Genomic DNA, 72089 nt, shown 5'->3' with positions numbered 1-72089 from the left:
CCACCTTCCCCTGATGACACATAGGGTGACAGAAAAATGGCTTGCTTTGGTCCACCTCTTCCTGGTACTTCACCTATTTCGCCTTTTGCATCAGTTGAATGTCCAACATCAACATATGCCACTTTCTAAAACTCCCTAACTGTGCTGCCTCCCCCCCCATGGCCGGGGTCACCACCTAGCGCATGACACCGTGCGAGTGCCGTTGCCCTGGACAGGTGGGTAGGCCGACTCTTGGGCGCGGGCACTGGCACAGGGTCCCTCATAGTGCAATCAAGTGTCTCTGACGGTGGTGGTGCACACCCGCCGTCAGACACACCGCTCTACTATGAGGGGCCCAGTGCCAGTACCGATGCCCACGAGTGGGCCCCCCTTGCTTGGCCAGGGCCCCAGCATTTGCAATCTTTACCTCTCCCTGCTCCTCCGCTGTGTAATCTGGGCCGTCAAATCCATACTGTGCCTGACACCGTCTGAGCCTGCCTCCTGATGTATAGACATATATTTTGAATGTGTACGCTATCCATATATGTTATCCGGGGATACGTTACCCCTTCTAAACTTTGTGCAATGACGTGCAATCCATACTGGGCCTAACACCGTCTGAGCCTGCCTCATGCTGTATAGACATATATTTTGAATGTGTACGCTATCCATACATGTTATCCGGGGATACGGTACCCCTTCTAACCTTTGTGCAATGACGTGCAATCCATACTGGGCTTAACACCGTCTGAGCCTGCCTCATGCTGTATAGACATATATTTTGAATGTGTACGCTATCCATACATGTTATCCAGGGATACGGTACCCTTTCTAACCTTTGTGCAATGACGTGCAATCCATACTGGGCCTAACACCGTCTGAGCCTGCCTCATGCTGTATAGACATATATTTTGAATGTGTACGCTATCCATACATGTTATCCAGGGATACGGTACCCTTTCTAACCTTTGTGCAATGACGTGCAATCCATACTGGGCCTAACACCGTCTGAGCCTGCCTCATGCTGTATAGACATATATTTTGAATGTGTACGCTATCCATACATGTTATCCGGGGATACGGTACCCCTTCTAACCTTTGTGCAATGACGTGCAATCCATACTGGGCCTAACACCGTCTGAGCCTGCCTCATGCTGTATAGACATATATTTTGAATGTGTACGCTATCCATACATGTTATCCGGGGATACGGTACCCCTTCTAACCTTTGTGCAATGACGTGCAATCCATACTGGGCCTAACACCGTCTGAGCCTGCCTCATGCTGTATAGACATATATTTTGAATGTGTACGCTATCCATACATGTTATCCGGGGATACGGTACCCCTTCTAACCTTTGTGCAATGACGTGCAATCCATACTGGGCCTAACACCGTCTGAGCCTGCCTCATGCTGTATAGACATATATTTTGAATGTGTACGCTATCCATACATGTTATCCGGGGATACGGTACCCCTTCTAACCTTTGTGCAATGACGTGCAATCCATACTGGGCCTAACACCGTCTGAGCCTGCCTCATGCTGTATAGACATATATTTTGAATGTGTACTCTATCCATACATGTTATCCGGGGATACGGTACCCCTTCTAACCTTTGTGCAATGACGTGCAATCCATACTGGGCCTAACACCGTCTAAGCCTGCCTCATGCTGTATAGACATATATTTTGAATGTGTACGCTATCCATACATGTTATCCGGGGATACGGTACCCCTTCTAACCTTTGTGCAATGACGTGCAATCCATACTGGGCCTAACACCGTCTGAGCCTGCCTCATGCTGTATAGACATATATTTTGAATGTGTACGCTATCCATACATGTTATCCGGGGATACGGTACCCCTTCTAACCTTTGTGCAATGACGTGCAATCCATACTGGGCCTAACACCATCTGAGCCTGCCTCATGCTGTATAGACATATATTTTGAATGTGTACACTATCCATACATGTTATCCGGGGATACGGTACCCCTTCTAACCTTTGTGCAATGACGTGCAATCCATACTGGGCCTAACACCGTCTGAGCCTGCCTCATGCTGTATAGACATATATTTTGAATGTGTACGCTATCCATACATGTTATCCGGGGATACGGTACCCCTTCTAACCTTTGTGCAATGACGTGCAATCCATACTGGGCCTAACACCGTCTGAGCCTGCCTCATGCTGTATAGACATATATTTTGAATGTGTACGCTATCCATACATGTTATCCAGGGATACGGTACCCTTTCTAACCTTTGTGCAATCACGTGCAATCCATACTGGGCCTAACACCGTCTGAGCCTGCCTCATGCTGTATAGACATATATTTTGAATGTGTACGCTATCCATACATGTTATCCGGGGATACGGTACCCCTTCTAACCTTTGTGCATTGACGTGCAATCCATACTGGGCCTAACACCGTCTGAGCCTGCCTCATGCTGTATAGACATATATTTTGAATGTGTACGCTATCCATACATGTTATCCGGGGATACTGTACCCCTTCTAACCTTTGTGCAATGACGTGCAATCCATACTGGGCCTAACACCGTCTGAGCCTGCCTCATGCTGTATAGACATATATTTTGAATGTGTACGCTATCCATACATGTTATCCGGGGATACGGTACCCCTTCTAACCTTTGTGCAATGACATGCAATCCATACTGGGCCTAACACCGTCTGAGCCTGCCTCATGCTGTATAGACATATATTTTGAATGTGTACGCTATCCATACATGTTATCCGGGGATACGGTACCCCTTCTAACCTTTGTGCAATGACGTGCAATCCATACTGGGCCTAACACCGTCTGAGCCTGCCTCATGCTGTATAGACATATATTTTGAATGTGTACGCTATCCTTACATGTTATCCGGGGATACGGTACCCCTTCTAACCTTTGTGCAATGACGTGCAATCCATACTGGGCCTAACACCGTCTGAGCCTGCCTCATGCTGTATAGACATATATTTTGAATGTGTACGCTATCCATACATGTTATCCGGGGATACGGTACCCCTTCTAACCTTTGTGCAATGACGTGCAATCCATACTGGGCCTAACACCGTCTGAGCCTGCCTCATGCTGTATAGACATATATTTTGAATGTGTACGCTATCCATACATGTTATCCGGGGATACTGTACCCCTTCTAACCTTTGTGCAATGACGTGCAATCCATACTGGGCCTAACACCGTCTGAGCCTGCCTCATGCTGTATAGACATATATTTTGAATGTGTACGCTATCCATACATGTTATACAGGGATACGGTACCCTTTCTAACCTTTGTGCAATGACGTGCAATCCATACTGGGCCTAACACCGTCTGAGACTGCCTCATGCTGTATAGACATATATTTTGAATGTGTACGCTATCCATACATGTTATCCAGGGATACGGTACCCTTTCTAACCTTTGTGCAATGACGTGCAATCCATACTGGGCCTAACACCGTCTGAGCCTGCCTCATGCTGTATAGACATATATTTTGAATGTGTACGCTATCCATACATGTTATCCGGGGATACGGTACCCCTTCTAACCTTTGTGCAATGACGTGCAATCCATACTGGGCCTAACACCGTCTGAGCCTGCCTCATGCTGTATAGACATATATTTTGAATGTGTACGCTATCCATACATGTTATCCGGGGATACGGTACCCCTTCTAACCTTTGTGCAATGACGTGCAATCCATACTGGGCCTAACACCGTCTGAGCCTGCCTCATGCTGTATAGACATATATTTTGAATGTGTACGCTATCCATACATGTTATCCAGGGATACGGTACCCTTTCTAACCTTTGTGCAATCACGTGCAATCCATACTGGGCGTGAGAACGGCTGGCGAGCTGTTAAGCAAGCTACAGCACCTGTCCAGACAGGTACAGGGATTCCCTAGCGAGGAGACTTATTTGATTGTTTTCTATGTTGGGACAGCAATTTTTGGGGAGCACTATACTCTGGAGAATGATAGATGGGGCCCACCATACACTGGAACATTCCAAAGGTGGACATCAGACACTGGAGCAGCATTTACTAGAGCATTAGAAATGGGGCCCATTATGTTTGGAGCATTATTTGGGCCCATAAGACAGTGGAGCTTCATCCATGGGGACCAACATATACTGTAGCATTATGTGGAGCTCATCATATACTGTTTCAAACATTATATGGGACCAATGATTTTGTATGGAGAAATAGATGGGCCTCGTCATGAGATGTAAAAAGTGAGGTATTTTTCATTGTACTATACCGCTATTTCTCTGCCATATCGGAGCATGATGAGTTGTGGTATGTGTTAAAGGGGCGCTCTTTCGCCCAGGGCACATGAAAACCTGCAGCCAGCCCTCCCCCCCCACAAATTTAGCCAAATAACCCCCATTTTTCAGTGCGTAACTTGTATTATGAAGTTAATTAAGGTTGACAAGCTTAAGTAAGAAGAATTGATGCTTTTGGCATTCAAATGGGCACTGTAGGTGTGTTTCCTGTCCTCCTCTCACTGCCGACTTTTATTCCCCATTGACTTACATTGGGTTTCGTGTTTCGGGACGACCCCGACTTTTCCCTATAATCGGACGATCTTGCTCGACCCGACTTTTGGAAAAGTCGGGTTTCACGAAACGAAACGCGACCCTAAAAAAGCAAAAGTCGCTCAACTCTAATGGTGACACATCTGTGCTTTCACACTATGGTTCCCATTAGGAATCTTTTCAGCACTCTAGTACATAACTGACGAAGGTCATGATTGACCGAAATGTTTTGCTGTACTGCTTATTGTGGACTGAATAAAAGTTCTTCTTGTGCATTTGAGTTGAGTGCCAGGTCTTTACATTTATCACTGTATGGCTTGGGATCTGCCTTGGCACCTATCACAGTAGTGTTCACATTTTTCTCTTTCTCACTGCTGACACAGACATAAAATAGCTAGCCTTCAATTTGCCAATATGTTTGTAAGTAAGCCAAAATCCTTCTGCGAAAACATTTTGTGTGCAAATGAGGCCAAGTTAGAGCATTTTCATAAAGCATATTATCCTACTGTTTACCAAAAATGGAATGAGGCCTACAAAGAAAAGAACACATTACCTAAAGTAAAATATGGTGAAGGTTAATGTAAAGGACACCACACTGCCCTTGCTTACCGAGTCAGTGCACGTGTCCTGAGTTGAGCGGATGGTGCCCAGAGATTCCAAAGCAATGGGATGGCCGTGGTGGAGAAGTGTGCTTCAGGTAAAGAGGGCCTGAAGCATGTGACCGCAAGGGGAGTGTCAGAGGGCAGAGACAAGCGCCGGACTCCGGGGACTGGAGCACTGGCTAGAGAAGCCCATAGGGAATGCCAGACAGACACGGGTCAACCAGAAGACGACACAGTACAGACAGAAACAGACAGAGATGTGGTCAATAACAATCCAGGGTCAGAAAGCCGGAGATAGCAGTGTGGTATCAGACGGGAAGCACAAAGCGGAAGGTTAGGGACAAGCAGAGATCAAAACCGAGAGACTAAGAAAGTACAGAATCAGGTAGCAAACTCAGAAACAGGAACGGACCAGGTCAAACACAAGCAATCACACACAGGTGTCACGATCCAGGTTGGATCTGACAGAGTAAATGGACAAAATAACCTTTTTTTCCTTTGGCTGTGTGCCAAAGGTAGTTTTCCCCCCGGTGGCCATTAGGGTCATTGCACTTTGGTTACCTTAGTTTGTGCACGTAAATATGTAACAGGTGTGATAGCTCTATAAGAGAGTATCAGGTGTGTTAATCACTGTTGGTGATAAGTTTCTCATTTGCAAGCAAGCCTGGGTAAAGTATGGAGCTGAAGGAGAGTCACTGGCAGCCCAGTAAGAGTGCCGGAGTAGCAGCTATGGTGTCTGCAAGGAGGGAAGCTGGACTCATTTGCTGGATTCTGTTCCTGGAAAGCTGCATGCAGGTGTGGACTCTGTTTGCTCCAAGGCTGCACTATGGTGCTGAGAAGAGTCCAGGACAACAGTCAGAGTCCTGGAGTGGCAGCTACGGTGTCAGCAAGGAGTTTGTGGAAAGCTTGGTGGAGTGGCAGCTATGGTGTGCTGCATTCAGTTTCTGGACTCTTTGGCTGAAGCTGCACTCAGGTGCTGAACCCCGTTGCTGGACAGTGCACCCAGATGTTGGACTCGGTGGAGGAAAAGATGCACGCAGGTGGTGGGCTCCGTTGCTGGGAGCATAAGCAACAGAGCAAAGCTAAGTGGTGTTCCCCTGTTTTGTCATTTTTCCTTATATGTGTTTAGTGAAGTGGTTGCATTAGTTTCCGCACCAACCATTTCCCTAGTGAGGGTTTAGGTGCAGGGCAAGCTAGGGATATCAGGTATCCAGATTGGCGCCCGGTGCGGAACCGGCCTAGGGAATGTTAGGAGTGTAGAGATACTGACTCAGGGGAGTGCAGGAGGTCTCCACTTCCCCGTTTCCCTATCGCAGGGCAACCATTGTTATTGTTGCCCAGGTTTTCCCTATCCCCTTTGTTTTATTGTATTAAGTTACCGGCCTGCGGGCCGCATCACATAGGACACTTACACGTGCCGCGTCCTGTGGTATCAGTTACCGGCCTGCTGGCCGTGTCACTCAGGACGGGGCACGTGACATTTGGCAGACAGTATCCTCAGATACACGGGGATCAGGAACTCAGCAGAGGTCAAAAGTATCACTGACAAAGGACAGAGCCCAAAATAGGCTATTTAAAGCCCTCCCATAGCTAGAGAGAGGCCAACAGCATTAACCCCTGAAGTACTAGACAAGACTTCCATACAGACCATGACAGCTCAAAGATATTTTGAGGTTGTTTTGCTTCCTCTATCACTGGGTTCCTTGACTGTGTGCAAGGCATCATGAAATCTGAAGATTACCAAAAGATTTTTGGTCGCAATGTAGTACCCAGTGTCAGAAAGCTGGATTTTGGTATTCCAGTAGGACAGTGACCCCAAAGATACTTCAAGAAACACCCAGAAATGGATGGAAACAAAGAACTGGAGACTTCTGATGTGGCCAGTAAAGAGTCAGGATTTAAGTCTCATTGAACCCCTGTGGATAAATATTAAAATTGTTGTTGGGGAAAGGCACCCTTCAAATACGAGAGACCTGGAGCAGTTTGCAAATGCAAAGTGGTCCAAAATTCCAGTTGAGAGGTGTTAGAAGTTTGCTGATGGCTATAGGAAGCCATTGATTGCACTTTATTTCAAATGGTGTGCAGTCAAATATTAAGTTGAGGATGCAAACAATTTTGTCTGACAATTTTGGGGTTTTTGTATGAAATTATGTCTAATTTGCCTTTTTTATATTTTTTTGTGTTGTTCCAACACACACAAATGAAACAAACATATGTAAAACAAAACATGTGAAATTGCAATAATTTTCTGTGAGAAATACTTCACTTTCTGGAACAATTTCAAGGGTGAAAACACTTTTGGCCATGACTGTATCTGTTGAAGATCTGCTGCATCTTATCCCAATGCATTTCACAATCTACTGTACAGATTCATTACATGATTATCTTGAAGTGTTCTGGCAAAGACGAAGCTAACAATAAGCATGATTCTTGTCCTGCAGCTGTAAAGCTAGTGTGTGAGCTTTGCATGCAACATCTGTCTTCACCAGGTCATGATTAACATTTGACATGTTGCATGACTTTAATTACGTGTATATGAGCTGTTTATATAAGTAATAAGAGGTTGTCCAGGATAGAAAAAGAATTACATCACATGTATCTACTACAGAAGAACGTACTGAAAAATTAGAAAAAATGATACAATGAAATTGATTATACTTTTACAGATGCAAAGATACCATATTTGCCTATTTTATTTTTTTTAATGAAGAGACGATTTCTGGAAAGGATAAAAAAAAGTACAATAGGGCTTTATTTGAGATAAATAATAATAAAAGAACATGCACAGTGGTGCTCACCTGGTGCGGTTGTGTGCACACAATGACTGAGAAAGTTAAAGGCTGCTGCAGACCCACGATAAAAAATTGGAAGAAATAGAACTGGAAGTAATCGGTTAATCTGCACTGCCATGGATAAAGAATAAGGCATGCAGATCCAATTTTAGGCGGTTTAATGTCAACGAGTTTCAAAGTTTTAGGGTGTGTGTACACGCTGCAGATTCTGCTGCGGTTCCGCAGTGGATTTGGCAGCTGCAGATCCAGATTCATTCCACAGAGTGTGCACGTAGCCTTACAATTTCTTCATCGGGACAAACTACAATGTAGTCACAATTAGCAAGAGCAGAAATAAATAGATAAGGCGTTCAAATAAAGGCACATAAAATGGTGTAAAAAGGATCATACGACCATGCCTTCATATTTAACCTGCAGGTAATACCGTTATCAGTTCTGAGAAGAATAAAATTGTGAGCATACAAGCAGTAAGGAAATCAAGAAAAGACATGCCACTACATTTGGTTGAAATTTAAATAAAGATGATGAAAAATGATATTCAAAAAAATAAAAATAATATAAATGTAATCAAACTTGTCATGGAACATTCTTTAAAAATAAGAGGAGGTATGTGGATATTGGTTTGAGCCATGTGAGAGTTTGGAACTTTCTTTTGCTCGTATAATCATATAGGGATGTACATAAATGACAAGTATGATCAAGTCTAACTTGTCACAGAATGTTCTTTAACAGTGAGGAAGCATATAAATGTTTACCTTTTATCTAATTTATTTTTCTATTTTTAATTTATTTATATTTGGATTGTGAAAATCAGGGCAACTTACACATTTATGTTTTTCTTATTTTTTAATATTTTTTTAAAACTATTTGTTTATTACTTTTCATTTATTTTTTTTTTCCAGGTGGCATAACCTGCAATTGTTTCATCACTCATACGTCATACTCCTGTGAATCATTGAATTGCATATTGTAATACAGCATAGATCTTAATTTTTACTCTATGCTGCAATACTGGAAATCTAAGATCATAGGATATCTTTGAGATCACTGGAAATCTAAGATGAAAGGAAATCACGATTTTAATACACACTGCAATTTGGCGGTATATAGTAAAAATCAATATCTCTTATTATGCCAAGCCACAGGGGCTGATGAGAGCCAAAGAGAATGACCCATTGTCGATTTTTCACCTAAAGGGGTTATACTAAAGTTATTAAATAGCTTAAATTAGTCAGCATGAAAATTAGAGTGTTTGCTATTGACATGTTTTTTCTATCTGCTACATTATCCTGCTGTGATAGCTTTTATCTTACATAGAGTACAGCTGGTTTCCACAGAGGTTGACCACTAGTGCCTGCCCAGATCCTGGTTGAGTGTTGTGACTTCATTTTCTGGTCCACCAGTTGTGAGTTCTCCTGCCAGGCTCCCTCTGGTGGTAACAGGAGGTAGTGAGGCTGATTTAATCAGTAGAGATCTGCCACCTGATAATGAGGATGACGATTGGACCTCAGGAATCTCAGACTGGATTTAAGACAGCCGACTCCCTATTCTGGTGCTGGTGATTCCTTCTGGCTTGTCAGGTCTTGGTTTTCAGCTCTGTTCCTGTCATCTAAAGCTAAGTTTTTCTGCTAATGTTCACACTTGATTTTGTTGGTCTATTCAGTTTTTTGTGTGGTCAGCCAGCCCCGGCTGGGACTGTGCTGAATTTCCACTCTTATTTACCTGTATTTGCCAATTTGCTTTTTGTCCTTTATTAGATTGGCCTCTTTTTGCTCTGTCTCAGAATATTTCAGAGTGCTGATATAGTGGGAGAAGTCTAGTGACTTCAGGGTTAATTTTGCTATCAGAAGTGTTGGACATTATTTTTGTAGGGTTTTTTGCAGATTGCAGGCAGTGTCTTCCTTTCCTATCCTTTCTAGCTAGTTTGGGCCCCATCGTTTGCTCAGCCTATTTTCCTGCCTGTGTTTGCGCTTTCATCTTGTTTCACCGTAAATACATGTGTGGGGGCTGTCTTTCCTTTGGGGTCTGCTCTGGGGCGGTTAGTTTTCCCCCTTTCTTGCTTCAGGCTTATGTAGTTCTCCAGCTGTGACGAAGCATCTAGGATCATCGTAGGTACGCTCCACGGCTGCTGCTAGTTGTGTGGTTAGGATCAGGGACCTGCAATCTGCATAGTTACCAACCTCTCTGGCTTTCTGTGACTTAGCTTGTTTTGTTTTTTTCTCCTCGGTGACCCATTCATTACAGTTGAGTGTGTGCAGTAGTTATGTTTAGATTTCAGGAGAATATCCTAGCCATGTTTCCCCAGCACATTAATGTATATCCATCCAGTTTTTAGCTGCTCACCAGCCTACCCCTCCTTCTCAGTGCCTGATTGGCTGCTCTTTTCAATCCTGCTGAATAATTACAATTTACCAGCATCTAGCATCATTACTGTCACTGCCCTCAACACTGTGCTTGTTAGAATGCCCTAATATATTTAAGTGTAAATATAGTGGTACAAATATACATTTCAGAACAAACCACCACATCTGAATGTGTTACAGCAGAGCTTGTAATGAGCTGTACAGCTCTATTAATATTACAGCTTTGTTGTTCATCAGAAATGCCTCTCAAAGAGGAGTGCCCACTTCACAAGGAAATAGGAAGTAAGGAGACTGAAAAGTTGTAACTTTCTCAACAGACAACTTGAGTATAAATTTTGAAATACTAGTATTAAGTGGCATTTAAGTAGTTAAACATCAGCAATTGGTGCTAGCTCTTATTGATGTTGGTGTTATAACACTATCAACACCTGCCCTGTTAGAGTGGGCTCAACTCCAGTGTCTGCTTCATTTACTCACACCTGACATATAACATTCCTGTACATTACATGTGGAAAGAGTTTAAAGGGACCTTGTCAGTGAGTCTACCTGAACTACAGACAGGATGAATCGGGGACAGTCGTTCATTTTAAATATCTATCTTTTACTCTAAAATGATGCAGAATTTTAGAAATAAAATTAGTAAAGAACAAGAGCTGGGGATTACATGACAGAGAAAATTAGTCACAACGGTGAGTCCCTATCCATCAAAGTTATATTGACAAGTCTCACTCTAGCTATATAGTCTTGGTCTCTCACTGTTGCCAAGACATTAAATCCCCAATTGCACATTTACAGTTTATTGTGGGCAGTAATTTTACAACTCTGTAATTTGAATTCTAGTCTCTGAAAATAAGAATATAATTCATTATACAGTCATGGCCAAAAGTATTGACACCCCTGCAATTCTGTCAGATAATATTCAGTTTCTTCCTGAAAATGATTACAAACACAAATTCTTTGGTATTATTATCTTCATTTAATTTTTCTTAAATGAAAAAACACAAAAGAGAATGAAGCAAAAAGCAAAACATTGATCATTTCACACAAAACTTCAAAAATGGGCCGGACAAAAGTATTGGCACCCTCAGCCTAATACTTGGTTGCACAACCTTTAGCCAAAATAACTGCGACCAACTGCTTCCGGTAACCATCAATGAGTTTCTTACAATGCTCTGCTGGAATTTTAGACCATTCTTCTTTGGCAAACTACTCCAGGTCCCTGATATTTGAAGGGTGCCTTCTCCAAACTGCCATTTTTAGATCTCTCCACAGGTGTTCTATGGGATTCAGGTCTGGACTCATTGCTGGCCACCTTAGAAGTCTCCAGTGCTTTCTCTCAAACCATTTTCTAGTGCTTTTTGAAGTGTGTTTTGGGTTATTGTCCTGCTGGAAGACCCATGACCTCTGAGGTAGACCCAGCTTTCTCACACTGGGCCCTATATTATGCTGCAAAATTTGTTGGTAGTCTTCTGACTTCATAATGCTAAGCACACGGTCAAGCAGTCCAGTGCCAGAGGCAGCAAAGCAACCCCAAAACATCAGGGAACCTCAGCCATGTTTGACTGTAGGGACCTTGTACTTTTCTTTGAATGCCTCTTTTTTCTCCTGTAAACTCTATGTTGATGCTTTTGCCCTAAAAGCTCTACTTTTGTCTCATCTGACCAGAGAACATTCTTCCAAAATGTTTTAGGCTTTTTCAGGTAAGTTTTGGCAAACTCCAGCCTGGCTTTTTTATGTCTCGGGGTAAGAAGTGGAGTCTTCCTGGGTCTCCTACCATACAGTCCCTTTTCATTCAGATGCCGACAGATAGTACGGGTTGACACCGTTGTACCCTTGGACTGCAGGGCAGCTTGAACTTGTTTGGATGTTAGTGGAGGTTCTTTATCCAACATCCGTGCAATCTTGCATTGAAATCTCTTGTCAATTTTTCTTTTCCGGCCACATCTAGAGAGGTTAGCCACAGTGCCATGGGCTTTAAACTTCTTGATGACACTGCGCACGGTAGACACAGGAACATTCAGGTCTTTGGAGATGGACTTGTAGCCTTGATATTGCTCATGCTTCCTCACAATTTGGTTTCTCAAGTCCTCAGACAGTTCTTTGGTCTTCTTTCTTTTCTCCATGCTCAATGTGGTACACACAAGGACACAGGACAGAGGTTGAGTCAACTTTAATCCATGTCAACTGGCTGCAAGTGTGATTTAGTTATTGCCAACACCTGTTAAGTGCCACAGGTAAGTTACAGGTGCTGTTAATTACACAAATTAGAGAAGCATCACATGATTTTTCGAACAGTGCCAATACTTTTGTCCACCCTCTTTGTTATGTTTGGTGTGGAATTATATCCAATTTGGCTTTAGGACAATTATTTTTGTGTTTTTTCATTTAAGACAAATTAAATGAAGATAATAATACCAAAGAATTTGTGTTTGCAATCATTTTCAGGAAGAAACTGAGTATTATCTGACAGAATTGCAGGGGTGTCAATACTTTTGGCCATGACTGTATAATTATAATTCAGCACATATAACTGAGATCTATATCTATTATATAAAAATACTTTAAAAAAAAACACTACCTTCAAAGTCTTCTTAAAATATTGCAGTCATCATATCATATAGCACTGTGTACTTACAATTGCTCATTTTTCCCTTCTACCTGGTTAATACTTTTGCTTTCTCTGCTCTGTGTAGAAACAGGAAGTCTCTTGTCCCTGCATTTATCATTTCCCTCTTCAACTTGTGACCCAGCTGCTCTGCTCCTCCCCCTGCCAGGGACTTTTGCAGTAACTTACCATATCAGTCATACAGGGAAATTGAACTATTTTTACATAGAGCTTAGAAGAATAACGGCAGTCAGTTTTCAATCACTTGATGTCATAGACCTAAGGGATAAAAAGAAGAATTAGCTGGGTAGAATGGCAAAATGAGCAATTGTAAGTACATAATGCTATATAATATGATGACTGCAATATATTGAGAGGACAAAACATTTTGATAGGAGTGCTTCTTTGTTTCCGGCTGCCAGACACTTTAAATGCCCCTTTAAAATGATTAAAAAAGGCAAAGCATTTGTCTTTAGGATATGATTTCCTATCTGATGTTAAACTGTTGAAATGTGCCAATTTTTTTCTCTATCATTTTGATTTAACTATTGTTTTTAATGCAATGTCTTATTGTATGTCATTTTTAGAGGTGCAAAGCTGAAATAATTTATGGTTAACTGGGACAAGTGTATTGAAAAATGACAATTGGAAAGTACTTCTGACTTTTTTTGCGCGAATTTCCATAAAATGTTTCAATTTAATATGTCCCATTTAGTTGCTGGGCTTGCAAGAACAAACCATAAATTAAGTGCTAAGTGCAAAATAAAAGAAATTATTCCATGTTCAAGACAAAAATACTTCATGAATAAATAGTTATGTCTGAGAGCACTTTCACATTAATTGTGGTTTAGATTATTGAAGAATTTCTAAAATCAGCTAAAGGACAAGGAATATTTACTGTTAATTCCCATAATGCATTTTTTAAGTTCTAAGTTTGAAAATGTGCCTTTTTTTATCAAAATTAGCATAATTTGAACTATCTGTATTAAATATTGTGTATACTGCAGAAGAAACTCAAATAATAGTTTCACAGTTTTATGGTTGAAAAAAGACACAATTCCATCAAGTTCAAAATATAATTCTAACATTTTTAATCAGAGGAAGTCAAAAACCCCATGAGGCAGATGTTATTTGCCCCCTATTATGGGCAATATTTCTTCCTGACTCTATATTTGGCAAGCAGACTAGTTTTCTGGATCAAGGTCCCATCACAAAATTTAGTGCTCATAACCTGTAATATTATATTTTTGAAGAAAATTATCTAGGCCCTCATTTCACTACTTTAGTTATTCAACCATTCTATTATGGTGTAGTAGAGAGTTTCATAATCTCAACCATTTTACTGTAAAGAATCACCATCTGTGATGATTAATCCTACTTTCCTCTAGATGTAAAGGATGCCCCCTTGTCATCGGTGCAGGTCTATGTGGTAAAAAAAACATTGAAAAAATCTCTATACTGTCCCATCATATATTTGTACATTGTGATAAGTGTTGGCATATGTAACAGAAATGGACTTATCTAATATATAGAGCTCAAGTGTGTGTATGTATGTGTGTATGTCCGGGATTGGCATCCGCACCGTCGCAGCTACAGCCACAAAATTTGGCATAGTCACACGTCTGGACCCCGAGAGCGTCCTAGGCTATGTTGTGAGGCGAAATTTTAGCCCCGCGCGTTCAAATTCACCAAACAATTTTGCCCCTATCTACATAATGGGGAAAAAGTGTGTGTGTATCAAGCCCCACCCCTCATTATGATGTCATAATGGTTGCCATGGCGACGCTGATGTCATCATAGGTTGCAAGCCCCGCCGCTCATTATGATGTCATAATGGTTGACTATGGGATGGAGGATGTGTGATGGGTATATGGGCACTGGACTATGGGATGGAGGATATGTATGATGGGTATATGGGCACGGGACTATGGGATGGAGGATATGTGTGATGGGTATATGGGCACTAGAATATGAGATGGAGGATATGTATGACAGGTATATGGGCATGGGACCATGGGATGGAGGATATGTATGATGGGTATATGGGCATGGGACTATGAGATGAAGGATGTGTGATGGGTATATGGGCATTCGACTATTGGATGGCGAATATGTATGATGGGTATATGGGCATGGGACTATGGGATGGAGGATCTGTGATGGGTATATGGGCATGGGACTATTGGACAGAGGATGTGTGATGGGTATATGGGCACTCGACTATGGGATAGAGGATATGTATGATGGGTATATGGGCACAGGCCTATGGTATCGTGGATATGTATGATGGGTATATGGGCACAGGACTATGGGATGGAGGATAATTATAATTTGCTACAACTAACCACAGTTAGTTACTATGCCCGGGCAGCACCGGCTCTTCAGTTAGTTGTTTATATAAAGGAGGACTTTACACTAGCCTGACAGCAGATGGCGATAGTGTGAAGTTATATGTTTGCTGTATTGTGGGGAGGGAAGCTCTCTTGTTGATGTTACTTTTACTTTCGCTTTTGACTGTATTATGCCAGCAGCATGGCTGTGTGCTTCTGAATTCTTATCTCATGTTTACCCATAAGAAGTAAATACTGTTTACTCAAGATAAGTTGCTCAGTTAAGTTCTCCTGTGTATCGGTGAATTCTCAAAAGATACACTCTGCTACAATAAGATCACTTATTAGCAATAGTTTTTCAAAATTGAATAATCCCAAGTTTGCTAACCTTGGTATTGCAGTGCAGCCATTCCCTTAATAACCTTGGTCATTCTTCTCTGCAACCGGTATAGAACATCTACGTTCTTATTATATACTGAAGATCACAATTGTACACAATGGGACATATTCATGAAAAGTGTATAGCTTCGCACTGCATAAAACTTAGACTCTAAAATTGATTAGGACATATATGTAATTTTGGTGAAAGCACATTCATAAATTTATTCCAAGAGTATATATTGGTGAACCTTGTCCCCAAAAAGTATTATGATTTGTGCAAAAATTTGTATTGCGCATCAGACTTAATAATTGAAATATGCCAAAAATTGTGGACTAAAAAGTGAACAAGGCTCATAAAATTGACTTAAAGAAGACCTTCTATAAAAGTTTTTATCGCTTTAATATATTGCAATTGTCATATTATATGGCACTGTGCGCTTACAATTGCTCATTTTGCCTTTCTATCCACTAAATTCTTCTAATTTGTTTGCTCTATGAAGAAAGATTCTTTTCCCTGCATAAATCATTTCCCTCTTAAACTACTCACCCAAAAGCTCCCTTCTACCCCTGCCAGGGACTTTTGCAGTGACTCATGAGTCATGCATGTTCTAATCAATGCACATACTTGACACCAAAACACTTTCACCCTGTTCTTCTTCAGAAATGTAACAGTGGTCATAGAGATGTGTTTTGGATCATTGTCATGTTGGAAAAAAGCATGTATTCCAAGGGCATGGAGGGATGGAAGCATTTCCTCTTTTAATATAGAGCAGTACATCTTTGAATTCATGATATCAAGAACAAAATGTAGCTTCCTGACACTGGCACCACTCATGCAGCCCAACATAAGAGAGGTTGTCCACTACTTTGTAATTGATGACCTATACTTATCATCAATGTCTGATTGGTCGCTCTCCAATCAGCTATTATCGGTGTTGGCGGTGTTGAGCAGAAATTCTCAACAGAGAGGCTGCTCCATCTTCTAATAGTGGCAGAGATAGTGTACTGCATCTCCACCTCCTATTGATTTGAAAAGGAGGCAGATGTGCTGTGCCCAGCCATGGCCACTATCAGAAGACAAAGCAGCTCCGTTACTTCTGGCCGGAGGCCGCCAACACCGAGAACAGCTGATCAGCAGGAGTGCCGAGCATCTTACTCTGACCGATCAGACATTTATGACCTATTCTAAGCATAGATCATCAATGATAAAGTAGTGGAAAACCTCTTTAACTCTAAGCACCATGCATATGAGCAAGTGAAAGATGCTATGAATGCATAACATTCAATCAAAAGAATGCAGGAGCACTCTATATGTGCTAATATTTATGCAAACATTGGACTTCTGACATTTGGACTACGTATAATATGCTTATAAAATGGAGGTATATAGTGCATAAGCTTCAGTAAAGCATTTTTTACATCCCTGGTTTTTATACATATTAATCCAGTAGATGGTTCTTTTCAATAACTGACAGTTTTACCTGTATGACTATGCATGCAGAAATAGCTGTAAATCACTGAGTAGCACCACACATTAGACTCGTGTGTACAAACACTAAAGATTTCAATTAATAAAATAAAAACTTCAATAAATCTTTTCCAACAAATCTATATACTGTATAGTTTGTGTTAGGCATCGGATTCGTGCAGTTGCACAGCAGGAATCCAGAGCCATACATCCAGCGGCCTCCCATTCCTTTCCGACCACTCAGGGACCTGCACAGCAATCTCAGCGATCCAGGCACCCTGCTCAGACCAGCTCTCTGGTTCTGGATGTTGCTGTCTCCTCTGGACCAGCAATGGTAGCGCAACCTGCTTTGCAGGAAACCACTCCAGAGGCTAAGTCCTCTCGCGCCCTGCTGGGCATGCCCACGAGACGATCTCCCAGTGGAGATCGGGGGTCACATGATCAGGTCCTTGTCCTGATCTGATTGGCCCATCTCAGAGGTCTGGAAGGTCCTGGAAGCGCATGGCTATAAAAGGCCCAAGGCAATGAGAAAAGAAGTGTCCAGCTCCTCGATGTAGTGAAAAATATTCTTTATTCACTCAATAGAAATGAGGTTTAAAAGCCAGCATAAGTTACAAGGCATGCGATCGATCTACGCGTTTCGAGTGGCTAAGCACTCTTAACCCCTTCACTACCAAGGGTGGTTTGCACGTTAACTCCCGGGCCAATTTTTACAATTCTGACCACTGTACCTTTATGAGTTCATAACTCTGGAACGCTTCCATGGATCCCGGTGATTCTGACATTGTTTTCTCGTGACATATTGTTCTTCATGTTAGTGGTAAAATTTCATTCAAATAACTTGCGTTTATTTGTGAAAAAAACGGAAATTTGGCGAAAATTTTGAAAATTTTGCAATTTTCCAACTTTGAATTTTTATGCCCTTAAATCACAGCGATACGGCACAAAAAAACTTAATACATAACATTTCCCACATGTTTACTTTACATCAGCACAATTTTGGAACCAAAATTTTTTTTTGTTAGGAAGTTATAAGGGTTAAAAATTGACCAGCGATTTCTCATTTTTGCAACACCATTTTATTTTTAGGGACCACTTCACATTTGAAGCCACTTTGAGGGGTCTATATGATAGAAAATACCCAAAAGTGACACCATTCTAAAAAATGCACCCCTTAAGGTGCTTAAAACCACATTCAAGAAGTTTATTAACCCTTTAGGTGCGTCACAAGAATTTTTTGAATATTAAAAAAAAAATGAACATTTAACTTTTTTTCACAAAAAAAATACTTCAGGTTCAATTTTCTTTATTTTACCAAGGGTAACAGGAGAAATTGGACTGCAAAAGTTATTGTGCAATTTGTCCTGAGTACGCTGATACCTGATATGTGGGGGGAACCACTGTTTCGGCGCATGGCAGACCTCAGTAGGGAAGGAGCGCCGTTTGACTTTTTCAATGCAAAATTGGCTGGAATTCAGATCGGACGCCATGTCGCGTTTGGAGAGCCCCTGATGTACCTAAACAGTGGAAACCCCCCAAGTGACCCCATTTTGGAAACTAGACCCCCCCAAGGAACTTATCTAGATATGTGGTGAGAACTTTGAACCCACAAGGGCTTCACAGAAGTTTATAACGTACAGCGGTACAATTAAAAAATCATATTTTTTCCACAAAAATGATCTTTTCACCCCCAATTTTTATTTTTCCAAGGGTAACAGGACCCTAAAAGTTATTGTGCAATTTGTCCTGAGTACGCTGATACCCCATATGTGGGTGTAAATGACTATTTGGGCGCATAGCAGAGCTTGGAAGGGAAGCAGCGCCATTTGACGTTTTTGGCTAGAATTGAGACGGACACCATGTCGCGATTGGAAAACCCCTGATGTACCAAAACAGTGGAAATCCCCCACAAATGACACCATTTTGGAATCTAGACCCCCCAGGGAACTTATCTAGATGTGTGGTGAGAACTTTGAACCCCCAAGGGCTTCACAGAAGTTTATAACGTACAGCAGTACAATTAAAAAATCATATTTTTTCCACAAAAATGATCTTTTCACCCTCAATTCTTATTTTGCCAAAAGTAACAGGACCCTAAAAGATATTGTGCAATTTATCCTGAGTACGCTGATACCCCACATGTGGGTGTAAACCACTATTTGGGCGCATGGCAGAGCTCGGAAGGGAAGCAGCGCCATTTGACGTTTTTGGCTGGAATTGAGATCGGACACCATGTCGCGTTAGGAAAGCCCCCGATGTACCAAAACAGTAGAAACCCCCCACAAATGACACCATTTTGGAAACTAGACCCCCCAAGGAACTTATCTAGATGTGTGGTGAGCACTTTGAACCCCCCAGTGCTTCACTGAAGATTATAACGTACAGCAGTACAATTAAAAAATCATATTTTTTCCACAAAAATGATCTTTTCACCCTCAATTCTTATTTTTCCAAAAGTAACAGGACCTTAAAAGATATTGTGCAATTTATCCTGAGTACGCTGATACCCCACATGTGGGTGTAAACCACTATTTGGGCGCATGGCAGAGCTCGGAAGGGAAGCAGCGCCATTTGACGTTTTTGGCTGGAATTGAGATCGGACACCATGTCGCGTTAGGAAAGCCCCTGATGTACCAAAACAGTGGAAACCCCCCACAAATGACACCATTTTGGAAACTAGACCCCCCAAGGAACTTATCTAGATGTGTGGTGAGCACTTTGAACCCCCCAGTGCTTCACTGAAGTTTATAACGTCCGGGCGTGAAAATAAAAAATCGTATTTTTTCCACAAACATCATCTTTTAGTCCCCATTTTTTTATTTTCCCAAGGGTAACAGGAGAAATTGGACCCCAAAAGTTGTTGTCCAATTTGTCCTGAGTACGCTGACACCCCATATGTGGGAGAAAACTACTGTATGGGGACACGTCGGGGCTCGGAAGGGAAGTAGTGACGTTTTGGAATGCAGACTTTGATGGAATGGTCTGTGGGTGTCATGTTGCCTTTGGAGAGCCCCTAATGTACCTAAACAGTGGAAACCCCCCACAAATGATCCCATTTTGGAAACTAGACCCCCTGAGGAACTTATCTAGATGTGTGGTGAGCACTTTGAACCCCCAAGGGCTTCACAGAAGTTTATAATGCCCAGGCATGAAAATAAAAAAATCGTATTTTTTTCACAAACATGATCAATTAGTCCCCAATTTTTTTATTTTCCCAAGGGTAACAGGAGAAATTGGACACCAAAAGTTGTTGTCCAATTAGTCCTGAGTACGCTGATACCTCATATGTGGGAGAAAACTACTGTATGGGCACACATCAGGGCTCGGAAGGGAAGTAGTGACGTTTTGGAATGCAGACTTTGATGGCATGGTCTGCGGGTGTCATGTTGCTTTTGGAGAGCCCCTGATGTACCTAAACAGTGGAAACTCCCCACAAGTGACCCCATTTTGGAAACTAGACCCCCTAGTGAACTTATCTAGATGTGTGGTGAGCACTTTGAACCCCCCAGTGCTTCACAGAAGTTTATAACGACCGGGCGTGAAAATAAAAATATCGGATTTTTTCAACAAACATCATCTTTTAGTCCCCATTTTTTTTATTTTCCCAAGGGTAACAGGAGAAATTGGACCCCAAAAGTTGTTGTCCAATTTGTCCTGAGTACGCTGATACCTCATATGTGGGAGAAAACTACTGTATGGGCACACGTCGGGGCTCGGAAGGGAAGTAGTGACGTTTTGGAATGCAGACTTTGATGGATTGGTCTGCGGGTGTCATGTGCGTTTGGAGAGCCCCTGATGTACCTAAACTATTGAAACTCCCCACAAGTGACCCCATTTTGGAAACTAGACCCCCCACGGAGCTTATCTAGATGTGTGGAGAGCACTTTGAACCCCCAAGTGCTTCACAGAAGTTTATAACGCCTGGGCGTGAAAATAAAAAAAAATAAAAATTTTTCCGCAAAATTATATTTTTGCCCCCAATTTTTTATTTTCCTAAGGGTAACAGGAGAAATTGGACCCCAAAAGTTGTTTTGTAATTTGTCCTGAGTAGGCTGATACCCTACATGTGGGATTAAAACACTGTTTGGGCGCATGGCAGAGCTTGGAAGGGAATGAGCACCATTTGACTTTTTCAACGCAGAATTGGCTGGAATTGAGATCAGATGCCATGTTGCCTTTGGAGAGCACCTGATGTGCCCAAACAGTGGAAACCCCCCAATTATAACTCCAACCCTAACCTCAACACACCCCTAACCCTAATCTGAGCCCTAGCCCTAATCCTAGCCCTAACCCTAACTATAGCCCTAACCCTAACCCTAGCCCTAACCCTAGCCCTAACCCTAACCCTAGCCCTAACCCTAGCCCTAACCCTACCCTAACCCTAACCCTAGCGGGAAAATGGAAATAAATACATTTTCTTTTAGTTTTATTATTTTTCCCTAACTAAGGGGGTGATAACGGGGGGTTTGATTTACTATTTATGGCGGTTTTTATGTTTGGCAGTTGTCGCACGCTAAAAGACGCTTTTTATTGTAAAAATAGTTTTTGCATCACCACATATTGTGAGCTATCATTTTTCCGTATTTTGACCCACCGAGTCATGTAAGGTCTTATTTTTTGCGGGACGAGTTGACGTTTTTATTGGTACCATTTTCGGGCACGTGACATTTTTTGATCGCTTTTTATTCTGATTTTTGGGACGCAGAATGAACAAAAACCAGCGTTTCATGAATTTCTTTTGGGGGGTGCGTTTACACCGTTCCGCGTGCAGTAAAATTGATAAAGCGTTTTTATTCTTCGGGTCAGTACGGTTACAGCGATACCTCATTTAGGTCGTTTTTTTATGTTTTCTCGGTTTTTTGCAATGAAAACAATTTTATATAAAAAATAATTATTTTTGTATCGCTTTATTCTGAGAGCTATAACTTTTTTATTTTTTTGCGGATGATGGTGTATCATGGCTCGTTTTTTGCGGGACAAGATGATGTTTTCAGCGGTACCATGGATATTTATATGCGTCTTTTTGATCGCGCGTTATTGCACTTTTTGTTCAGTGGTATGATAATAAATCATTATTTTTTGCTTCGTTTTTTATTTTTATTTTTTAAGGGGTTCGCTAAAGGGGTTAACTAATGGGACAGTTTTATAGGGCAGGTCATTACGGACGCGGCGATACCAAATATGTGTACTTTTATTGCTTTTGGGTTTTTTTATTTTGAAAAAATGGATTTATTGGGGAATATTTTTTTTTTTTTTTACTAATTTATTCAGCGATTTTTTTTAATTATTTTTAACACTTTTTTTTTTTTTTTTACTTTATTACCTTGTCCCAGGTGGGACATCACTGTCCTGTGACAGATCGCTGATCTATCACATCACAGATCACTGTGACAGATCAGCGATCTGTCACAGGCACTGCTGCAGACTTCCTCATGCCTGCGCTTTGCAGGCAGTGAGGAAGTCAGCTCCCTGCAGGCCCCCGTCGCCATCTTGGATCCGGGGGCCTGTAGGGAAAGAGCCCCCCGCAGCAGCGCTGCACATTGCGCTGCCGTGGGGGGCTCAGGGAAGCACGGAGGGAGCCCCCTCCCTGCCGATGCTTCCCTTTAACCCCCGGTACACCGCGATCGCGTTTGATCGCGGTGTGCAAGGGGTTAACGTGTCGGGGGCGGTCCGTGACCGCCCCTGACACATTGTGCCGGGTGTCAGCTATGATAATTAGCTGACACCCGGCCGCGATCAGCGGCGCTCACCACGTGGGCGCCGCTGATCGCTGGGACGTAATATTCCATCCATGGTAGTTAGGTCCAGGGTCACATGGACGGAATATTACGTCCTTTGTAGGTAAGGGGTTAATCATGCTTAGCCACTCGAAACGCATAGATCGATCGCATGCCTTGTAACTCATGCTGGCTTTTAAACCTCATTTCTATTGAGTGAATAAAGAATATTTTTCACTACATCGTGGAGCTGGACACTTCTTTTCTCATTGCCTTGGATTGTGCGCCTTGACACAGCAGTCTCATGCTCCGATGTTGGAATGCTGTGTCTGGTGAGCTGGATTTGTACCCTATAAAAGGCCCGCATGGCCGCTCGCCAATGAGCTAGTATAGGCTATACTTGCTATGTGTGAATGGTGATGGATGTATGATTCTGGTGACTGACTTATTTGAAACCCCATCCCTCTGATATTACGCATGTGGATAGGGAACTAGAGAGATAGTCAGCGCCAGTCAGTGGCTAGCTATAGGCCACAATGCATACCGCACCTCTGCACTAGCGTCCGATGGTGTCATGCCTCACGGCACTATCGTATAGCGGCAGTAGTTACCGTCGCGCTGCAGTTAGCAGCACTTACCAGCGTCCGATGCCACAAGCATGGTAGGTCAAGACGGCCACCGACCTCTGTCTTGGGCTGTGTCCTGTGACCATATACCGTGTGTGCACGCCAGCTGAGACCTGTGAAGCTAACAGGCTCGGTGTTTATGCTTTAGGGCCTCTGTGAGTTTAACAGAGTCCGCTCTGTGCACCCCGGGTAACGTTTAACCCGAGCGCAGTATACCGCCATATAAGCGAGGCCGCCATTACTCAGCAGCGGTTGTTACACCTACTGCACGGTGGACCCCGGGCGGCGAATGCACTTCCTATTATTTATATTTAGTGCGTTCCGCCATCCCTAACAGTTTGTCTCAGCTTCTCCTCTATAGCATGCTCTCTACAGATTGGGCTGCATGTGCAGAATGTAACAAGTTCAATGTAAGGCTGTGTGCCCACGTTGCATTTTTTTAAGCATTTTTGATGCGCTTTTCGGGGTCAAACCACATAAAAAACGCTTAAAAGAAGCATCCCATTCATTTTAATGCATTTTGGCCTTTTTGTACTAATGAATGCGGTTTTTACCGCTAAGGAAACACTTAGCGGTAAAAAACGCAGGATGTTCATTAATTTCCACTTAGGTCCGCGTTTTTGGCTATTTCCTATAGTCCAAAAGACTCGTGGAAAAAAACGCATCAAAAACGCGTGTTTTTTGCGCAAAAAATGCGCAAAGAACGAGCGGAAGAAAACGCTCGTTTTCTGGGAAGGAAACTCGTTTCCTGAGCGTTTAAAAACGCTAATGTGGGCACATAGCCTAAAGTCAATGCCAGCATTCAAACCAACAACTTGTGGCGTAAAAGGCAAAAACTTTACCACTAAGCTACAATCAGCATTGATTGCATGATAATGTTATGTTAAAGCCTTTAACCCCTTAAGAATAGGGCAATTTTTCATTTTGTACTTTCAAATTTTCCTCACAATCTTCCAAGGGCCATCCATATGAAGTCTTCTTTTTTGTGGGATAATTTTTACATTTCAATGACAACATCTATTTTACAATGTGATGTACCGTATATACTCGAGTATAAGTCGATCCGAGTATAAGTCGACCCCCCTAATTTTGCTACAAAAAACTGGGAGAACTTATTGACTCGAGTATAAGTCTAGGGTGGGAAATGCTCCATAGATTATTCCCCCATATGGTGTCCCCAGAAGAAGCTCCATAGATTATTCCCCCATATGCTGCCCCCATAAGAAGCTCCTTAGATTATGCCCCCCATATGCTGCCCCCATAAGAAGCTCCTTAGATCATGCCCCCCATATGCTGCCCCCATAAGAAGCTCCTTAGATTATGCCCCCCATATGCTGCCCCCATAAGAAGCTCCATAGATGATTCCCCCATGTGCTGCTGCTGCTGCAGGTAAAAATAAAAAAATGACATTCTCACCTCTCCGTCGCTGGGTGTCAGATTCTCACCTGTCCTGCGTCCATGGCTGCTCCCCGCTATCTGCCACGTCATCAGTCAGTGACGTTCATACTGCAGGGGGGGGGCGCGCTCTAACCACGTCACCGCGCCCTCTGCTGTCTGAAGTCACTGACCAATGACAGACACAGACAGCAGCAAGCAGCCATGGAAGCAGGACAGGTGAGTATCGCTATACTTACCCGTCCTGACGCTGTGTCTTGAGCCCCCTGCTTCTCCGCGCTCTCTCTTCAGCGGTCATGTGGTACCGCTCATTAAAACTCATGAATATGCGCATATTCATGAGTTTTAATGAGCGGCACCACGTGACCGCTGAAGGCAGGAAGAGAGAGCACGGGGAGAAGCTGGGGGCTCAAGACACAGCGTCAGGACGGGTAAGTATGACCTGACACCCCCGCTCCCCCTCCCCCTCTGACCCCCCGGTGTATATGACTCGAATATAAGACGAGAGGGGGACTTTCAGCCCAATTTTTTGAGCTGAAAATCTCGACTTATATTCGAGTATATACGGTACTTGAAAATTGTAAAAATACCCAAGTGCATTAGAATTACGATAAAAATGCAATTCTCCAATTTTTTTTTGGTTTTGATTTTATGACATTCATTGTGCAGTAAAAAAACCTAAAGATATGATTATTCAAGCCAGTATAATTATGATGATACCAAACATGCATATATTTTTTATTTAAGCAATGAAAAAATTGTAAATTAATAAAACAAAATTTGCTTGTGTCGCCATTTTCCAAAAATTTTTTTTGCTCAATGGAACTTTATAAAATCTTGTTTTTAACATGGTAAGCTAATATTTTATTGATACCATTTTTGGGTAGATAAGATGTTTTAATTGCTTGTTATTAACTTTTTCCAGTATTGTGGTGAAAAACCACAATCCTGGCATTTCAATGCTTTTCACTTAGCAATTTTTACTGAGTGGTTAATTAATTTTATATTTTGATAGATCAGAATTTTACTGACTCCTGATATCAAATATATTTTTGTTATTACTTTTTCAATTTCTTTATTTTTAAGGGAAAAAAAACAATGACTAACAGTTTTATATTTTTAAAAAAAAATCTTTTCAGTGTTTTTTGAATTTGACAGGAGGAATAGGCATGCCCTTTCCCCAGCTCCACACATTTTGACAGAGCTGATCCAAAGTGGCATGAAGACACAATTTTTTTCCATGTTGTGGAAACATTATGTAACTTTTCAAAGTTTTTGTGGTGGAAAAGCTTTGGCCAATTGGCCTCAATGTTTGGTTTGATTTCTATACAGTATGAGATTTGTTAATATTAAATTGCAGTATATAACAGATGGTGAAAGTATGGAGACACATAAATAACCTAAAGAGAAATAGTTGCGAATATATAAAGAAAGGCTGTATTAAAGAGATGACATGAAGATAGTTGAGTATCTGTACAGTTTTGCACTGGTACCAGGGGCCCCGGACTGAATGGAAAGAGTGGGCTCCTCCAACTTTTGGAATTTTGAATTAGTTTACATTTGCATGTAAAATTACATTCATGTACTATACACACTCACTATATTACTACATATAATATGTACAGGTGCATCTCTCAAAATTAGATCATGATTGTCACGGTCACGTGTGTCTGGACGCAGCGAGTAACGCAAGGAGAACCCATGTGACACACATGACCCTGGATACACCACCTCCAGTGGGGCAAATTTAAATAATAAACACGTGCAGCTGGATACACCGCCTCCAACTGACGAAATTAGACATTGCACGCATATACAAGTCTGGAAACCCCGCCTCCAGTAAGGCGAATTTAAACAATAAGGGAAACCTGGGAAACATTAACAATGGTGGGCCCTGCGATAGAGAATAGGGAAGTGGAGACCTCCTGAGCTCCCCTGAGCCAGTGTCCCTGCACTCCTAACGTTCCCTATGCCGGTTCCACACCGGGCGCACAACAGGAACCTAAAAACCCTAGCTCGCCCTGACCTAAACCCTCACTAGGGAATTGGTCGGTGTGGAAACTAATCCCACCACTGCACTAAAACACACATGAGGAAAGATGACAAAACAGGGGAAACACCACTTAGCTTTGCTCTGTTGCGTATGCTCCTAGCTACAGAGCCCACCACCTGCGTGCATCTTCTCCTCCACCCGGATCCATCACCATACCTGGATCCTTCACCATAGTGCAGCCTTGGAACAGAGTCCACCACCAATCGCAGAAGTCCAGTAACAGAGTCCAAAAGATGAGTTCAGCTCCTGCCCAAAAAGTCAAGCATGCTTGAGTCCAGCTCTCAGCAACCAAGTCCCGCATGCTGAGTGCAACTCTCTCCATAGTCGCCACTCCACCAAGCCATGCAAGCACTTCCTGCTGACACCATAAACTGTGACTCCACCACGCCATGCCAGCCCTTCTTGCAGACCACATAGCTGCCACTCGTCCCCTCTGGCTGGGCTGCGCAGGACTCATGTTCAGCTCCTTCCTCACCCCAGGCTTACTTGCCAAATGAACACACAATATCACCAACAGTGATCAAACACACCTGGCACTCTTTTATAGAGCCTAACACCTGTTTTATAATTACGTGCACATTAAACCAAAGAAACTAAAGTGCACTACCGCTCACCACCACCGGGGCAACTCAGAATGAACGACACCATGTGTGATAATTCTAATGGCCACCGGGGGCAATCACATCACTTTGGCACCTAGCCAAAGGAAAAAAAAGTTCACTTATCCATTTAACTTGTCTGATCCAGCCTGGATCATGACAATGATCAAAAACAACCTGGGCTTCTATAACACCTCAGCAGTGCCACATGCTGATCGCCTCCATGCCACGCCGCATTGATGAAGTACTTGATGCAAAAGGAGCCCCGACAAAGTATTGAGTGCATTTACTGAACATATATTTCAGTAGGCCAACATTTTGGATTTAAAAATCATTTTTTCCAGCTGGTGTTATAAAGTATTCTTATTTACTGAGATAATGACGTTTGAGTTTTCATTGGCTGTAAGCCATAATCATCAACATTAACAGAAATAAACCCTTGAAATAGATCAGTTTCTTTGTAATGACTCTAATATATCAGTTTCACTTTTTGTATTGGAGAACTGAAATAAATTAACTTTTTGATGATTTTCTAATTTTGTGAGATTCACCTGTATATAGGGTGAGCTGCATCTAGAAAATTCACTTGGTGAAATGGTTTATTTCAATTAACTGCAAAAAAGCAAATAGTGAATAATAAGCTTGATAAAGCTATGATAATTCAATATAAAATTGCAGTTTTGTCTATAAGGGTTATTACCCTAATAATAAATGACAATTTTATTCTTAAAAAAGGATGATTTGCTCATATACCAACCAAAACTGCAATGACAGCAGATAGTTAAGTTGATAACAGTTCTCTTTATGTCCAGGCAAACAACATTATCATTTAACTCTGTGGCTATACAACTGATTTGATTTGAAGCTTTGTGTCAAAAAATGTCACTAAGACCTCTACATATTTATTAAAGGGAATCTGTCACCCATTTTTTGTAATATGATGTAAAGATATCATTCAATTTAGTGTTACATAAGGATTATAGCAGTACTTTTAATATCCCATGAATCCCATCATTGATGCATAAATATCGTTTTTAGCTCTCTTGTGGTCTATGTAAATCTCTGAGGTCTGGTCCCATGGGTGGGGCTTATTCTCCTTGTCTCACCTCCTCCTCGACTTGCTGTGTGTATTGTGATCTGTGAGTATCACAGATCCCGTAGAGTTGCTCCGCGTGCGCATTGAAATGGCCTCTCGTGCGTGCGTAGTATGCTTTGCCCAACTGTGGGTAAAGCATAAAATCAGTATTGCGTATGCGCCAGCATACGCAATTACGTTCTATAGCCCAGAAGTATTGCGTTTTGCAATAATGATTTTATTCTTTGCCCACAGTTGGGCAAAGCATACTGCGCATGCGCAGGAGGACATTTGAATGCGCATGCACAGCAACTCTACGCGAACACGGGAATCACCAGAAAGAAATGTGTAGAGCAAGACAGGAGGGGGAAGAGAAGTAAAATAAGCCCCACCCATTGGACTGTACTGCACAGATTTACATACACCGCCAGAGAGCTAAAAACGGTATTTATGCATCAAAAGTGGGGAGTCAGGGGATATCAAAAGTACTGCTATAATGCTTATGTGACACTAAATTGAATGATATCTTTACATCATATCACAAAAAATGGGTGACAGATTCCCTTTAAGAAATGTGGGCACTAGAATGCTACAGTGGGTATATTGAATGCATTTATTATGTAAAGGCTAGCCAGCTACAAATAAAAATCCTGGGTACTTTTCCAGAACCTCAGCAACAATGATATTTGTAATGTATAGTCACACACAACTAAATAAAGACAATGAGACCCAGTAAGAATTGCACATTGTTTTGGATGAAAATATTTGTGCATATAACTGTATGATCATGCTTCATGTTTCAAGTAACCTCAAATACCTTTAACACAAAGATGGAAATTGTCGTCAAGGAATTGCCCTGCAATTTTAGCTTGTGAAGTTCCTTATTGCCAAAGTCATCTCTTGCTATCAGATCAAAACATTACAATAAATGTTCCTTACAGAACCTACAAGATAGGCATGTCCGATGAAGTTTATTAAAAAGATTTTTATACACATGGTAAGTTTTACTGCTGATAACATGGTTCTATATGGCCTAGTAACTAGAACAGTTTATATATTTTGGGGCTTCAACAGCTCTTTGGTCTTCACCATAGTGGAGTTTGCAGTGTGATTGTTTGAGGTTGTGGACAGGTGTCTTTAATCCTGATAACAAGTTCAAACAGGTGCCATTACTACAGGTAATAAGTGGAGGACAGAGGAGCCTCTTAAAGAAGAAGTTACAGGTCTGTGAGAGCCAGAAATCTTGCATATTTTTAGGTGACCAAATACTTATTTTCCACCATAATTTGCAAAATAAATCTCACCAAATCATACAAGGTCATATTTTCTGTATTTGTTTTCTCATTTTGACTCTCATTGTTGTGGTCTACCTATGATGTCAATTACAGGCCTCTCTCTTTTTTTAAGTGGGAGAACATGCACAATTGGTGGCTGACTAAATACTTTTTTCCCCACTGTACCAGGATGGCAGGACATATATACCAAGAAGAAGGGGAGCACTAGGATATGAGACGTCTTTACCAGGATGGGGGTTATAAAAACTAGAATGGGCCAAGGAATGGGGACATACAGTTAGGTCCATATATATTTGGGCAGAGACAACATTTTTCTAATTTTGGTTCTAGACATTCCCACAATGAATTTTAAACAAAATAATTCAGATGCAGTTGAAGTTCAGACTTTCAGCTTTCATTCGAGGGTATCCACATTAAAATTGGATGAAGGGTTTAGGAGTTTCAGCTCCTTAACATGTGCCACCCTGTTTTTAAAGGGACCAAAAGTAATTGGACAATTGACTCCAAGGCTATTTCATGGACAGGTGTGGGCAATCCCTTCATTATGTCATTCTCAATTAAGCAGATAAAAGGCCTGGAGTTGATTTGAGGTGTGGTGCTTGCATTTGGAAGGTTTTGCTGTGAAGGAAACCAGCGGTCAAAGGAGCTCTCCATGCAGGTGAAACAAGCCATCCTTAAGCTGCAAAAACAGAAAAATCCCATCTGAGAAATTGCTACAACATTAGGAGTGCCAAAATCTAGTTTGGTACATCCTGAGAAAGAGAGAAAGCACTGGTGAATTCATCAATGCAAAAAGACCTGGGCGCCCATGGAAGACAACAGTGGTGGATGATCGCAGAATAGTCTCCATGGTGAAGAGAAACCCCTTCACAACAGCCAACCAAGTGAACAACACTCTCCAGGAGGTAGGCGTATCAATATCCAAATCTACCATAAAGAGAAGACTGCATGAAAGTAAATACAGAGGGTTCACGGCACGGTGCAAGCCACTCATAAGCATCAAGAATAAAAAGGCTAGACTGGACTTTGCTAAAAAAATCTAAAGAAACCAGCACAGTTCTGGAAGAACATTCTTTGGACAGATGAAACCAAGCTCAACCTCTACCAGAATGATGAAAAGACAAAAGTATGGCGAAGGCGTGGTACAGCTCATGATCCAAAGCATACCACATCATCTGTAAAACACGGCAGAGGCAGTGTGATGGCTTGGGCATGCATGGCTGCCAGTGGCACTGGGTCACTGGTGTTTATTGATGATGTGACACAGGACAGAAGCAGCCAAATGAATTCTGAGGTATTCAGAGCCATACTGTGTGCTCAGATCCAGCCAAATGCAGCCAAACTGATTGGTCGTCGTTTCATACTACAGATGGACAATGACCCAAAACATAAAGCTGCAGCAACCCAGGAGTTTATTAAAGCAAAGAAGTGGAATATTCTTGAATGGCCAAGTCAGTCACCTGATCTCAACCCAATTGAGCATGCATTTCACTTTTTAAAGACTAAACTTCAGACAGAAAGGCCCACAAACATCCAGCAACTGAAAACCACCGCAGTGAAGGCCTGGCAGCGCATCAAAAATGAGGAAACACAGTGTCTGGTGAAGTCCATGAGTTCAAGACTTCAGGCAGTCATTGCCAACAAAGGGTTTTCATCCAAGTACTAGAAATGAACATTTTATTTACAATTATTTAATCTGTCCAATTACTTTTGGTCCCTTTTAAAACAGGGTGGCACATGTTAAGGAGCTGAAACTCCTAAACCCTTCATCCAATTTTAATGTGGATACCCTCAAATGAAAGCTGAAAGTCTGAACTTCAACTGCATCTGAATTGTTTTGTTTAAAATTCATTGTGGTAATGTCTAGAAGCAAAATTAGAAAAATGTTGTCTTTGTCCAAATATATATATGTATGTAGTAGGAAGGGGTCCGGGATGGGAGACATATATACCAGGATGAGGGTCACATATAACATGGAAGGTGTCATATTTACCAGGATGGGAGATATATAAATAGATGGAGGACACAAACAGAATACCAAGAAGAGACACATATATATCAGGATTGGAGACATATATACCACGATGGGATACATATATACCAGGATGAGAAACATATATACCAGGGTGAGGGACATACAGGTGCATGTCTTAAAATTAGAATATCATCAAAATCTTAATTTATTTCAGTTCTTCAATACAAAAAGTGAAACTCATATATTAGAGAGTCAATACAAACAGAGTGATGTATTTCAAGTGTTTATTTCTGTTACTGTTGATGATTATGGCTTACAGCCAATGAAAACCCAAAAGTCATTATCTCAGCAAATTAGAATACTTTATAACACCAGCTTGAAAAAATGATTTAAACATCCAAAATGTTGGCCTACTGAAATGTATGTTCAGTAAATGCACTCAATACTTGGTCGGGGCTCCTTTTGCATCAAAAACTTCTTCAATGCAGTGTGGCATGGAGGCGATCAGAATGTGGCACTGCTGAGGTGTTATGGAAGCCCAGGTTGCTTTTATAACTCATTTGAATTATTGGGTGTGGTGTCTCTCATCTTCCTCTTGCCAATTCCCCATAGATACTCTATGGGGTTAAGGTCAGATGAGTTTGCTGGCCAATCAAGCACAGTGATACTGTTGCTTTTAAACCAGGTATTGGTACTTTTGCCAGTGTGGACAAGAGCCGATTCCTGCTGGAGAATTAAATTTCCACCTCCAATAAGCTTGTCGGCAGAGGGAAGCATGAAGTGCTCTAAAATTTACTGGTATACAACTGCACTGACTTTGGTCTTTATAAAACACAGTGGACCTACACCAGCAGATGACATGGCTCCGCAAACCATCATTGTTTGTTGATATTTCATACTAGAGCTTGTAAATCAAGGTCTCAGAGTCTGGAGGAAGAGTGGAGAGGCACACAATCCAAACTGCTTGACATCTAGTGTGAAGTATCCACAATCAGTGGAATGCTGTTCTACACTTCAGTACACAGAATAACTCAGTTTTATTTTTATATTTTTTACAAGTTAGTAATAATGAATAAGCAATAAGAATTTTTTTTTCATGCAAATCAAAACTGCAATTTTCTCTTAACCCCTTTCTGACATCAGACGTACTATCCCGTCCATGGGTCCCCAGCCCCAATGCCCATGGACGGGATAGTATGTCAAGCGCGATCAGCGGCACCCACGTGGTGAGCGCCGCTGATCGCTGCTGGGTGTCAGCTGATTATCACAGCTGACATCCAGCACAATGTGTCAGGGGTGGTCACGGACTGCCCCCGACACGTTAACCCCTTGCACACTGCGATCAAACAAGATCGCGGTGTACCAGGGGTTAAAGGGAAGCATCGGCAGAGACGGGGCTCCCTCCGTGCTTCCCTGAGACCCCCACGGCAGCGCCTTGTGCAGCGCAGCTGCGGGGGGCTCCTTCTCTGCAGGCCCCCGAATCCAAGATGGCGACAGGAGCCTTCGGGGGCCTGCAGGGAGCTGACTTCCTCAGTGCCTGCAAAGCGCAGGCATGAGGAAGTCTGCAGCAGTGCCTGTGACAGATCGCTGATCTGTCACAGTGATCTGTGATGTGACAGATGAGCGATCTGTCACAGGACAGTGATGTCCTACCTTGGACTATGTAATAAAGTTAAAAAAAAGTGTTAAAATAATTTTTAAAAAATCGTCAAATAAATTAGAAAAAAAAAAAATATTCCCCCATTAAATCCATTTTTTGGAAATAAAATAAAAAAAAACAATAAAAGTACACATATTAGGTATCGCCGCGTCCGTAACGACCTGCCCTATAAAACTGCCCCATTAGTTAACCCCTTTAGCGAACCCCTTAAAAAATAAAAATAAAAAACGAAGCAAAAAATAATGATTTATTATCATACCGCCAAACAAAAAGTGCAATAACGCGCGATCAAAAAGGCGCATATAAATATCCATGGTACCGCTGAAAACGTCATCTTGTCCCTCAAAAAATGAGCTGCCATTCAGCATCATCAGCAAAAAAATAAAAAAGTTATAGCTCGCAGAATAAAGTGATGCAAAAATAATTATTTTTTATATAAAATAGTTTTCATTGCATAAAACTGACAAAACATAAAAAATGACCTAAATGAGGTATCGCTGTAACTGTACTGACCCGAAGAATAAAACCACTTTATCAATTTTACCGCATGCGGAACGGTGTAAGCGCACCCCCCCAAAAGAAATTCATGAAACGCTGGTTTTTGTTCATTCTGCGTCCCAAAAATCGGAATATAAAAGCGATCAAAAAATGTCACGTGCCCTAAAATGGTACCAATAAAAACATCAACTCATCCCGCAAAAAATAAGACCTCACATGACTCGGTGGGTCAAAATGCGGAAAAATTGTAGCTCTCAATATGTGGTGATGCAAAAACTATTTTTACAATAAAAAGCGTCTTTTAGTGTATGACAGCTGCCAAACATAAAAACCGCCATAAATAGTAAATCAAACCCCCCCGTTATCACCCCCTTAGTTAGGGAAAAATAATAAAATTAAGAGAAAATGCATTTATTTCCATTTTCCCATTAGGGTTAGAGTTAGGGCTAGGGTTAGGGCTAGTGTGTGGGCTAGGGTTAGGGCTAGGGTTAGGGCTGAGATAAGGGTTAGGGGTGTGTTGGGGTTAGGGTTGGAGTTAGAATTGGGGGTTTCCACTGTTTGGGCACATCAGGGGCTCTCCAAATGCAACATGGCGTCTGATCTCAATTCCAGCCAATTCTGAGTTGAAAAAGTCAAATGGTGCTCCTTCCCTTCCAAGCTCTGCCATGAGCCCAAACAGTGTCTTACCCCCACATGTAGGGTATCAGCTTACTCAAGACAAACTGCAAAACAACTTTTGGGGTCCAATTTCTCCTGTTACCCTTAGGAAAATTAATAATTGGGGCAAAAATATCATTTTTGTGGCAAAAAATGATTTTTTTATTTTCACGCCCGGGCGTTATAAACTTCTGTGAAGCACTTGGGGGTTCAAAGTGCTCACCACACATCTAGATAAGTTCTGTGGGGGGTCTAGTGTCCAAAATGGGGACAATTGTGGGGAATTTCAATAGTTTAGGTACATCAGGGGCTCTCCAAACACACATGACACCTGCAGACCATTCCATCAAAGTCTGCATTCCAAAACGTCACTACTTCCCTTCCGAGCCCCGACGTGTGTCCATACAGTAGTTTTCTCCCACATATGGCGTGTCAGCGTACTCAGGACAAATTGGACAACAACTTTTCGGGTTCAATTTCTCCTGTTACCCTTGGGAAAATAAAAAATTGGGGACTAATTGATCATGTTTGTGGAAAAAATAAAAAATTTTTATTTTCATGCCCGGGCATTATAAACTTCTGTGAAGCCCTTGGGGGTTCAAAGTGCTCACCACACATCTAGATAAGTTCTTTAGGGGGTCTAGTTTCCAAAATGTGGTCATTTGTGGGGAGTTTCAATAGTTTAGGTACATCAGGGGCTCTCCAAACACACATGACACCCGCAGACCATTCCATCAAAGTCTGCATTCCAAAATGTCACTACTTCCCTTCCGAGCCCCGACGTGTGCCCATACAATAGTTTTCTCCCACATATGGGGTATCAGTGTACTCAAGACAACTTGGACAACAACTTTGGGGTCCAATTTCTCCTGTTACCCTTGGGAAAATAAAGAAATTGGGGACTATTTGATCATGTTTGTGGAAAAAATACGATTTTTTTTTTTCATGCCCGGGCATTATAAATTTCTGTGAAGCCCTTGGGTGTTCAAAGTGCTCACCACACATCTAGATAAGTTCCTTAGGGGGTCTAGTTTCCAAAATGGTGTCATTTGTGGGGGGTTTCCACTGTTTAGGTAAATTAGGGGCTCTCAAAAGGCAACATGACACCCGCAGACCATTCCATCAAAGTCTGCATTCCAAAACGTCACTACTTCCCTTCCGAGCCCTGACATGTGCCCATACAGTAGTTTTTTCCCACATATGGGGTATCAGCATACTCAGGACAAATTTGACAACAACTTTTGGGGTCCAATTTCTCCTGGTACCCTTGGGAAAATAAAAAAAATTGGTGACTAAAAGATCATGTTTGTGGAAAAAATACGAATTTTTTATTTTCACGCCCGGGCGTTATAAACTTCTGTGAAGCACTGGGGGGTTCAAAGTGCTCACCACACATCTAGATAAGTTCCTTGGGGGGTCTAGTTTCCAAAATGGTGTCATTTGTGGGGAGTTTCCACTGTTTTGGTACATCAGGGGCTTTCCAAACACGACATGGTGTCAGATCTCAATTCCAGCCAAAAACGTCAAATGGCGCTGCTTCCCTTCCAAGCTCTGCCATGCGCCCAAATAGTGGTTTACACCCACATGTGAGGTATCAGCGTATTCAGGACAAATTGCATAATAACTGTTAGGGTCCTGTTACCCTTGGGAAAATAAAAATTGGGGGTGAAAAGATCATTTTTGTGGAAAAAATATAATTTTTTAATTGTACCGCTGTACGTTATAAACTTCTGTGAAGCCCTTGTGGGTTCAAAGTTCTCACCACATATCTAGATAAGTTCCTTAGGGGGTCTAGTTTCCAAAATGGTGTCATTTGTGGGGGTTTCCACTGTTTTGGTACATCAGGGGTTTTCCAATCGCGACATGGTGTCCGATCTCAATTCCAGCCAAAAACGTCAAATGGCGCTGCTTCCCTTCCAAGCTCTGCCATGCACCCAAATAGTGGTTTACCCCCACATGTGGGGTATCAGCATACTCAGGACAAATTGCACTATAACTTTTAGGGTCCTGTTACCCTTGGGAAAATAAAAATTGGGGACGAAAAGATCATTTTTGTGGAAAAAATATGAATTTTTAATTGTACCGCTGTACGTTATAAACTTCTGTGAAGCCCTTGTGGGTTCAAAGTTCTCACCACAAAAAAGTTAGATGTTCATTTTTTTTAAATATTCAAAAAATTCCTGTGACACACCTAAAGGGTTAATAAACTTCTTGAATGTGGTTTTGAGCACATTAAGGGGTGCAGTTTTTAGAATGGTGTCACTTTTGGGTATTTTCTATCATATAGACCCCTTAAAGTGGCTTCAAATGTGATGTGGTCCGTAAAAATAAAATGGTGTTGTAAAAATGAGAAATCGCTGGTCAATTTTTAACCCTTATAACTTCCTAACAAAAAAAAATTTGGGTTCCAAAATTGTGCTGATGTAAAGTAAACATGTGGGAAATGTTACTTTTCAAGTTTTTTGTGTGCTGTATCTCTGTGATTTAAGGGCATAAAAATTCAAAGTTGGAAAATTGCGAAATTTTCAAAATTTTCGCCAAATTTCCTTTTTTTTTTTTCACAAATAAACGCAAGTTATTTGAATTAAATTTTACCGCTATCATGAAGTACAATATGTCACGAGAAAACAATGTCAGAATCACTGGGATCCATGGAAGGGTTTGTTCCAGAGTTATGACCTCATAAAGGGACAGTGGTCAGAATTGTAAAAATTGGCCCGTCATGAACGTGCAAACCACCCTTGGGGGTGAAGGGGTTAAAATAGACAGACTAGATGATGTCCAAAATTGTCATTTTAATTTATTAAACACATAGCTTAGTCAAAATATTAAAATAGTATGTTGACAATCTTTAGTGTCAAGCCGAATTCAATCAATATTGGTTTATAAAAACAAATGAGAGATAATCTGTGTAAAAAGAAAATAATGTTAGTTTATTATTTCTTTTGTCAGTTTAGCCTTATTTGCTATAGCATTTTTTTTTAAAGTTGAGGTAAAACTAAGGTTTTTTGCATGGTACAGAACGCCCTCTAGTGCTCGACAACCTGACAGTATCCTTAGTTTTTTAAGGCATATTAAAAAGTTAATATAATACAGAAATTTACATGGTTTCTGTTTAATAACTGACTGACTATTATTGCTAGTTATGACCTGTTGAAACTTGTCTCAGTAGTTTCCAAAATAATTAATGTTTGTGTTATTGATAAAAATAGCAAAGTCTGCAGCATTATATTTACCATCAAAAAATTCTAAAACATTGACAGATCCCATTAAAGTCAATGGTGAAGCATGAGTATCCATGTTGATCCCTTGGAAAATGAATATATCAGTTTATTAATGGAAGTCAGGATGCTAGTGTGAGTAGGGTCTAAAATACTTTTTTAAATGTGTATTTGTTATATTTGGAGACATTTTGTATCATAGCAACATAAAAACTCCAAATGACTATGACATCTGGGTTATAATAAACTAATTAGTTCTAAAATGTAATCACTATGAATGATCATAGAATCATAGAATGATAGAGTTGGAAGGGACCTCCTAGGTCATCTGGTCCAACCCCCTGCTCAAAGCAGGATTCACTAAATCATCCCAGACATATGACTCTCCAGCCTCTGTTTGAAGACTTCCATTGAAGGAGAACTCACCACCTCTCGTGGCAGCCTGTTCCACTCATTGATCACCCTAACTGTCAAAAAGATTTTCTAATGTAATAAAGATAAATAGATTCACAAAATAAATTACAGAGAAGGCAGGAATGAAAACAATGTTTTTAAATTATGACAACTAGAGATAATTGAACTGTTGGAAATTTGAATTTGCTAGCTTTGCCGAGTGAAATTTAAAAAATTTGGTTCAGGTGCCTGGACAGTACCCGAACTTGAATCCGAACCCTGACCCCATTCAGATGAATGGGGGGTCTGAACATCCATTTATTTCCACACTGTCATCTGCGTGACAGTGTGGCAAACACTGGCTCTGATCGTCGATAAGATCGGAACTGCCGGTCAGAGTGCTGTGGTTTCCACGCTGTCATGCAGATGACAGTGTGTGAGCTAGAAGCTGTGACAAGCATTAAAATGATTATCTCCAGTCACAGGCATTGGCTGATGAGAGAGTACTGCTCTCATCAGAGATCATCTGCTGTTGCTGATAACAGCAAGGCTCATGAGAGTATTCATGAGCTGACCCTGTGCTATAAGTAAGATGAGCAGTGTCTGTTTTTTTTCCACGCATACCATTTAGAATTATCACCAATACATTTTATCTTCATCTCATCAAACCAAAGAATCTTATTTCTCATAGTCAGGGAGTCCTTCATGTGTTTTATAGCAAACTCTATGCGGGCATTCATATTTATGGCACTGAGGAAAGGCTTCCGTCTGGCCACTCTGCCATAAAGGCCCGACTGGTGGAGGGCTGCAGTGATAGTTGACTTTGTGAAACTTTTTCCCATCTCTCTACTGCATCAGTGGAGCTCAGCCACAGTGGGCTTGGGGTTCTTCTATACTTCTCTCACCAAGGCTCTTCTTCTTCCACGATTGCTCAGTTTGGCTGAATGGCCAGGTCTAGGAAGACTTCTGGTGGATCCAAACTTCTTTCAGTTAAGGATTATGGAGGACACTGTGCTCTTAGGTAACCTTGAGTACTGCAGAAATTATTTTGTAACCTTGGCCAGATCTGTAACTTGCCACAATTCTGTCTCTGAGCTCTTTGGAAAGTTCCTTTGACCTCATGATTGTCATTTGGTCTGACATGCACTGTGAGATGTGAGGTCTTATATAGAAAGGTGTTTGCCTTTACAAATCAAGTCCTATCAGTTTAATTAAGCACAGCTGGACTCCAATGGAGTAGAAATATCTCAAGGAGGATCACAAGGTAATGGACAGCATGTGACTTAAATATGAGTGTCTGAGCAAAGGGTCTGAGTACTTTTGACCATGTGATATTTCAGTGCTTTAAACTGTATATAAATAAGGTTTCTTCAAATATTTTGATATATCAACCTGATGAAGGGACGTAAGCAGTCCCGAAAGCTTGCTTTGTAACATCATCTACTATTATTTGTTAGCCATTAAAAGGAATCATACCCACAAGATTCCTATTTTGTTTCTCTCACTGAGAGCTCTTCATATATTCAGTTTTTCTGACACATGGTAAGGTTTTTAATATTAGAAAGCGTAGGACCATCCTGATCGGGGTCTCCTTGTTGACGGTGGAATGGCTGTTATGCTATTTTTGATCAAGAACAGTATTACTAAGAACTCTGTGTTATTTAAATGCACTTTTGCTTTTTACTTATTTAGTTACAGCAGGGTTTTTGCTCATTTTGACTCTTGTAGGTTTTGTACGCATTATGGCCAATGTGAACATGCGTTTATGTGCTGCATGCCAACTTAAACCAAGCTCAATTTTTGTGTTTTTGTCTATGAAAGTAAATTGTGTCTATAATGTTTTCCAATTTCTAATTTGGATTTTTAAAACACTATTTTCCCCGTCATCAATAAAACCTAACCCAGAATGCTATGTTGTTTATTAGGTACATGCATACATTCATGGTAAGTAATTTGTAGCCACAATCAACAGCATTGTTGCATTATTATGGTTGTTAAATTTGACTACCAAAAGAATTGTAAAACCTTATCTTTTTAGGGGGAGCTCCTGTATTTGGGTGTCATGTATGGATCTATTGAACTACTAGACCAAAGAAGGGTGTAAGAAAAAAATGAAAGCTTATAACAACACGCTCACTTTAAGCTAGAACGATGATTTTAAATTTTGGGATTCTAGAGGTTTGTGTTTTTTATTAAAAAAAATGTTTAGAATGCCTGTGACACAGAAATGTAGGTTTCAGCATTCTTGTTCACTAGTAATATTAGGACTCAAGTTATTAAAGCAATAAGGACTACAGTTTAGGGTAAGTAAGTGCATCCTTTTGGGGACATTAGAGGAGGGCACTTTAGTATATACTTCTTATACATAGGGTAAGTGTAGATCTGTTGTGGGCCACTAGATGGGGGCATACTAGTGGGTATTGTAGGTATAGCTTATAAGATGTTTATAGAGGGTTAAGTATAGGAGGGGCTGCCGGGTAGTAAGAGAGAAGTTTCTAGGAAGTTAGGTCAGACGGGGCCAGGGTACCCAAATGTCCACATGGGCTATAGGCCCAGACAGCTCAGCAGCCACGCAACATTAAAGTGCTGCAGCCCACGTTACCCATGGCCACTGTGTGTCATAGCAGTGGGCCAGGACAGGAAAGAAAAGTTTAAGCAGAATCTATCATCCGAAAAGGAAAGATGTGGTGACTTATCACCTGGGCAGATACTTTTAGAGCAGGAGTCGGTTGGACTGAGGAGATAAAGGAAGTTGGAGCATCGACGAGATTGGCACAGATGGGCTGGATGCTTTTCCAGAGGCAACCAAACCTGGTGACTGGTGATTTTGAGTCTGGGGCGAAACAGGCAGAAGGAATTGTCAACATGGCGAAGTCAGGCCAGGAAGGAACTGGGGAGCAGTCTAGAATGGTCTGGGCATGTACTGCACAGAAGTGATATCCAAGCAGGGAAAGATGAGGAACCAAGTGAATATCACGATGTGCCAACTGTGGATGTAGCGTGTTAAGTTTTAAGTAAAGAGATTGTTCAAGTTAACCTGCACTGTGTCTCCATTGCTGGGGGTCGCCTGAAGGAAGGACCATCGTCACCTGGGATGTGCCCAGGGAAGTCTGGATTTGGATATGCAGTTATGCTGAAGAGAAGAATACAGTTTTCTGCAGGGCAAGGACTGGACATCGATGATATAGTATCTCAGGTCATGACTACAGTCCTGTCCCTCCCTTACAGTAGCAGGAACACGGGATGCAGTGACAAGCAAGACTTAACGGGATGTTTATAAAGAGATATTATAATAGTGAATGCTCCATGCAGGGAGAGGGAGGATAAGGGAATATAGGTGAACAAAGCATATACAGTTATAGGGCAATAGTATGGGTTCAAATAATGGGTTAACTTATCAGTCTATGGTTCCCGGATGGAGGAGGCTGGAAAATCTCACGATGGTGCAGTATGTGATGGGTGAAGTTCTCAGACTGGTCCTGGAGAAAGGGGAAGCACTGTCTCTTAATGAAGGCGACGTATCCTGGCTTTCCCACGCGTAGTCTTAGGGTCCTGGAATAGGGGACTGTTTGAGTGGGAATCTGCGGCACCGCGATGGGTTAACGAAATCCCGGAGTAGAGGCCACAATCACGCTACCTGCTTTAGCGTGCACTTTTTGGTGAGCACTGTGTCGCGGCCAGGCAGCAGTCAGAGGTAGAGAATGGTTTGTCTTAGTCAAGTCAGAGATGACAGGAGTAATGGTCTCTGGAGGTACACAGTCTGTATGCATGGGGGATAAGAGAGCGCAAAGCGGGCCTGCTAGTTGGTGTTGGTCTGCGGAAAGGGAGTCAACCTTCTCCTGTAACACGCCCCATCCCTTTTATCTCAGACCCATCCCCTACAGTCAAGTGCAAAGGTCTCTTCCAGTCAGAAAGTCCTTCCCACGGCAACAATGTTGACAGTCCCGACAGTTCCGGCCCTGACATGAGAGAGATACCATTAGCCCGGTCCACCTCCCTACAGGTGTAGCTATGTGAGGGCTTGTTTTTTGCAGGATGAGTTGTACATTTATTTACTTATAGCATTGATTTTATGGTATAACTGACCTTGCAATATGATTCTCCAGCTTAATGCGAGTAAGCAGATTCAAAATATTTATAGTTTTTGTTTTATTTAAGTAGTGAAAAAAATTACGAAAATTTGAAAAAAGTTGTACTTGTGTGGCCACTTTCCAAAAGCCATAACAATTTTAATTTTTAGAATATGCAGCTTTATGATGGCTTGTTTTTTGTGCCCTGTGCCAATGTTTTTCTTATACCATTTTGAGGCAGGTACAATTTATTGATCTCTTGTAATTATATTTTTTTCTATAGTTGCAGCTAGTGCAAAATTGTAATTTTGACGTTTTGATTTTTCTTCTCATTATGCCGTTTACCGATTGGCTGAATTTATTTTAGATTTTGACAGATCTGACTTCTACAAGCGCAACGTAGCCAAATATGTGTATTTTTTATGTATTAATTTTTAATTTGGAATGAAGTGAGATGAACTTTTTAGGTTTTTTTCCCCATTTGTTAAAACTTTTTTTTCACTTGTTGTATTTGTTAGATCCTTAGAGCTGTGATCGTCCAATCGCTTGTGCTAAATACAGCAATGTCACAGCATTGCTGTATAAAGCAAATATCATGGTCTCCTATGAATGCCAGCCACAGGCTGGTTTTCACAGAAGTACCATGATGACTGACACAGGGGTATTCAGTAGACCCCTTTCTATCATGGAAAGGCAATGTTGTCCCTTGTTCTCATTGCGGGTGCGCCAATGTGGAAATAGAACAATGCACCCCCTGCTGGCATGCTGTTAAAGGGAATCTGGCAGAAGATGGCTGAATAATTCAAATAGTATGTGCGAGCCCACATCGAAGGCAAGGAGACAACTTATGACGGTCATGGTACGTCATAAGTCATTAAGGGGTTAAACTGTTCTCCTGGTTTGCAATTAAAGTGTATGAAGATAAAAAAAAATTGCTATTAAGGTGCTGTTTTTGCAGTATTTTACAGAGGGATGAATTCATAGTCATAGAATCATAGAATCATAGAATCATAGAATCGTAGAGTTGGAAGGGACCTCCTGGGCCATCTGGTCCAACCCCCTGCTCAAAGCAGGATTCGCTAAATCATCCCAGTCAGATGTCTGTCCAGCCTCTGTTTGAAGACTTCCATTGAAGGAGAACTCACCACTTCTCGTGGCAGCCTGTTCCACTCATTGATCACTCTAACTGTCAAAAAGTTTTTTCTAATATCTAATCTGTGTCTCCTCTGCTTCTGTTTCATCCCATTGCTTCTAGTCTTTCCTTGTGCAAATGAGAATAAAGTTGATCCTTCTACAATGTGACAGCCCTTTAGATATTTGTAGACAGCTATTAAGTCTCCTCTCAGTCTTCTCTTTTGCAAACTAAACATTCCCAAATCCTGCAACCTTTCCTCATAAGACAGGGTTTGCAGACCGGTCACCATTCTGGTCGCTCTTTTCTGAACTTGCTCCAGCTCTAGTCATACTAGCAATAGAGCTACAGCACCTCCTTATCCCACTTGAATCTTTAAAGTGGTTATATGGTCTGAAAGAACATGTTTGAAGCAAATTTAGTCAACTGCTGGTTTGTGAATCCTCAAATTGCACGCACTGCATACTTTGATGATTCTCTGGTGTCAGCGCCTGAAACAGTAGTCAAGTGACCACGAGCATATGATATGCATACTACCATCCACAATCTCACCAGACTGTTTCCATTGCACTTCATGCAAGTGTATTGCATGAAGCCAGGAACAGCCTAGTCAAATTTTTTTCTGGGGAGTATGCATATTGTAACAAAAGCGAGAGCAGGAGCGGCTGATGGGAGTATTCATCAACCTGCGTCTGTGCTGTAAATAAATAATTTTAAAAAATTCAGGTCACAAACAGGACAGTGTTCTGGTGTTGTCACGTTTCAGCCTGAACAGTCTTAATCGTGATGAATAAGACTGTTTTAGTCAAAGCACGTCAACACCAGAACATGTTTGTAACCTTATTTTAATGAAAGTGTAATAAAGATTGAAAAGATTTTATCAGAGATGCTGGCTTTTTTTCTTATATTGGATTTTATTGACCAGGCCAAGGGGCTTGCTGAATGAATTTCCAAAACCTATGTGATGTTGAATGTCTACAACGGTGAGCTCATCTTGTTTTCTGCTATTGCCTATTTGTGTTCAACGATTTAATCCTGCTAACCTCATAATTGTGTTCTTGGAATAATTAAGAAGTTAAGCTCCAGTAGTGAGTCCCTCTTCTACTTTTTCGTTTATTTTGTTACAATAAATTCCTGTGGATACCCTGCATCACATTTAGTTGCTGCAAATAAGTATCTGTTAGAATATTTTACGAAGATTTTCTTACTTTTTGTGTAATTCCTACATGTAGGGTTCCTTTCAACAGATCTGCTAACATAGTAACATAGTTAGCAAGGCTGAAAAAAGACATATGTCCATCTAGTTCAGCCTATATTCCGTCAGAATAAATCCCCAGATCTACGCCCTTCTAAAGAACCTAATCACTGTAAGATACAATATTGTTACGCTCCAGGAAGACATCCAGGCCTCTCTTGAACCCCTCGACTGAGTTCGCCATCACCACCTCCTCAGGCAAGGAATTCCAGATTCTCACTGCCCTAACTTTAAAGAATCCTCTTCTATGTTTGTGGAAAAATCTTCACTCCTAAATACGCAGAGCATGCCCCTTGTGACCGTCACCTTCCTTGGTATAAACAGATCCTCTGAGAGATATTTGTATTGTCCCCTTATATAATTATCCATGGTTATTAGATCGCCCCTCAGTCGTCTTTTTTCGAGACTAAATAATCCTAATTTTGCTAATCTCTCTGGGTATTGTAATTCCCCCATCCCCTTTATTAATCTTGTTGCCCTCCTTTGTACTTTCTCTAGTTCCATTATATCCTTCCTGAGCACCAGTCCCCAAAACTGTACACAGTACCCCATGTGTGGTCTAACCAGGGATTTGTACAGAGGCAGTATAATGCTCTCATCATGTGTATCCAGACCTCTTTTAATGCACCCCATGATCTTGTTTGCCTTGGCAGCCGCTGTCTGCCACTGTCTGCTCCAGGTTATGTTTTTATTGGTTAATAATTTCAGTCGAAGATTCTGAACTAGATCTCATACTTCCCTCAATCCATTCATTTGCAAGAAGTCATATTCTTGTCTCTTTAGGGCATATCAGAAAGAAAGCACTATGCAGCAGTAAGATGTTTAATGGCAAAGTATTAACGGTATCTGGCTGCAGTAACACCTCATTTATAGTGACTTCCTTCACACAGGATATCGGGAATATAGAATATATTTTTAACTGAATTGTTTGAGGAAGACAGCAGGTTCATAATTAGTAAGTGCGGAGAGACTTATACAACTGCTATGATGTGTATTCTACAGTACAAATACAGAATTTATACCTCTCTGAGAACTGAAGAAGATCTTACTGTTCAATTCATATGAGATTTCCTGTCTATAACAAGACATTTATTATATGAAAAGTGCAATCTGTGAACTGCCCAGTGGACCAACAGCAGAAGGTTAGCCTTTGAAGCAATTAATCTGCTGTGCTTGAAGTCACCAATAAAGAACATGTAGAACTGTTCCACTGAGATGGCAAGAAGACTAGAATAGATATGACATTATGGAGACTGCACTTAGATCCTTGTCATTTAAGATCCAGCATGACAACCTCATATTATGCAAGTGCACAAAATCTTATTGAAAGAATTTTATTTTAACTATGAAAAATCATTATATAGATTTTATTTGCAATACTTAATTTAGTCAAAAACTTTAAGGGGAATCTATCATCAGATTTTTGCTTTAATCAGACAGCAGTATGACTTAACCCCTATATGTTATGGTCAAATAGGGGTTCCCGACCAATGACGTATAGGTCATCATGCATGGCACAGGAGCTGTCCAGCGTGATCGCTGCCAGGATCTCAGCTTATATGATAGCCATACCCTGGCTGTTACAGGTAGGAATGGTGGCTGCACTGCCCCCGGCAGTTTAAACCGCTAAATGCCATCATCGATATTGATCACAATGTTTAGAAGGCTAGGAGACGGAGAGAGGTCCCTCTTACTTCCAATCGACACCTCTGCGACTTCAGTGCTAGGGCCCTATGGTTTCATGGCAACCCGAGTTTGTCATGATGACCCCTCAGTCTGCCAACGATGGAGGTCTGCTTAGACCATGCCAAAACCGTGGTCTAAGAGGCTTGTCTCAGTGTAAGGCCGCATTCACACATTCAGCAATTTGCATCGGTATTTTTAAGCCAAAACCAGGAATGGGTGAGAAATAGAGAAGTGGTGACGTGTTTGTATTTATACTTTTCCTCTGATTGTTCCACTCCTGGTTTTGACTTAAAAATACTGATGTAAAATACTTGCTAAATACAAAAAGGATGAATGCATCCTAATACTGACATAAATCATGATTGCAATGCTTGTGCGTTGTAATGCATTATACCATGATCAGAGTAATGAAAGTTAAAGTCCCATAGAGAGACTACCATATTACTCAGACTGTAAGACTCTCCGTCCATAATATTCACCTAGATTTTAGAGGAGGAAAATAGAAAAATACTGAAGCAAAAAATTTGGTCATGACACACTGTTTTAGAGAGGGGAGGTAATCTGCTGCTGATACTGCTATAGCGGTAATGTCCTCCAATTCTGTACTAATATCCCCCATCCTGGTATAAGTCCACATCTTGGTAAATATGCCCCTCATCCTGATATATATGCCCTAGTCCATGTATATATGATCCCCATCCTGGAATATATAGCCCCCCCATATTGTTACACACGCCCATCCTGGTATATATTGCCCCATCCTGGTATACATGGCCCCCCTTCTCCATCCTAGTATACATGATCCCTCATCCTAGTATACATGGCTCCATCTCCATCTTGGTATACATGGTCTACTCATCCCTATCCTGGTATACATGGCCCCACCACGCTGCACACATAAAAAAAATCAATTCTTTTTACCTTCTTTCCACCCCCTTCCAGTGCTGCATCCTGTGCTGATGCCAGAAGCTGATTTCCCCTTGTAAGCAGCGCATGACTTCACTGCTATGCGCTCCCACACACCGAGGTTAGCTGCCAGAATATTCACTCCTCCCCAGTCCCAGGACTATGGGAATGGAAAGCAGTGAATATTCATTTTCTTTAATAGCGGTCATACTGTTAGTGGCATCCTCCAGCTATGACTATTCACTGCTCTTCACTCCCATAGTTCCTCCCACCTCTTGGCGTCAGCTTCAATGCTTAGAGGTGGGAGGGACTATGGGTATAGGGAGCAGCGAATATTTTAGCTGCTGCCACCGTCTCCTATCTCCTGTGACTCGCTCCTCCGCCACTCCTCTGCTTCCCCCCACAGCCACAGCCGAAATAAGGTACATCTGGACTATAAGACACACCCCCGACTTTCCTCAAAAATTTTGGAGGAAAAAAGTACATCTTATAGTAAGAAAAATATGGTAAGCAAAAAAAATAGAACAAGTTAAAAAAAAAGTACACGCTTGGTATTGCCGCATCCGGAACAACTGAATCTATAAAACTGTCACACTAGTTAACCCGTTCAGTGTGCACAATAAATAAATAAATAAAAGGCATGGTCAAAAACTATGCTTTTTCATATCTCCCAACAAAAAGTGGAAGAACTTGAGATCAAAAGTCAAATAAAAAAATATGGTATCTCTGAAAACGTCCATCAAAAAACAAGCTGCCATACAGCGGTCAGCAAAGAAACAAAAAGCTAGAGTTCTCAAAACACAGCAATGTAAAAACAATTCTTTTTTCTGTAAAATAGTTTTTATTTTGTAAAAAGATATAAATGTGGTATCGCTGTAATCATATTGACTAGAAGAATAAAGTCGTCTTATCACTTTTAACATAAGGTAAACGGCATTAGTGAAAACCTAAAAACAATTCCTGAATTGCTGGGTTTTGTTCAGTCTGCCTCCGAAAAATCAGATCAAAAAATGTCATATGCCCGAAAATGGTACTAATAAAAATGTCAACAGGCCCTCACATGACTGTTGGCAGAAATATTTAAAACTTATAGCTCTTAAAAGATGGTGATTGATTGTACAAAAAAACATCTTTTGGTCTTTGATAGCAGTCAAACATAAAAAAAGATTTAAAAATCGTCTGTCCTATGATCCGGCGGTGTCCGTCTTTTTAAGTGTGCATGAAAGCGCCATTGGCCACACTTCTAAAAATAAGGATAATGCTGAACAGAGGCCAGAAGGAGTCCAGAATAATTCTGCTGCCTCATTATAGTGAATGGATCCCTCCAAGGTTTCATCTGAATCATGTAATTTAGAGATGTAGATGGAAACCCTTAGGGCTCATACTGACTTGCAAGAAATACGGAAGAGAGCAATCTGATAAAAAATCAGATTGCACACGGACAAATGTTATTTCATAGATGACATCTCATTTGTGAGTTTTTTCTCAGCCGAAATCGGACTGAGATAAACAAAGTCGCAGCATGCTGCATATTGGCATATTGCTGCGATTCTCAGATGAGACTCACCAAAGCAAGTCAATGGGTGCAAGTGCTGTCTGATTTTTATGCACCAGTGTCCTTTGAAAAGCTGGCAATCAATATGCGGCTATACAGTAGAATTACACTGACATGTTATAATACAAAAGATAGAATACATGTAATTATAGGTTTAACTTTTGTGGCGACCTATACGCCTTAAACCAAGGAAGGTCCCACACAATGGCACATAAAAAGGTTATCTTTATTTAGAATTAACAATGCGCTACAAAATGCGCTTTTGTATCGCATTGTTAATAATAAAGAAAGATAACCTTTTTATGTGCCATTGTGTGGGACCTTCCTTGGTTTAAGGTGTATAGGTCACCACAAAAGTTTTTCCTAGTTGGTTGGTGGCACATTTCCCAGTTCAGGGATGTTGGTTATTGTTTGGGCAATTTGGTGACTATAATATGTAATTATAGGTGTATATGCACTGCTCAAAAAAATAAAGGGAATATTCAAACAACACATCCTAGATCTGAATGAATGAAATATTCTCATTGAATACTTTGTTCTGTACAAAGTTGAATGTGCTGACAACAAAATCACACAAAACTCATCAATGGAAATCAAATTTGTTAACCAATGGAGTCCTGGATTTGGAGACACGCACAAAACTAGAGTGGATTGTAATGTCCTTAAAAAAAGTCAAAATGATGCTCAGTATTGTGTGTGGCCTCCACATGCCTCTATGACCTCCCTACAATGCCTGGGCATGCTCCTGATGAGGCGGCGGATGGTCCCCTGAGGTATCTCCTCCCAGACCTGTACTAAAGCATCTGCCAACTCCTGGACAGTCGATGGTGGATGGAGCGAGACATGATGTCCCAGATGTGCTCATTCGGATTCAGGTCTGGGGAACGGGCGGGCCAGTCCATAGCTTCAATGCCTTCATCTTGCAGGAACTGCTGACACACTCCAGCCACATGAGGTCTGGCATTGTCCTGCATTAGGAGGAACCCAGGGCCAACCGCACCAGCATATGGTCTCACAAAGGGTCTGAGGATCTCATCTCGGTACCTAATGGCAGTCAGGCTACCTCTAGCGAGCACATGGAGGGCTATGCGGTCGCTCTCCACAGTGTCTCAAGACTCTGTCACATCTGTCACATGTGCTCAGTGTGAACCTGCTTTCATCTGTGAAGCGCACAGGGCACCAGCGGCGAATTTGCCAATTCTGGTGTTCTGTGGCAAATGCCAAGCATCCTGCATGGTGTTGGGCTGTGAGCACAACCCCATCTGTGGACGTCGGGCACTCAGGCCATCCTCATGGAGTCAGTTTCTAACCGTTTGTGCAGACACATGCACATTTGTGGCCTGCTGGAGGTCATTTTGCAGGGCTCTGGCAGTGTTCCTCCTCTTCCTCCTTGCACAAAGGCTGAGATAGCAGTTCTGCTGCTGGGTTGTCGCCCTCTTACGGCCCCCTCCACATCTCCTGGTGTACTGGCCTGTCTCCTGGTAGTGCCTCCAGCCTCTGGACACTACGCTGACAGACACAGCAAACCTTCTTGCCATAGCTCGCATTGATGTGCCATCCTGGATGAGCTGCACTACCTGAGGCACTTGTGTGGGTTGTAGAGTCCGTCTCATGCTACCACGAGTGTGAAAGCACAACCAACATTCCAAAGTGACCAAAACATCAGCCAGAAAGCATTGGTACTGAGATGTGGTCTGTGGTCCCCACATGCAGAACCACTCCTTTATTGAGGGTGTCTTGATAATTGCCAAAAATTTCCATCTGTTGTCTATTCCATTTACACAACAGCATGTGAAATTGATGGTAAATCAGTGTTGCTTCCAAAGTGGACAGTTTGATTTCACAGAAGTTTTATTTACTTGGAGTTATATTCTGTTGTTTAAGTGTTCCCTTTATTTTTTGAGCAGTGTATATGTATATATCAGTGATACACATATAAAGATATATATAATATTTCATAGAGAGATACATAGTAGAATAACCGGTAATTAATTTGTTGGCTTTTGTAAAATCATTGCAGAAGCCAACAGAATATGACATATGTCTTACATACAGTAAACCAATGCATATCAGTTAGATTTATATATGTCCCTAACTAATAATGTTATTAGTGTGTTTGTGTAAATTTTAGATCTGTAGATGTTAAATGAAAGAATGTAATCATGGAAATAAATTGCGTGGGCTCCCACGCAAATTTCTCTGCCAGAGAAGGAAAGCCAGTGACTGAGGGCAGATATTAATAGCCTAGAAAGGGACAATTGTTTTTGGTGTCCTCTGGCTAAAAACATCTGCCCCCAGCCACCCCAGAAAAGGCGCATGTGTAAGATGTGCCAATTCCGGCACTTAGCCTCTCTCTTCACATTGCCCTGTAGAGGGTGGCATATGGGGTAATAAGAGGTTAATGTCACCTTGGATTTTTTTGTGTGTAGCAGCGCTGGTGGTTATTAGGCTGCCTTATAAGGCAACCTGATAGCTGCATTGCTGTGTGCACACTGCTGTGCAGACTGCTTTTTTCAAAGCAAAAATACTTTTATTCCTTTTTTCTGCAAAGTTACCAAGCGTTCATTTTTTTACACACCGTATAGAGGTGTACACTCATCACACACTACCGTGTACCAGCTGGTATCACGGACAAATACATGCTATCTGTGTGTGACTCAGTAAAAAATACACGGAGATTTACATGTTTCCATACATACACCGTATAGAGGTGTCTGCTTCTCAAACAGTATCGTATATCTGCTGTTTGAATTGCGGTCACATCTATACAGAGACAGCGTGTGTGTGTGACTCAGGACAAAAATAGACGGAGATTTAAAATTTCCATACATACACCCTATAGAGCTGTCCGCTTCTCAAACAGTATTGTATATCTGCTGTTTGGATTATGGTCACATCTATACAGAGACAGCGTGTGTGTGAGAGACTCCGGAAATACATATACGGACATTTCCATTTTTCCATACACCGTATAGAGCTGTCCGCTTCACAAACAGTATCGTATATCTGCTGTTTGCATTACGGTCACATCTATACAGAGACAGCATGTGTGTGTGACACTCAGGAAATACATATACGGACATTTCCATTTTTCCATTCACCGAATAGAGCTGTCTGCTTCTCAAACAGTATCGTATATCTGCTGTTCGCATTAAGGTCACATCTATACAGAGACAGCGTGTGTGTGTAACACTCAGGAAATACATATACGGACATTTCCATTTTTCCATACACCGTATAGAGCTGTCCGCTTCTCAAACAGTATTGTATATCTGCTGTTCGCATTACGGTCACATCTATACAGATACAGCGTGTGTGTGTGAGACTCCGGAAAGACATATACGGACATTTCCATTTTTCCATACACCATATAGAGCTGTCCGCTTCTCAAACAGTATCGTATATCTGCTGTTTGGATTACTGACACACCTATACAGAAACAGCGTGTGTGTGTGAGATTCTGGAAAGACATATACGGACATTTCCATCTTTCCATACACCGTATAGAGCTGTCCGCTTTTCATACAGTACCGTATATCTGCTGGTTGTATTACGGTCAAATACAAACTGGCAGAGCGTCTGTGTGTGACTCCGGAAACAAATATACGGAGATTGACATTTTCCCCAAAAACGTATACAGCTGTACACTTCTGACACAGTACCATATATCTGCTGTTTGGATTACGGTCAAATACATACTGGGAGAGCGTCTGTGACTAAGGAAATATATACGGAGATTTAAATTTTTCCATACACCTTATACCGCTGTACGCTCCTCGTACACTACCATATCTCTGCTGGTATTTTTGTTACATTTTCCCAAACACAAGGAAGTATGGTGGAAGAGGCCGTGTTCGTAGGCGGGGGGCGCAGCTGGTACTGATGGTGGTGCATCTGCTGGTTATGGCAAAAGCACAATAGCAGCTATGGCAGGAGGTGTTGAGACTGCGGCATGGTCTGGCTCCGGAAGGCCTGGAAGTGGGCGACGGCACTGGCACAGGGCCCCTCATAGTACGCCGCCCACGAGTGTGACCCCCTGCTTGCTCAGGGCCACAGCACTTGCAATACTTACCTCTCCCTGCTCCACCGCCATGACGTCTCCCGCGTTTCCTGACAGTGACATTCAGGTCAGAGAGCGCGATGACATAACGTGTGTATACCCTCTGCCTAAACAGTCCAAGTGCAGAGAGCTGGAAGATGGTGATGAGGAGGAGTCCAGAGTAGAGCAGTGCCCAGCGAGGAGAGGTATTTAATTTTTTTAAAGGTTGGGAGCAATTTTTGGAGAGCACTATACACTGAACAATGAGATATGGGGCCCATCATACACTGGAGCATTCTAAATGGGGCAGATTATATATGGAGCATTATTTGGGCCCATCATACACTGGAGCATCATCCATGAGGCCCATCATATACTGGAGCATTCCAAATGGGGGACATCAGACACTGAACCAGCATTTATGGGGCCCATTATACACTTGATCATTAGAAATGGGGTCCATTATATATGGAGCATTATTTGGGCCCATAAGACAATGGAGCATCATTCATGGGGCCCATCATATACTGGAGCATTCTAAATGGGGCAGATTATATATGGAGCATTATTTGGGCCCATCATACACTGGAGCATCATCCATGAAGCACATCATATACTGAAGCATTCCAAATGGGGGACATCAGACACTGTAGCAGCATTTACGGGGCCAGTGTCCCCGCCTGCTCAGGACCTGACACCTGACCCCCCAGTGATGGAGAGATGAGAATGTCATTTTTTTATTTGCAGCAGTGGCAGCATATGGGGCATAATCTATGGAGCTTCTTATGGGGCATTTTATGGGGGCATAATCTATGGAGCATCTTATGAGGGCATAATCTATGGAGCATCATATGGGGCAGCATATGGGTCATAATCTATGGAGCATCTTATGGGGGCATAATTTATGGAACATCTTATGGGGAAGCATTATATGGGGCATACTGTATGCTCCATACAGTTCATGATGGGCCCCATAAGATGCTCCATACAAAATACACCCCATATAATGCTGCACAAAGGTTAATAATGGCCCCATAAGATGCTCCATAGAATAATATGTCCCATGTGCTTCTCTATAAAGGTTATGACCCATAAAATGCTCCATAGATTATGCCCCATATAATGCTGCCCCATAAGATGTTCCATAAATTATGCCCCCATAAGATGCTCCATAGATTATGACCCATATGCTGCCCCATATGATGCTCCATAGATTATGCCACCATAAGATGCTCCATAGATTATGCCCCCATAAAATGCCCCATAAGAAGCTCCATAGATTATGCCCCATATGCTGCCGCTGCTGCAAATAAAAAAATGACACACTCATCTCTCCATCACTGGGGGGCCAGGTGTCAGGTCCTGAGCAGGCGGGGTCACCGGCGCGCTATGGGTGCTAGGTGCCGGTACCGCTGCTGGCTTAAGACCCGGCACCTGAGATATTCACCTGTCCCCGGTCCAACGCTGCTCGCTGCTGTCTGCCGTGTCCTCTATCAGTGACTGTTCAGGCAGCAGAGGGCGCGGCACGCACTAACCATGTCACCGCGCCCTCTGCTGCTTGAATGTCACTGACAAAGGACGCGGCAGACAGCAGCGAGCAGCATTGGAACAGAGACAGGTGAATACTGCATATACTTACCACCTCCTGGCGCGGTCTCTGCAGCTCCTCTTCTCCCACGGTCTCCCTTCCTTCAGCGGTCACATGGTACCGCTCATTAAAGTCATGAATATGCGCATATTCATGTCTTTAATGAGCGGTAACACGTGACTGATTAAGGAAGGAAGGGAGACCATGGGAGAAGCGGGAGGGCTGCAGAGACATGCCGAAGGGGTAAGTATCATCTGACACCCCCTGGCATATATGACTCGCGTATAAGCCGAGAGGGGGACTTTCAGCCCAAAAAAATGGGCTGAAAATCTTGGCTTGTATGCAAGTATATATGGTAATTAATTTATTATGCTTTCTTATATAGCACCATCATATTTTGTTGCCTTTTACAGACATCATATTGGAGTGTGGAAGGAAACTCACACAAACATCGGGAGAAGATACAAACTCCTTGCAGATGTCCTTAGTAGGATTTGAACCCAGGATCCCAGCACTGCAAAGCAACAGTGTTAACCACTGAGCCACCATGCTGCACCTCAACTACCCATATTTTAGAATGGATGCTAACTTTAATGCGGTAGTTTATTGCTTGCAACCAGAATAACATACGGACCTGAGGCACTTTATCAATGAGAGAAGACACCAGAAAAAGACGATAAATGCTCAAGTAATTGACAAAGAAGTTAACCTGTAATTTTCTTGATGGTGCACACAAGAAAGTAGTAAGGCATTTGATTTCTGAGTAACCATAAGGGAATATTATCAGATCATTCCTGCTTCTGAAATACTAAACACTAATATAAGGTTTTTGATACAGTCTATAAAGTTTGTAACTAAAAAAGTTTTTGGAAATATCCTACACAGTTAGTGCAAACATATTTCAGCTGTTGAACTGAAATATCATGTTTAACATCCAATTGCATTGTTCTGTACTTTTTAATTAGTACATATTGCAGCTTTGCAAGTAGTTTACTATTGATTTAGCTTTTGCTTTTTTCTTCTTTCTATAGATCAGATTCAGCCCAGGGTTACATTGTTTATGCATGGATTAAAAGTAATAGATTCCAATGCTGGAGGGTGTTTCTTATTTATTAACCCTACATCGTTTAATTTGATTTTCTCTTTCTTCATTAGAGTTGTAAATCTGGTTTGGTAATGTTCCTACACAAAGCCATTCTAAGAATACAAATATACGTATTTCGTTGTAATCTTTTCTTATTTTTTCATCTTCAAAATTACAGCACACTGTGTAAAATGTAAATAAAACAAGAATGCAGTGATTTGGAATCTCTTAAAGCCATATTATATACAGAACATATCAGAAGCTGAAAGTTAGACACTTTTACATTTCAAAGCTGAGACATGGTCATGTTTACCATTGTGTAACATCCATTCATCTTTTCATAATAGTTTGCATTTGTCTCGAATGTGATGAAACTGATTGTGGAATTCCTGGGAAAGGAATGTTGTCCAACTCTTGTCTGATGTAGGATTCTAGCTGATCAACAGTTCTAGGTCTTTTTTGCAAATTTTTAGTTTTCTAATGCACCAAATGTTTTGTATTGATGAAAGGTCTGGACTTCAGGTGGCCAATTCATCAGCCAAACTCTTCTTCTCTGAAGCCATGCTTTTGTGATGGATGCAGTATGTATATGTTTTAGCATTGTCTTGCTGAAATGTCTGTATGGGAACATATGTTGTTCTAAATTCTCCATGTAATGCTCAACATTGATTTTGCTTTGCTAAGGCAGGCTTCACACTAGCATTTTGTAGCACTGCAGATGGCAGCCTACTTCCTTATTCCATCCTCCGTTAAGCCCTGCCCACTGCGGCACCTCTTCATTCAGCTCCGCCTATGTCTGCATGCATCCTGCATACCCTATCTTTAACATTGGGTATGCAGGCCATGCGGATGTATGTTGATGCATCCTCATGCATCGCTTTGATGCTGCGCCAAACGCAACAAGTTGCATCTTGTTGCGGTCAGCGGATGCGTCAAAACAATGCATGTGGATGTGTCAGCATACATCCGCTTGGCCTGCGTACCCAATGTTAAAGATAGGGTATGCAGGACACATGCAGACATAGGCGGAGCTGAATGAAGAGGTGCAGCAGTGGGCGGGGCTTAACGAAGGGCGAAAGGAGGAAGTAGGCTGCCATCCGCAGCCCTGCCGAATGCTAGTGTGAAACTAGCCTAAATGTATAAGTTGCCCATGCCATAGGCAATAATGTCACTTCTTACCATTATAGATGCTGGCTCTTGAACTCTGCTCTGACAACAAGCTGGATCATCCCTCTTCAGTGCAAAGGATACGACATGTGTCGTTTCAATAAAGAATTTAACATTTTGATTTATCTGACTGCATTTTGTCTCAGTCTATTTTAATGGAGCTATGCTCCAGAAAAGATGGCAGCATTTCTGTATTGTGTTGATGTTTGACTTTTTCTTTGCAATATAATGTGCTATCTTGCATTTGTTGATTGCATGGCAAGCTGTGCTCACAGAAGATGATTTCTGTAAGTATTCCTTAGATCATGCAGTGATCTACTCAACTGAATCATGCATGTTTTCCATTCAGTGCCGCCTGAGGGCTCATAGATCATGAGCATCCAAAATTAACCATTGGCCTTGTTTTTGTGCACATGGATTACTCTAGAATCTCTGAATCCTTTGATGATAATATATACTGCAGATGGTGGGATATTCAAAAGACTATACATTTTTACATTGAAGAACATTTTTCAAGGTGTGCCATACTCAGGGACATGGCCAAGTTAAGGAAGGCTGGAACATGAACACCTTTGAACAAGAAACATAAGATAAAACGTCAAGACTGGGCTAAGAAATATGTTAAGACAGATTTTTGTAAGGTTTTATGGACTGATGAAATGAGAGTGACTCTTGATGGGCAAGATGGATGCGACGGAGGCTGGATCTGTAAAGGCGAGAGAGCTCCACTCTGACTCAGACGCCAGCAAGGTGGTGGTGGGGTACTGGTATGGGCTGGTATCATCAAAGATGAACTTGTGTGACCTTTTCGTGTTGAGGATGGAGTGAAGCTCAACTCCCAGACCTACTGCCAGTTTCTGGAAGACACCTTCTTCAAGCAGTGGTACAGGAAGAAGTCGGTATCGTTCAAGAAAAACATGATTTCATGCAGGACAATGCTCCATCACATGCATCCAAATACTCTACAGCGTGGCTGCCCAGTTAAGGTCTAAAAGAAGAAAAAAGTAATGACATGGCCCCCCTGTTCACCTGATCTGAACCCCATAGAGAACCTGTGGTCCCTCATAAAATGTGAGATCTACAGGGAGTGAAAACATTACACTTCTCGGGACAGTGTCAGGGAGGCTATGGTGGCTGCTGCACGCAATGTTGATCATAAACAGATCAAGCAACTGACAGAATCTATGGATGGAAGGCTTACCTGGTGAAATTAAACAAGTAAGATGGGTATATATTTGGTTTTTATTAAGTTGCCTAATAATTCTGCACAGTAATAGTTACCTGCACAAACAGATATCCTCCTAAGATAGCCAAATCTAAAAATAACCCACTCCAAATAACAAAAATATTAAGCTTTGATATTTATGAGTCTTTGCAGTTGATTGAGAACATAGTTGTTGTTCAAAAATAAAAAGAATTCTCCTCTGAAATACAACTTGCCTAATAATAATTATGCAAACAGTGTATAATGCTCCATATATAATGGGCCCCATTTATAATGCTCCAGTGTATAATGGGCCCTGTATAAGATGCTCCAGTGTATGATGGGCCCCATTTATAATGCTCCAGTGTATGATGGGCCCCATTTATAACACACAGGCGTATGATGGGCCCCATGGATGATGCTCCAGTGTATGATGGGCCCCATTTATAATGCTCCAATGTATAATGCTCCATATATAATGGGCCCCATATGATGCTCCAGTGTATAATGGGCCCCATCTATGATGCTCCAGTGTATCATGGGCCCCATATATAATTTTCCAGTGTATAATGCTCCCCATATATTGCTCCAAACATTAAAAAATGAAATACCTCTCCTCACTGGGCACTGCTGTACTCTAGACTCCTCAGCGTCGCCATCTTCCAGCTCTCTGCACTTGGACTGTTCAGGCAGAGGGCGTACAGACGTTACGTCATCATGCTCTCTGACCTGAGTGTCACTGTCAGGAAATGCGGACGAGGTCACAGCGGTGGAACAGGGAGAGGTAAGTATTGCAAGTGCTGGTGCCCTGAGCAAGCAGGGGGGCCCACTCATGGGCGATGGCACTGGCACAGGGCCCCTCATAGTATGACGGTGTCTCTGATGGTGAGTGGGCCCCCCCACTGTCAGAGACACCGGCGTACTGTGAGGGGCACTGTGCCAGTGCTGTAGCCCACAAGTGGGCCCCCCACCTGCTCAGAGCCCTGGCACTTACCCGGGTGCGCCAGCTGCTGACGCCGGCCCTGGGGGGGTACAGCCCAGTTAGGGAGGTGGAAAAACTGGCATATGTTGAGGTGTAGGCTGGACATTCAGCAGCTGCAAATGGAGGAATTGTACAAGTCGGAGGAAGAGTAGGACAAAGAGAGCCATTTTGCTGGCAACCTATGTGTCATCAGAGGAAGGTGGTATAAAATCCTTTGAAACCCAGGCATGGTTCATTTTAATGAAGGTGAGAACACCAACATTTTGGGTCGACAGTAGAGTTGAGCGAAACGGGTCGAAAAATTTCAAAAGTCGCCGACTTTTGGCAAAGTCGGGTTTCATGAAACGAAACCCGACCCTAGGATGAGGTCGGCCACGAGGTCGGCGACTTACGCGCCAAAGTCGCGTTTCAAAAGTTTGTTTTGCGCTCTTTCAGCCAATCAGGATCCACGGACACTGTGGGCAACGCGATGACATAGGCAGGGGTCACCACCATCTTTCAGAAGGGCATGCAAGTGATTGGCTTGCTTTGGTGGGTGTCACAGGGGTTATAAAAGGGCGTGCACGCCGACCGCCATCTTACTTCTGCCGATCTTAGCATAGGGAGAGGTTGCTGCTGCTGATTCTGTAGGGAGAGCGTTAGGCAGGGAAGAAGACAAAAAAACTGCTTCTGCTGCTAGCGATTTTGCCTGTACAACACACCAGTCACTGTGTGTGCAGTGCAAGGGGAGGCTATATTGTGGTGGATCAGCGGTGTTGGTTGTTAGGCTGCCTTCTAAGGCTTCCTGACAGCTGCATTGCTGTTTACCCACTGCTCTGCAAACTGCTTTTTTAAAAGCAATCCCAATTTTTTTTTTGTCCTGCTGAGGTACTGAGCGTGCATTTTTTCACACCATACAGCGGTGTACGCTCCTCACACAGTACCGTGTAACGGCTGTTATCACAGCCACAGTGAAGCTATCTGTGTGTCACTCTGAGAATAAGTCGAGGACATGTTCCGTTCTTACAGACCTGCACCTACTCGTTTTGTCTAGCTTTCAAACAGTTAAATATATTTGCTGTTTGATCACATTCAAAACTATAGAGAGACAGCGTGTGTCAGTCCGTATACTTAAAAAACACGGAGCTTGACAATTTTACGTACACTGGACAGCCGTGTACGTGCACGCTCCTCTCAGTACCGTGTAACGGCTGTTATCACGGCCACAGTGAAGCTATCTGTGTGTCACTCTGTGAGAATAAGTCGAGGACATGTTCCGTTCTTACAGACCTGCACCTACTAGTTTTGTCTAGCTTTCAAACAGTTAAATATATTTGCTGTTTGATCACATTCAAAACTATAGAGAGACAGCGTGTGTCAGTCCGTATACTTAAAAAACACGGAGCTTGACAATTTTACGTACACCGGACAGCCGTGTACGTGCACGCTCCTCTCAGTACCGTGTAACGGCTGTTATCACGGCCACAGTGAAGCTATCTGTGTGTCACTGTGGAAGGATAAGTGGAGGACTTGGTCCGTTCTTACAGACCTACACTCTAGCGAATCCTGCTTTGAGCAGGGGGTTGGACCAGATGGCCCAGGAGGTCCCTTCCAACTCTGCGATTCTATGATTCTATGATTCTATTCTGCCCAATTCTACATACACCTTGTAGTTTGTGATACACTAGCCCATTTCTGCCTGTGACATAGCGCTCTGATATTCAGTGGGCCTCACACAATCCAAAAGTGTCCAGTGTCCACTAGTGTGTGCAGAAATTCAAAATCTCCCTTATCCTGTAGTCACTTTTTTCACACCTGTGTCATCGAGCCTGTGACATAGCGCTCTGATATTCAGTGGGCCTCACACAATCCAAAAGTGTCCAGTGTCCACTAGTGTGTGCAGAAATTCAAAATCTCCCTTATCCTGTAGTCACTTTTTCCACACCTGTGCCATCGAGCCTGTGACATAGCGCTCTGATATTCAGTGGGCCTCACACAATCCAAAAGTGTCCAGTGTGCACTAGTGTGTGCAGAAATTCAAAATCTCTGTGATCCTGTAGTCACTTTTTTCGCACCTGTGCCATCGAGCCTGTGACATAGCGCTCTGATATTCAGTGGGCCTCACACAATCCAAAAGTGTCCAGTGTCCACTAGTGTGTGCAGAAATTCAAAATCTCACTTATCCTGTAGTCACTTTTTTCACACCTGTGCCATCGAGCCTGTGACATAGCGCTCTGATATTCAGTGGGCCTCACACAATCCAAAAGTGTCCAGTGTCCACTAGTGTGTGCAGAAATTCAAAATCTCTGTGATCCTGTAGTCACTTTTTTCACACCTGTGCCATCGAGCCTGTGACATAGCGCTCTGATATTCAGTGGGCCTCACACAATCCAAAAGTGTCCAGTGTCCACTAGTGTGTGCAGAAATTCAAAATCTACCTTATCCTGTAGTCACTTTTTTTCACACCTGTGCCATCGAGCCTGTGACATAGCGCTCTGATATTCAGTGGGCCTCACACAATCCAAAAGTGTCCAGTGTCCACTAGTGTGTGCAGAAATTCAAAATCTCCCTTATCCTGTAGTCACTTTTTTCACACCTGTGCCATCGAGCCTGTGACATAGCGCTGTGATATTCAGTGGGCCTCACACAATCCATAAGTGTCCAGTGTCCACAATTGTGTGCAGAAATTGAAAATCTCCCCTGTCCTATAGACACCTTGTACCTTGTTTTACATTACTATATAGTTTGTTGGATTTTGTCTACATTTCTACAAAAAATGAGGAAGGCTGGTGGAAGAGGCCGTGGAATTGGGCTGGGATTGGCAGCTGGTAATGATGGTGTTGGTGGTGGATCTGATGGTAGTGGCAAGAGCAAAATAGGACCGAATGCAGGAGGTGTTGAGCCTGCATCATCGTCTGGCTCCATAAGGCTTCGAAGGCTTAGTTTTCTAGGAGTTGGCAAACCGCTTTTAAAGCCAGAGCATCAGGAAAAAGTTTTGTCTTACATTGCTGACTCAGCCTCCAGCTCTATCGCCTCCTCTTCTGAAGTTGTAAAAAGTAAAAGCACTGAGTCGTCATTGGAGGCTCATGTTCATGGACCACACCTTTCCTTGTGTCCTTCATCCCAACCAAGATTGAAGGATGACGCAGGCCATACTACTGATTACTCCATGGAGCTGTTTTCACATACCATGCCTGGATTATCAAGTGAAATGGTGAATTACCCAGGCCAAGATGAATCTGACATGGAGTGCACTGATGCACAGCCGCTGATAGATGATTCTGCTGGTACATTCACTCAGAGCACTACATTGTCCTCGCAGTGTACAGAGCCAGATTCTGACCCTGATGAGACTCAGGTGCCCCTTCCCGCACACTATACCACCATACACGGTGACACAGAGGAAGGTGCACATGACATTGAAGAGGAGGTGATGGATGACCCAGTTGTTGACCCAGATTGGCATCCATTGGGGGAAGAGGGTGCTGCTTCCAATAGCTCAGATGAGGAGCATCCACAGCAGACATCAACATCGCAACAGCTGTTATCTGGCAGGCCCGGAGCACTCCAAAGACAGGTTCCAAAAATCAAAAGAGTTGCTGGACAGCTTGTCCAGAGGGTCAAAAGATCACAGCGTGATAGGCTGCCAAATGTCTGCCAAAGTAGGAAGAGTGCAGTGTGGCACTTTTTTGAACAAAATCCTCATGATCAGGCCAAGGTTATCTGTAAGAAGTGCGCAAAGACCTTTAGCCGAGGGAAAAATCTGAAAAATTTGAATACCAGTTGCATGCTTAGACATTTAACCACCATGCACTTGCAAGCGTGGACACAACACCAAACCTCAAGTGCCACATGTGCAACTGATCACAAAGAAGGTAGTCAGCAACGCTACATTGTTTCCCCCACTGTAAGCACACCGGTTAGCACAGCAGCAAATGTTGAGGTGTCGTTGCATGGCCACAGCAGTCAGGGAATCCCACTGTTATATCAACGAAATACTGAATCTAGGCCATCAGAAAGAACACCAACTCCATCACCATCATCAACCCTCTCTCAGTCCGCCCTGTCCACCGCTACTTCCACCATATGCAGCTCTCAAGTCCAGCTCACCCTCCCAGACACTATGAGTAGGTCAAGAAAGTACTCAGTCTCTCATCCGCGTACACTGGGTTTGAACGCCCACATTGCCAAACTAATCTCGTTTGAGATGATGCCCTATCGGTTGGTGGAAAGCACAGCTTTCCGCGAACTCATGGCCTATGCAGTACCACACTATGACCTACCCAGTCGCCACTTCTTCTCTCGCAAAGCCATCCCAGCCCTCCACCATCATGTAAAAGACCGCATTGTCCATGCACTCAAGCAGTCAGTGAGTGGAAAGGTGCACCTCACAACTGATGCATGGTCCAGTCGGCATGGCCAGGGCCGTTACGTGTCCATCACTGCGCACTGGGTTAATGTGGTGGATGCAGGGTCCACAGGGGACAGCGGTGGTGGGACAGTGCTGCCTAGCCCACGGTATAGGAAACAGTTGGCTGTAGGCGTTCGACCCTCCTCCTCCTCCTCCTCCTCCAGAAGCGAAAGCTCGTCCACAGAGCGCAGTCGTACGAGCACTCCATCTGCAGCTGCCACTGTTGCACACGAGGTGTCCCCCTATCGAGCAGCTAGTGGAAAGCGTCAGCAGGCTGTGTTGCAGATGATGTGTTTGGGCGACAGACACACCGCTGAGGTGCTGGCCGAGTACTTGAAGCGACAAACTGAGTCATGGCTGGGCAGTGTACATCTTGAGGCAGGCAAGGTAGTTAGTGATAACGGCCGTAATTTTGTGGCAGCCATAGCCCTTTCAAAACTCAGCCACATACCTTGCTTGGCTCACACCTTGAACCTGGTGGTGCAGTGCTTCCTCAAAAATTATCCGGAGTTAACAGCCCTGCTCCAGAAGGTGCGAAGACTGTGCGCGCACATCCGCCGGTCGCCTGTACACTCCGTTCGTATGCAGAAGCTGCAGCGATTGCTCCACCTTCCCAACCACCGCCTCATTATCGACATTGCAACAAGGTGGAACTCCACCCTGCACATGGTGGAGAGGCTGTGCGAGCAGAGGCAGGCCATAATGCATTTGTGGGAGGATACACGGCCAGGCACTTTGAGAGCAGACATGGAGTTGACAAGTGTGCAGTGGTCGAAGCTGAAAGACCTCTGTAAAGTCCTTCAGTGTTTTGAGGAATGCACACGGCTAGTAAGCGCAGACGATGCCATCCTAAGCATGAGCATCCCACTTATGCGTCTGCTCATGCAAACTTTGACGCACCTTAAGGAGCAGGCGTCTGCAGCCAATGTTGACGAGGAGGAAGAGGAGGAGGGAATCCTTGATGACATTCAGCCATTGTCTGCTCAGGGACCTCTCCTGGACGAGGTGGAGGAAGAAGAGGAGGAGGAGGATGATGATGGGGATGATTACTTAGGGAAGGAGGATGCATCTCGTGGGGCAAGTGAAAATGTTGGCGTGGCAAGGTCTGGTACAGGGTTTGTGCGTGACTGGAGGGATGTGAATTTGCCAGAAAGTGCTCCTCCAACCAGCACTCGCAGTGCATCATTGACACCGGGAACATTGTCCCACATGTCAGATTATGCCTTGCAGATCCTAAAAAGGGACCCCCGCATTGCCAAAATGATGAACGATGATGACTACTGGTTGGCCAGCATCCTGGATCCACGCTATAAAGGCAAATTACAAAACATCATGCCACAGGAGAACCTTGACCTAATATTGGCTAATAAACAAGCAACTCTGGTAAATCGGCTGCTTGAGGCATTCCCAGCACACAGCAGCGGTGATGGTTCTCACACGAGCCGTACGGGTCGGGGGCAGCTTGGCAGAGGTGTTCGTGGTGCACACAGCAGAAGTGGCGTTGGAGACAGGGGTTTCATGACAATGTTGTGGACTGATTTTTCAAGTACCGCTCACACAACTGGTAATACTGCATCGATGGAAAGTGACAGGAGACAGCAGTTGTCAACTATGGTTACAAACTACTTTTCCTCCCATATCGATGTTCTCCCACACAGGTCATTCCCCTTTGACTATTGGGCCGCTAAACTGGACACCTGGCCTGAATTGGTACAATATGCCTTACAGGAGCTCGCTTGCCCAGCTGCAAGTGTGCTATCGGAAAGAGTCTTCAGTGCAGCTGGATCAATCCTGACAGAAAAAAGGACCCGTCTGTCAACCCAAAATGTGGATGATCTAACCTTTATTAAAATGAACCATGCATGGGTTTCCAAGGATTTTGTCCCACCTTCCCCTGATGACACATAGGGTGACAGAAAAATGGCTTGCTTTGGTCCACCTCTTCCTGGGACTTGACCTACTTCGCCTTTTGCATCAGCTGAATGTCCAACATCAACATATGCCACTTTCAAAAACTCCCTAACTGTGCTGCCTCCCCCCCCATGGCCGGGGTCACCACCTAGCGCATGACACCGTGCGAGTGCCATTGCCTTGGACAGGTGGGTAGGCCGACTCTTGGGCGCGGGCACTGGCACAGGGTCCCTCATAGTGCAATCAAGTGTCTCTGACGGTGGTGGTGCACACCCGCCGTCAGACACACCGCCGTACTATGAGGGGCCCAGTGCCAGTACCGACGCCCACGAGTGGGCCCCCCTTGCTTGGGCAGGGCCCCAGCATTTGCAATCTTTACCTCTCCCTGCTCCTCCGCTGTGTAGTCTGGGCCGTCAAATCCATACTGTGCCTGACACCGTCTGAGCCTGCCTCCTGATGTATAGACATATATTTTGAATGTGTTCGCTATCCATACATGTTATCCGGGGACACGGTACCCTTTCTCACCTTTGTGCAATCACGTGCAAGCCATACTGGGCCTAACACCGTCTGAGCCTGCCTCCTGATGTATAGACATATATTTTGAATGTGTACGCTATCCATACATGTTATCCGGGGATACAGTACCCTTTCTCACCTTTGTGCAATCACGTGCAAGCCATACTGGGCCTAACACCGTCTGAGCCTGCCTCCTGATGTATAGACATATATTTTGAATGTGTGCGCTATCCATACATGTTATCCGGGGATACGGTACCCTTTCTCACCTTTGTGCAATCACGCGCAATCCATACTGGGCCTAACACCGTCTGAGCCTGCCTCCTGATGTATAGACATATATTTTGAATGTGTACGCTATCCATACATGTTATCCGGGGATACGGTACCCTTTCTCACCTTTGTGCAATCACGTGCAATCCATACTGGGCCTAACACCATCTGAGCCTGCCTCCTGATGTATAGACATATATTTTGAATGTGTACGCTATCCATACATGTTATCCGGGGATACGGTACCCTTTCTCACCTTTGTGCAATCACGTGCAATCCATACTGGGCCTAACACCGTCTGAGCCTGCCTCCTGATGTATAGACATATATTTTGAATGTGTACGCTATCCATACATGTTATCCGGGGATACGGTACCCTTTCTCACCTTTGTGCAATCACGTGCAATCCATACTGGGCCTAACACCGTCTGAGCCTGCCTCCTGATGTATAGACATATATTTTGAATGTGTACGCTATCCATACATGTTATCCGGGGATACGGTACCCTTTCTCACCATTGTGCAATCACGTGCAAGCCATACTGGGCCTAACACCGTCTGACCCTGCCTCCTGATGTATTGACATATATTTTGAATGTGTACGCTATCCATACATGTTATCCGGGGATACGGTACCCTTTCTCACCTTTGTGCAATCACGTGCAAGCCATACTGGGCCTAACACTGTCTGAGCCTGCCTCCTGATGTATTGACATATATTTTGAATGTGTACGCTATCCATACATGTTATCCGGGGATACGGTACCCTTTCTCACCTTTGTGCAATCACGTGTAATCCATACTGGGCATGAGAACGGCTGGCGAGCTGTTAAGCAAGCTACAGCACCTGTGGTTTGCACACGTAAGTTTTTCATTTTTTCAGGAATGACGGTTAGGCCTAATTCCGGAACTGCGGTTGACCTGCACTTACTGGGAAATCATCGTTCGCGGGTAATAATTGTAATCAGTGATCCCCATCACTAACGTTGTTCAGCGGGTTATCTGCACCTGTAAGCGACAAACGCTGGCCTTTTCAGTGTAGCGCACATGCAGCCACGGACATGTAAGGGCATGACACACCAGTTATTGGCCAATCTCATGTGCCAGAGCCTCACGTGTCCCTCTAGTAAGCCGGACTCGGACCGCGGGGCATGACGGAGTCTCGTTCGTTAACGGAATTAAGCTTGCAATGTGCTTTTCTGTAGCTGGCATGGTTGAGGTTTCCCAGGTGGAGTCGAATTTAACCGTAGGCTCCACTCCTGGTGGTGCCCTTCTGGACATTCCTTTAAGGTTCAGCTTTGCAAACATACTGCCCACGTAAAACAAACACTTTGCCTTCATGAACGCTGTTTGGAGGGTCATGACTCGTGGGAATAACGCCGCCCAATCAGTTAACCTGCTAGAGAGATCCTTTGTTGCTCCCAAGCATGACATCACACTCCCTAGGAGGAAGGTAATGCCACTGTGGCGACCGTACTCCTGGGGGCGACACAAGTGCACTGATGCCCAGCCACTGCTCGATGAATCTGCTGGTACATTGACCCAGACCACTACATTCCCCTCGCACGCTACACGGCCTGAATCTGACCCTGATGAAACTCAGGTTACCCTTCCCATATACAGTTCCATCTTACACGGTGACAAAGAGGAAGCTGCAGATGAAAGTGCAGGTTCGGCCCACCTGCCATCAGACACACCACCGTACTATCAGGGGCCCTGTGCCAGTGCCGTCGCCAACGAGTGGGCCCCCCCTGCTTGCTCAGGATCACAGCACTTGCAAGGTTGAAATACTGTGCAGTGAGATGGAAGATGGGGACGACGAGGAGTCCAGACTAGTACAGGGATTCCCTAGCGAGGAGACTTATTTGATTGTTTTCAATGTTGGGACTGCAATTTTTGGGGAGCACTATACTCTGGAGAATGATAGATGGGGCCCACCATACACTGGAACATTCCAAAGGTGGACATCAGACACTGGAGCAGCATTTACAGGGCCCATTATACACTAGAGCATTAGAAATGGGGCCCATTATGTTTGGAGCATTATTTGGGCCCAAAAGACAGTGGAGCTTCATCCATGGGGACCAACATATACTGTAGCATTATGTGGAGCTCATCATATACTGTTTCAAACATTATATGGGACCAATGATTCTGTATGGAGAAATAGATGGGCCTCGTCATGAGATGTAAAAAGTGAAGTATTTTTCATTGTACTATACCGCTATTTCTCTGCCGTATCGGAGCATGATGAGTTGTGGTATGTGTTAAAGGGTCGCTCTTTCGCCCAGGGCACATGAAAACCTGGAGCCAGCCCTACCCCCCCACAACTTTAGCCAAATAACCCCCATTTTTCAGTGCGTAACTTGTATTATGAAGTTAATTAAGGTTGACAAGCTTAAGTAAGAAGAATTGATGCTTTTGGCATTCAAATGGGCACTGTAGGTGTGTTTCCTGTCCTCCTCTCACTGCCGACTTTTATTCCCCATTGTCTTACATTGGGTTTCGTGTTTCGGGACGACCCCGACTTTTCCCTATAATCGGCCGATCTTGCTCGACCCGACTTTTGGAAAAGTCGGGTTTCACGAAACGAAACTCGACCCTAAAAAACCAAAAGTCGCTCAACTCTAGTCGACGGCCAGGTCCTTCTTTCTGTCAGGATTGATCCAGCAGCACTGAAGACTCTTTCTGATAGCACACTACCAGCAGGGCAAGCGAGCTCCTGTAAGGCATATTGTGCCAATTCAGGCCAGGTGTCCAGCTTAGAGGCCCAGTAGTCAAAGAGGAATGAACTGTGAGGGAGAACATCGATAGGGGAGGAGAGATAATTTTGAACCATAGTTGACAACTGCTGTCTCCTGTCTGTTGCAATCGATTCAGTATTACCAGTCGTGTGAGCGGTCCTTGAGTAATCAGTCCACAACATGGTCATGAAACCCCTGTCTCCAAAGCCAGTTCGGCTGTGTGCACCACAAACACCTCTTCCATTTGGCCCAGTACGGCTCGTGGTAGAACCTGCACCGCTGCTGTGTGCTGGGAATGCCTCTAGCAAACGGTTTACCTGAGTTGCTTGTTTGTTCACCAGTATTAGCCCTAGGTTCTCCTGTGGCATGATGTTTTGTAATTTGCATTTATAGTGTGGATCGAGGATGCTGGCCAACCAGTAGTCATCATCCTTCATAATTTTGACAATGCGGGGGTACCTTTTTAGGATCCGCAAGAGATAATCACACCTGTGGGCCAATGTTCCAGGTGTCAATGATGCACTGACAGTGGTGGGTGGAGGAGCACTTTCTGCAAAATCCACATCCCTCCAGTCACACACAAACCCTGTACTGTTATGATTGAGTCACCGTAGGAGGCAGAAATGCTAGCTAAGTCCTGAAAACCAGAGAAGTTGGCAACTATCAGATTGCAGACCCCTGAACCTATCAACACAACTAGCAGTAGCCGTGGGGGGTTCCTACGATGACCTAGACCCCTCGATCACAGCCGGAGAGATACATAGGCCTAAAGAAGGATAGGGGAAATCCAGAGCAGACCCCAAAGCAATAGGCAGCCCCCCACATATAATGACGGTGAAGCAAGATGAAAACACTTACACAGACAGAAAGACAGGCTGAGCAAAGACGGGGCCCAAAAACTACCTAGATAGGAACGGATAGGAAGGCTGCTGTCTGCAATCTGCCAAAACCCTATCAGAGACAAAAGCCAACAAGCTGATATAAAAATGGCCCTGAAGCAACTAAGCTTCCAAAACTAAATCAGCACTCAGGTACCTTCAGAAGACAGAGCTCATGGAACACTGCACACTCCAGCAGGGAGTGGCAGAATCCAAAAAGCAAGAAAAACAAAAACAATTCTTAGATGCAAAAAGGCAAAACAGAAAACTTAGCTTTAGGAGAGCAGGAATCAGACTGGTGTCCAAGAGTCCACAGAGAAATCACCCGCAGGGCAGAAAGGGCGTAGTCTGCCTTAAATCCAGTCAGTGACTCCACTCAGCCAATCGTCTTCATTAGTCCCAGGTGTCTGAAAATCAGGCTCACTACCTTCCTTCACTAGAATAGGGAGGTCACCAGGCCTCAGTGACGGAGGGGAAAATGAACTCACAACACTGTACCTGACCTTGGCAAGCCAACATTTTCTCTTGCCCCCCAAGAAGCATCCTCCTCCCCAAAATAATCATCCCCCTCATCCTCCTCCTCCTCCTATTCCTCTTCTTCCTCAACCTCATCCAGGACAGTACCCTGAGCAGAAAATGGCTGACTGTGATCAAGGCTTCCCTCCTCCTCTTCCTCCTCCTCTGCAGATGCCTGATCCTTAATGTGCATCAAAGTTTGCATGAGCAGACAAATAAGTGGGATGCTCATGCTTATGATGGTGTCGTCTATGCTTACCAGCCATGTGCATTCCTCAAAATACTGAAGGACTTTACAGAGGTCTTTCAGCTTTGACCACTGCACACCCGACAACTCCATGTCTGCCCTCAAACTGCCTGCCCGTGTATCCTCCCACAAATGCATTACAGCCTGCCTCTGTTCGCACAGCCTCTCAACCATGTGCATGGTGGAGTTCCACCTTGTTGCAACGTCTATGATTAGGCGGTGCTTGGGGAGGTGGAGCGATCACTGTAGCCTCTGCAAATGACTGGAGTCTATGGGCGAGCGACGGATGTGCAAGCACAGTCTTCGCACCTTATGGAGCAGGGCTGTTAACTCCGGATAATTATTTAGGAAGCACTGCACCACCAGCTTCAAGGTGTGAGCCAGGCAAGGTATGTGTCTGAGTTTTGCAAGGGCTATGGCCGCCACCAAATTCCGGCCGTTATCACTGACTACCTTGCCTGGCTCAAGATATAGACTGCCCAGCCATGACTCAATTTCTCACTGCAAGTACTCGGCCAGTACCTCCGCGGTGTGTCTGTTGTCGCCCAAAAACATCATCTTTTAAACAGCCTGCTGACGCTTACCACTAGCTGTTCGATAGAGGGACACCTTGTGTGCAACACTAGCAGCTGCGGATGTAGTGCTCGTGCAACTGCGCTATGTCGACGAGCTTTTGCTTCTGGAGGAGGAGTGTCAAACGCCTACAGCCAACTGTTTCCTATACCGTGGGCTAGGCAGCACTGTTCCACCACCGCTGTCCCCTGTGGAGCCTGCATCCACCACATTAACCCAGTGTGCAGTGATGGACACGTAACGGCCCTGGCCATGCCTACTGGCTCATGCATCTGTTGTGAGGTGCACCTTTCCACTCACTGACTGTTTGAGTGCATGAACAATGCGGTTTTTCACATGCAGGTGGAGGGCAGGGATGGCTTTTCTAGAAAAGAAGTGCCAACTGGGTAGGTCATAGCGTGGGACAGCGTAGGCCATGAGCTCTCGGAACGCGTCGCTTTCAACCAAACGGAAGGGCCTCATCTCTAATGAGATCAGTTTGGCAATGTAGGCATTCAAAGCCAGTGTATGCGGATGAGAGGACTTTCTTGTCCTACTCAGAGTGTCTGGTAGGGTGAGCTGGACTTGAGAGCTGCATATGGGGGAACTAGCGGTGGACCTGATGGACTGAGAGGGGGTTGGTGATGGTGATGGTGGTGGTGGTGGTGATGGCTTAGATTCAGTCTTTTGTTGCAAAAACATTGTGATTCCCTGACTGCTTTGGCCTAGCGACGACACCTCAACATATCTTGCTGGTGGTGTGCTTACCGGTGGGTTTACAGTGGGGGAAGCAATGGAACGTTGCTGGCTGCTATCAGTCGGAGCAGGTGCACATATGCTATCTTAGGTTTTGTAGTCCGTCCACGCTTGCAAGTGCATGGTGATTGAATGTCTAAGCATGCAACTGGTATTCAAATTTCGGAGATTTTTCCCTCGGCAAAAGGTCATTCCGCACTTCTTACAGATAACCTTTGCCTCATCAATAGGATTTTGGTCAAAAAAGTGCCACACTGCACTCTTCCTACTATGGTATAAATTTTCAGGACTTGCACGCTGTGCTAAATTAACCGTCTGGCCTGGCTGTTCTGCATCTCTTTTTGTTTTTTGGACAGCTATGGGCCTGCCAGATAACCGCTGCTCTCTCCTCTTC

Source organism: Dendrobates tinctorius, unplaced genomic scaffold, assembly GCF_039654945.1.
Source record: "Dendrobates tinctorius isolate UK_male_01 unplaced genomic scaffold, ASM3965494v1 ptg000098l, whole genome shotgun sequence".
Classification (NCBI taxonomy): Eukaryota; Metazoa; Chordata; class Amphibia; order Anura; family Dendrobatidae; genus Dendrobates; species Dendrobates tinctorius.
Note: the sequence above shows the minus strand (reverse complement) of the source record.